This window comes from Elaeis guineensis, chromosome 7 (genome assembly GCF_000442705.2).
Source record: "Elaeis guineensis isolate ETL-2024a chromosome 7, EG11, whole genome shotgun sequence".
NCBI classification, from domain to species: Eukaryota; Viridiplantae; Streptophyta; class Magnoliopsida; order Arecales; family Arecaceae; genus Elaeis; species Elaeis guineensis.
In genome coordinates this window covers 323,180-395,268 of record NC_025999.2, presented here as the reverse complement: position 1 = coordinate 395,268, position 72,089 = coordinate 323,180, and the positions used below count along the sequence as shown (strand labels likewise).

The window sequence follows — 72,089 nt, the reverse complement described above, 5'->3', positions numbered from 1 at the left end:
CAAATTGAGCTAATTAATAATATAATCACTAATTAATCTTTCATTAATGATAAAGTTCAAGTCTAATGGAACTCTTCTCTAGAGTCTCCGTTCAGTGGACTCTTCAGTAGAGTCTCCGTCAAGTGGAACTCTTCACCAGAGTCTCCGTTGACTGGGACTCTTCAAATTAGCCATATGATCAGAAAAAAACTTTTAATGTGTATGACTCCATAGGTTCGAACCTAAGTCGGTAGCATAGAAACTGATTTCTGTACCAATCGGAGTAACCATCTAGCAATAGTATCCGACATCCGGATAGGCCGAATGTATGCTAAGCAATACTCAAGAACCTATTTGAATATAGTTACCATATAATTCATCTCTTTGATCCAAATACTCAAAGTGACCTAGGATTTAGCTGCCAACCCTGATATGGTCATCCACATTGTATTTCAATTTTTAAAATCCATCACATAGATTATCCCAGTCAAGATTTTTCTGAATTGAAACACACTGATACATTAACTCCTACTTATTCGGAGGGGTCAATTCCATCTTGACTCACACATCGACTTCACAAGTACTTGACTATGCCCAGAAATCTTTCATCGCTGAATTAGAAATTCAGATAATCCGGCACCAAAGCATAGTGAGTTGCTTGCAAGTCACCGTGGTGATCTCAGGTCAGAGGGACACTTATACCTATATCCCTTCGGAGTGACTCTTGATAGCAGAGTACTCCAAAATTGGTCATGTTCAGTGAAATGTACTCCTATATTTCACCTGCATACCATACCAATATCTCCACGCTCCTTAGTTAAGAGGACAACCAACCTATATGGTACACAACGACCTATACTTGATATATCTATCGTCCTAGTAATAGCATATCATTTGGTCGCAACTCAATTAAGGACTAAACGATATATCTTCCTATATCGAATTAAATAGTCTTAAGAACTTCATCATATAACAGGAGTTCAAAATGAGATATACACCGTGATGAAAAAATCAAATAAAATTTATTAATTCAATAATTCATATACAATTACAATGATAAGCACAACCGTCAACAGGCTGACGATTGATTTTGAGATATAATTTCCAACAACTCCCACTTAGACTAAAGCCAATCAGTGTAGTATCGTATATCCATCTTTGATTTGTAGTCTTCGAACTCCTTGATATCGAGGGCTTTAGTAAATGGATCGATCAGGTTCTCCTTTTCATCGATCTTCTGAAGCTCGACGTCATCTCGATCCACGATCTCTCGGACCAGGTGGTAGCAGCGCAAAATATGCTTGGTCCGCTGATGTGACTTCGATTCCTTCGCTTGAGCAATGGCATCAGTACTGTCGTAGTACAACAAGAGGGAGCCATCAAGAGAGGATGTCACTCCAAGCTCGTTGATGAACTTTCGTAGCCACACAGCTTCCTTCACAGCATCGGATGCCGCGATATATTCTGCCTCACAAGTAGAGTCGGATACAGTGTGCTGCTTGGAACTTTTCCAGCTGATTGCTCTATCATTCAGGGTATAAATATATCCTGACACACTTTTGCCGTCGTCATGATCCGACTGAAAACTGAAATTTGTAAATTCCATAAGTTTTAGGTCGGATTCTCTATAGATAAGTCACTGATCTTTAGTATTTTTCAAATACTTAAGGATAGTCTTTACAACCTTCCAGTGATTCTCACCTGGATCGGACTAGTATCTGCTCACTACTCCTAATGAGTATGCCACATCCGATCACGTATATGTCATGACGTACATAATAGATCCCACTGTCGAAGTATATAAAATTCTACTCATACACTCTCTCTCTTGAGGAGTTGTCAGATAATCACTCTTCGAGAGAGAAATTTCTTGACCTATCGAAAGATAGTCTTTTTTAAAATTTTTCATGCTGAATCTTTTCAGCACAGTATCAATGTACGTCGACTGGGATGATCTAAGCAATCTTTTAGATTTATCTCTATAGATCTTCGTCTGAAAGATGAAGGATGCTTTTCCTAAGTCTTTCATGGAGAACTGTGATGACAACCAAATTTTTATTCCCTGTAATGCAGGGATGTCATTCCCGATTAAGAAAATGTCATCTACATACAAAATAAGAAATACTACCACAGAGTTATTAACCCATTTGTATATGTAGGATTTCTCTCCATTCTTAATGAAGCCATACGTTCTGATCACTTTATCAAAACGTATGTTCCAACTCTGAAATGCCTGCTCACGTCCATAGATGACCTTTGAAGCTTGCACACTTTAGACTCATCTGTGGATATGAAACATTCAGGTTGTATCATATACACCTCTTCTTCTAGCTCTCCATTTAGAAAGGCTATTTTCACATCCATTTGTCAAATTTCATAGTCCAGATGTACTGCTATCGCAAACATAATCCGAATAGACTTAAGTATCGTCACAGAAAAAAATATCTAATCATAATCAATACCATAATGCTGACAGTAACCTTTGATAACCAGACGGGCTTTATAGGTCTCCACATTTTCATCTGTACCTCTTTTTTTTTTGAAGATCCACTTACACCCTATAGATTTTATCCCTTCAAGTGGGTCAACCAATATCCATACATTGTTAATTTTTATGGACTCTATTTCAGATTTCATGGCTTTCAGCCACTTATTGGAGTCAGACCTCTGCATTGCATTCATATAGATGATCGGATCTTCATTGTTCTCATCGAGTTCAACTGGATCTCCATCTCGGATTAAAAAATTGTAGTATCTATCCAGTTGATGCGGTACTCTATCGAATTTCTTTAAAGATGTTTCTACAATAGGTTCCGAATTTAATCTAATCAAGTCTGACTCTATGAGTTTACTAGATTGTGTCGGTTCTTCTACCGATCGAACTTCATCAAGTTCAATCTTTGAGGCATTAGTTCCTTCACTAAGGAACTCTTTTTCTAAAAAGATAGCCCTATTACTGACGAACATCTTCTGTTCGTCAGCAAGATAGAAGTAATATCCTTTGGTCTCTTTTGGGTACCCTATAAATAGACATTTGTCAGACCTAGGTCTAAGTTTGTCAGTTTTTAAATATTTGACATAAGCAGACATCCCCAAATCCTCAGCTGAGAGAGTGCTGGCTTACATCCTGTCCACATCTCATATGATGTTTCACTTACAAACTTACTCAAAATTTTATTTAAAATATAACAAGCCGACATAAGTGCGTATCTCCAAAAAAAATCGACAGACTTGCAAAGCCCATCATGGACCGAACCATGTCTAACAGGATTCGATTCCTCCTTTTCGATACACCATTATGCTATGGTGTTCCAGGAGGGATCCATTATGAGAGAATTTCATTCTCTTCTTAGTATGTCAGAAACTCACTAGAGAGATATTCTCCTCCTCGATCAGACTGAAGAGTTTTAATACTCTTTTCAGTTTGTTTCTCTACTTCATTACGGAATTGTTTGAACATTTCAAATGATTCTGACTTATGTGTCATTAAGTAGACGTGCCCATACCTCGATAAATCATCTGTAAATATAATGAAATAATAATATCCATCTCTAGCACTAGTGTTCATCGGTCCACATACATCAGTATGTATCAGACTTAGAACTTCACTAGCTCGCTTATTTTTTTCAATAAAAGATGATTTGATCATTTTTTCAAGAAGACAGGACTTACAGGTTGAGAGTGATTCATAATCATTGACTTCGAAGATTTTCTCTTGTGTCAATCTGTTTATTCTATTCTTGTTAACATGACCTAATCTACAATATCAAAGATAGATATCAGAGACATCACTAATTCTAGGATGTTTGTTGAATGTGTATATTACGCTAACAGATTGTGATAATATGTAAATATCATTATTCAGTTGTCCATTCATTACATTAACACCATTCATAATGATATTAAAATTATTTCTTTTTATTAAAATTTTATAACCGTATATGGCCAAAAGGCCTACAGAAATAATATTTAATAAAAAAAAAATTAAAAATGATATTCGCTTAGAATAATTACATTAGACTTGAATATAAGCTTAATAGTCCCTAATGCTAGAAGTGAAACTGGACTTCCATCTCTAACATTAAGAAACCTTTTGCCTTCTTCAAATCTCCTGCTGTCCTATAGACCATGCAATGAATTGCAAATATGAAAAGGGCTTCTGGTATCTAATACCCAATTAGTAGAATCACAAATTGAGTAATTACAAAGTGTTATCATATAATTACCTTGTCCAGCAACAACTTGCTTCTTTCTCGATCTGTTCGGATCCAGGGAGGCAATGTATTGAGGATAATTCTTTTTTAAGTGCCCCTGCTTCTTGCAGTAGAAGTATTCCGCCTGACTCTGATCGGACTTGGATTTTTTGGTCTGACTGGATTTGGGTGCCCCAGCACTTTGCACCATTTTCTTGTTCTTCTTTTCTTTCTTAAAAGATCGACATCCAGAACAAAATCCTCCCACAACATTCACCGACTCCTTTTGGAGCTGGTGATCCTTCTCAAAGTTTTGTAGTAACCTCAACAAACCGTGATAGTTAACTGCAGGCTTTATCATTCGAAAATGAGTAAGAAAAGGGAGGTTGGACTTGGGTAGAGAGTTCAGAATAGCATCTTTCCCCAACTGCTCATACAGAAAAAAGTCGAGTTTGCTTAGGCGCTCAATCATCTCGATCATGTATAATACATGATCAGTGACTGATGCTCCTTCCCTCATTCGAGCATTGAAGATGGCACAACTAGTCTTGTACTCTCAACATCATCTGGTGTGTCAAAAGACTCGTTCAACATTTGCAACATGTCCTATGGCTGAGCATTCTCGAAACGATGACTAAACTCATCATTCATCACCGCCAGCATAATACAACGAACCGTAGTTCGATCGTTGAGCCACTTCTGATAAGTGTCTCTGACCGTGCTATGTGTATTTGGAGCTGGCTTTTCGGGTGTCGGATCTGTCAATACATACAAGATCCGTTCGTGCTCCAGGACTATTTTGAGCTTTCGATACCAGCTATCAAAATTTGATCCCATCAATTTATCACTATCTAATGGTGATCGGAGCGACAAGGTGGTGGCTATAATTGTAAAAAAAAATCAGAACCTAATTAGCATACGAATTGATTAAGCCTAAAGACATGGATTTTAGTCTAAAGATTCTCTCACTATTTTATTTGAATTGATAGCCTCTACCTTCAATTCGAAGAATTACACTAATTCCTTAGTGGGTACTAGAATCCACATGAACTACACATGGACCCGAGTGTGGCTCGACCAATCTTTGTGTACCCATAGGTAGGTTCTTAACCAATTGTTTCATCAAATAATTTTTAGTATTCAATTTTGCCCCAGTCACCTCTTCAGCAGGCGTGTGGTGCCTCCAATGAAGGTTCTGGTTTGATCCAACCATTAACATGTCAGAATTTAGTGTATCTAACAAATGAGTGATTAGGTCCGAGTGTGGCTCGATCAATCTGACCATCATCAGAAAGATACAACTAAAACAACATATTATGAATGATAATTCTGACAGCTAGATGAGCACCAGGCATGCGGCACCTTCAATGATTATCTAAACCATTAGACTCATTATCAGCCAACTTAATGGGAGGCTATGATCTAATTATCATCATAACTATTTTATTTTAGGGACCGAACAATTTTAGAGGATTTAATTAGTTCAATTGAGAGATGAGATGAGATTTGATCAGTTAATCTTAATTCTTCCACTGACTTCACCAAGTCAGATTTAAAAAGATCAGGCATAAGCTGGTCCAGCCAACTAGTCATGAATCCTCCTACTGGCTTTATCAAGTCATAAAGAAGACTCAAGATAAGTTGAACTAGGGACACCTAAATCAGTCATACTGATTTTTTAGTTAGCATAGATCAACTCTAATTATTAAGTGATCTAATCAAAACATAATTCACCATGTTGGTCAGATAAGTGAGATTGATGGAAAGAATATTCCATTAACTCGATATAGACTCAATGTATGTGAGTAGCTCCCAATTAATGACCATCGATTAAAGCTGCCATACTTACCTTAGACACCAACTGGTTAGTCATTTTCAATTTGATCAACTTATAGATTTAGATTTGACCATGGAGCTACGATCAAAATCTATATTGGTCTAATCAAAGATATGGACTTGACTCGAGCTAACCCATTAACCCATGAGTTATGAAATTAATGCCTTAGATCTTTGATTCTCAAATCTAGATCGCTTAATTTTTAATTAAGTTTTGGGCTGATATAGGTTCGGATTCGGTGTTTGAAAATAATTTTTAATTTTATAAAATATTTTTACAATCAATTATATATGATCAAAATTTTAATTTCAGATTTAATATACATTATTTCAGATCTAAAATAAAATTTTAAAATTTTTTTCATTGTTCATCATCATGAAAAATATCATGCAGCACCCCTACACACCATAGGAGATCCCATCGAATGGATAAATAGGATAGTGAAATCTTGATTTCTCCTATAACTGGACGGCTATGAGGATCTATCCAATCAGATTACTATACTACTCAGATTCAAAATTAACTATTTAGATCTAATCTAAATAATTAAAATTAGATTATATGTAAAAAAATTTAAGTCATAAGCAACCTTACTTTGATACCATATGAAGAAAAAATGAGTAGTTCAAAGCATATATTTTTAAAATTTTATAATAAAATAATAAAAAATTAAATATTTTAATCTTCTAAATATGCTACAGATCAGATCTAAACTACCATTAAGGATCTATGACATGAAAAATTTATATATAAAATCTAAAATAAAATAGAAAACTACATCGATCACATCGATGTCCTAAATTTGATCTAACCTTTAGATTATGTCGGTAGAGTTCAGAACTCATCACCTTTTCGTGGGCTGATGATCTTCACTACTGATAAGTATGGTATGAAGCTCTCACTGATATCGAGCAGTTGCACAAGCATCCGACCTCTACGGATGGTACACAAAAAATCTCTTGGATCGATCAGTCCTCCGCAGTAGTGCTAGCTCGCACAGTCGGCTTTTAATGGCAGATCTGATTTGATCTCCTTCTTCAATCATCTCAATTTTTTTTGATGTCGAAGATGGATCAAAGAAGGATGTTGGATGATAGAGAAAATTTAGATGAAGATTTTCTTCTCTTTGATTTTTTCCTCACCCAAAAATCTAGAACAGTTCTAGGTCTCTCATCCAAGAGGAGAACAGTCTCCTCTTGTTGTTCACACCAAGGAGAAAGGAAACCCATCCAATCCTCACATCTCAAAGAAGTATTTTTGACCCTCTTTTTCTCTGGTATCTCATGGTGAAGAGCTCTCTTCTTTTGGCATACAAAATTATGACTTTTTTATGATTGTCGCACAAACCAGATAAAACAGGATAAGGGTTGGAGTTTGTTGCAATTCAAACTCTTTTGAATTTTAATTTGACTCTAACTTTTTCTCATCCTTATTTAACTTAAAGAGAGACTTACTAGAGAAAATAGGGTATGAAAATCAATTGGAAAGACCTCTTTTTCTCATACATAATAGATCCCTTCAAAAGTAGCCAACGTGTGGAAGGATATGGATAAGATTTTAAGTTGAAATTCAAACTAATTTGAATTCAAATCAAAACCAACCAATTCTTATCTTTAATGAATGACAAAAGAAGGATTATTTTTTAATTTTCTCACATACAAACTAATTTTGTATGGTGAGAAAAGGTGAGAGATAATTTAGGTGGCGCAAGGGATAGAGTCCTAGTCATTTGGGACTTTAGGGTTTAATCAATAAGATTTTAACCAATTAGATTTCTTTCAAATCTAATCCATTTAGATCCAAATGAAATATGATGAACCTCATCTAATTAGGCTCTTATAATCTCAATTAAATTTGATCAAATCAATAAATTAATTGAGCCATAGATCCGATCAAATCAGAATCATTTCTTTCTTACCGATTAGGTCATCTCATAACCTAATCAGACTTGACTTGATTGAATCAAATTCAATCAGATTTGATCCAGACTTTAATGCTCAATAAAATTAAGTTAATTAGTAATCTAATCACTAATTAATCCTCCACTAATGATAGAGTCCAAGTCTAGTGGGACTCTTCTCTAGAGTCTCTGTCCAGTGGGACTCTTCAGCAGAGTCTCCATCAAGTGAGACTCTTCACCAGAGTCTCCGTCAAGTGAGACTCTTCACCAGAGTCTCTGTCAAGTGAGACTCTTCAGATTAGCCATGTGATCGAAGAAGAACTTCTAATGTGTGTGACTCCATAGGTTCGAACCTAAACTGGTAGCACAGGAACTGATTCCTATACCAATCGGAGTAACCATCTAGCAATGGTGTCCGATGTCCGGATAGACCGAATGTATGCTAAGTAATACTCAAAAACCTATTTGAATATAGTTACTGTATAATTCATCTCTTTGATCCAATACTCAAGGTGACCTAGGATTTAACTGCCAACCCTGATATGATCATCCACATTGTATTTCAATTTTCAAAATCTATCACATGGATTACTCCGATCAAGATTTTACTGAATTGAAATACACTGATACATTAACTCCTACTTGTTCGGATGGATCAATTTCATCTTGACTCACACATCGACTTCACAAGTAGTTGACTATGCCCAAAAATGTTTCATCGCTGAATTAGAAATTCAGGTAGTCCGGCACCAAAGCATAGTGAGTTACTTGTATGTTGCCTTGGTGATCTCAGATCGGAGGGATACTTATACCTATATCGCTTCGGAGTGACTCTTGACAGCAGAGTGTTTCGAAGTTGGTCACATTCAGAGAAATATACTCCTATATTTTACCTGCATGCCATACCAACATCTCCACGCTCTTTGATTAAGAGGACAACCAACCTATATGGCATACAACGACCTACACTTGATATGTCTATCGTCCTAGTAATAGCATATCATTTGATCGCGAACTCATTTATGGACTAAACGATATATCCTCTTATATCAAATCAAATAGTCCTAAGAACTTCATCACACAACAGGAGTTCAAAATGAGATTACACAGTGATAAAAAAATCAAATAATATTTATTAATTTAATAATTCATATACAATTACAATGATAAGTACAATCGTCAACAGGCTGATGATTGACTTTGAGATATAATTTTCAACAAAGGGCATAGATCATAACTTCTTAGCACCTAGAACACCATGACAAAATAGAGTTGTTGAAAGAAAAAATAGAATCTTAGAAGAAATGGTCCATACCATGCTATGTGAAAGCAAACTCTCAAAATATTTTTGGACTGAGATAATTAACACAGCATAATATGTTTTAAACCATGCTTTAATAAGACCTATTTTAAAGAAAATAGCTTATGCATTATGAAAAGATAGAAAACTTAATATAGGCTATTTTTCATATTTTTGGTTGTCGGTGTTTTGTTTTGAATATTGACAAAGATAGCTTAAGTAAATTTGATGCAAAATTTGATGAAGCTATCTTTCTTGGCTATTTCACTTCTAGCAAAGCTTTTAGAGTATTTAATAAAAGAATACTAGTAGTGAAAGAGTCAGTTCATGTAGTTTTTGATGAAACTAATAATCTTCCATCAAGAAAAAGAGAGGGTGCTGATGATGTAGGTATCATAGAAGATAAAATAAAAGAGCTCATTCTCAATGACTCAAATGAGCAAAACAAAGATCAATTGGATAAAAAGCATGAGGATGAAAGCATCAATGATCAGAACATTTAAGAATAATCTCAAGATACAGATAATCTTCCAAGAAAATAGAGGTATGTCTACAATCACCCTAAAGAATTAATAATTGATGATCTGATACAAAGAGTAAGAACTAGATCTTCACTTAGAGATATTTATAATTATGTAGCTTTTGTTTTACATCAAGAACCTAAAATAATAGATAAAGATGAAAATGATCATAACTGGATAATTGTCATGCAAGAAGAGCTAAACCAATTTGAAAGAAACAATGTATGGATACTAGTTGCTAGACTTAAAAATTATCCCATAATAGAAACTAAATGGATATATAGGAACAAATTAAATGAAGATGAAAATGTAATAAAAAATAAAATAAGATTAGTTGCTAAAGGATACAATCAATAAGAAAGAATTGATTTTAATGAAATATTTATTCCTATTGCTAGACTAGAAGCAATAAGAATGCTATTTACTTTTGCTTGTTTTATGAATTTTAAATTATTTCAAATGGATATTAAAAGTACTTTTCTAAATGATTATATTGCTAAAAACGTATATATAGAATAACCTCCTGATTTTGAAAATCATAAATTTTCAAATCATGTGTTTAAGTTAAACAAAGCTTTATATGGACTAAAACAAGCTTCTAGGGCTTGGTTTGAAAGATTAAGTAAATTTTTATTAGAAAATAATTTTTCAAGAAAAAAATTTGATACAACTCTATTTATAAAAAGAAAAGATAAAAAAATTCTAGTTATACAGATATATGTTGATGACATTATATTTGGATCTACTAATGAAGATTTGTATCAAAAGTTTGCCAAGCTCATGCAGGGGGAGTTTGAGATGAACATGATGGAGAACTCATTTTCTTCCTCGAACTCCAGATTAAACAAATGAAAGAAGAAATCTCCATCATCCAAAGTAAGTACACAAGAAAATTATTAAAAAAATTTAGAATGGAGAGCTCAAAAATTATAAGTACACCTATGACCCCTTCCTATAAATTAAAAAAAGATGAGCATGATAAAAATATTGATTCAAAGCTCTATAGAAGTATGATAGATTTTTTATTATATCTAACCGCTAGTAGACCTGATATAATATTCAGTGTATACATGTATACTAGATATCAATCTAATCCTAAAGAATCTCACTTAAATACTGTTAAGAAAATTTTTAGATATTTAAAAGGAACACAAAATCTAGGTCTTTGATTTTTAAAATAATCTTTTATGGATTTAATAGGTTATTCAGATGTAGATTTTGCTAGATGTAAACTAGATAGAAAAAGTACTAGTGAAACTTGTCAATTTTTAGGAGTAAACTTAATCTCTTGATTCAGCAAGAAGTAAAATTCAGTGACATTGTCTACGGTCGAAGCCGAATACATTGCAGCTAGAAGTTGCTGTGCTCAAATCCTGTAGATTAAGTAATAACTCATAGATTTTGGTATTGAATTTAAAAATATCTCCATAAAATGTGATAATACTAGTGCCATCAATTTGACCAAAAATCTGATTCAACACTCTAGATCAAAACATATTGAAATTAGACATTATTTCATAAGAAAATATATTCAAAATAATGATATAACACTTGAATACATAAACACTAAAAAATAACTAGCTGATATTTTCACCAAAGTATTAAATGAAAATAAATTTTATGAAATTAGAAGGAAATTGAGCATCTTAGATCCTTCTGTTTGAATTTCAATCATAATTTTACTTCTAAAATCTTTCTAAAATTTTTTGACATCATTATCTTAATTTTGGAAGCCATCTATCTTTTTTTGAGATTTTTTCAAGATAATTAAAAATCATCAGTGCTATTCAGCTACCTTTCTGAATTTTTTTCGTTGAAATACTCAATCAAAAATCATATCAAAATTTATCTGAACTTCTTATGATCATCTCAACTCGATTTGACCAATTTCAAATTTTTTTTTCTTTTAAATTTTTTTATTTTTAAATCTTTTTCTCATCATCTAAATCATTTCTGGATGGGATGACCCATGTGAGATGTCCCAATTGATCAGACAAATAGATTTCATGTGAGCCGACCCATTTTCTATTCCATTAAATAGGCTTTTGAGGTGTCTCAAACCCCAAAACCCTTCCTCTCCCTCTCGTCTCAAACCTTGGAATCTCCTTCTAGATCTCTCCAAACCTCAAAATCTCACATAACCGTGGATCACTCATCTCAAATTTTTTGATCTCATGGCTCACTCTCTTGATTTTCCCAAATTTCAAATCTGGACTCACAGAATTCATGCGAAACTCTCCAAAATCATCTTCTCCTCTTAGTTTCACTTCAATCCACATCCTTCTCCACCTTCTTGACCATTATCCATCCTCTTCTTGGGACATGGCCCCCAAAATGAGAATGCCACAAAGAAGGAAGTCGGTTAGATCCTTGAAGGTAAAGGAAAGGAGGAAGAAGGCAGCACATGAGCTGACCCAAGCATCTCCACCAATCACTCCAAGTAAGATTTCTCTATCTGCAAGGAAGGTTGCTTTGGGTAGAAACGTAGACTTCAAATTTTTGAAGCATGATGATTTTTCTATTGGAGAAAAACTAATTAAGCAAGGGTAGAAGTCTTTCTTAAGTTTGTCTGAATCGATATATATTGATTTGGTCAAAGAGTTTTATTCAAATTTGATTTTCTCTGATGGTGTTTTGAGGTCTACTATGAAGGAAGTCTAAATTATCTTCAATGCAACTAGGCTAGGAAGATTCTTTCAGATACCTTGTAAGGGTAGTTGCCTAGATGAGCTATCCAAATAGAAAATTAGACTTAGAACTATTCTTGGGAGAGATAATGTGGAAGGTTTTCTGAAAATTGAAGTCAAGGATCTGAGTGTGGAGATGAGGCTGCTCCACCACATGGTGTCTAGGATTTTCTTTCCCAGAGAAATAAGATATGATTTGATGACTGGTAGAGATATTTGTGTGATGCACTATATAGTTTCTGAGACTCCCCTGAACCTATCTTTCCTGATGATCGATGCCATGAGGGAGGCCTTGAACAGATCCAAGGCTCTCTTGCCATATGGCATGGCTCTCACAGTAATAGGGAGTCTGGTGTGAGTTTTGAGGGGGAGATTGTTTGTAGACTGTCATAAACTGACACCTATAACAATCACTCCCTTCGACGCATGGGGTTTGTCAGAGTTGATGGCCATTGGGCCAAGGGCCGTGCAGCTGTAATTGATGAGGAGGATGAGGAGCATGCTGAGGGGGAGGGTCCGTCTTCACCTGTGTCCAGACAGAGTCCATTTGATCATCCTGTATCGGAGCCTGAGGCAGGACCCTCAGTCAGAGTACCCCCCATTGAGCCGTACCATGCTATCTTTTAGTTTAAGAGAGGATGAGGATATGGGGCTGTTGGCTAAGAGAGTGACAGAGATTCTATCTGTTCAGCAGCAGCAGTTTTAGGATCAATTTTTTTAGCAGTCTCATCAGTTTCAGCAATAGATCTTCCAGCTGATGCAGCAGCAGCAGCAGTAGTATCGCCAAGCTGCATCGAGTTCTTTCTCTGATCCTTCCTCGGACTTTTCTGTCATGCCACACATATCCTCATTGATGGAGCTCTTATCTGATATGAGTATCTGATCTGAGTACTAGACTAGAGAGTGTGAAGAGTTTCCTACTCAGATTCAGTGGTAGGATTTTTGATATTGAGAGAGAGATCAGACGGATTTTAGATTCTTTATCGACAGGATCGAGCACTTCGATCACTACTTCACCTCAGCTAGATGATTTAGCTCGAGAGATAGAGAGACTCCACAGCCAGCTTCGTTCTTCTCTTGAGCTGATTCGGACAGACATCAGAAACTCCAAAGACTTCATATCTGCTGATCTAGATGGGCTCTGACTTACAGTGAGGGAGATCTTATCCCAGCTTGATATCATTAGGACTCAACTTCAATCTAAACCTTCTGCATCTAGTGAGCCAGCCTTTGTTTAGCCCATTGCTTTTCATCCTCTGATATCTTCCTCTCAGACCAGACCCTTCAATCGAGGATGAGGTTGATCATGTTTCACCTATCTTGATCTCATGCTCGATGCCCAGTCTCACTGATTTCATCATTTTATATTAGGTTATTTAGTTATATTTTATAGATTGGATGTATGAGAGCTTTATGCTCATATGACTCTTGTAACCTCTCTTTTTGGTGTTAATGAATGAGGTTATTATCATTTTATTTGGCTCATCTTATTTTTGGATGAATGAATAGATGAATGCCTATTATACTTGAATGAATGCACTATTACATTGATACCTGATATGCAATCATGAAAAATCTTACTCCTTTTAGTCCATTTTTTTGATGATATCAAAAAGAGGAAGAAAATAATAGTATCATAATGGAGAAAGTAGTGTATTGTCTATCTGAATTTTTTTAAATTTACATGCTCTTTTAAATTTTTTATTCTGATACAATATTTTGCACTGATACGCCTCTGATATGTCTATTTTTTTACTTTAATACATCTATTTTTATCCTCATTTTGATATGTTGGTACAAAAATCTGCTTGCGCCGGAGAAGCTGGAGTCGGGGAAGCCGCGGTGCCGCCGGGACCTGCAAGGGAAGTCTAAACCGGAGGTGGGGTTGCTCCGGCAAGACCCTCCGACGCTCAAGTCAGTTCTCTGCCTCAACAAGAATGGAGTGCTCGAACGGAGATTTTAGCAGAGTTTTGAGATAGGAAAATGAGCTTAAAGAATAACGTATCTGGGTCCCCCTTTTATAGGCGGAGGAGGCAACGGATTGATGGCGACGTTTGTAACCGTCTGGTAGTGGGCTGACCATGGTCAGGCGAATTGATTGCGGAAGATAGTGGGGTAGATCCGTGGCTATCGTCATAGCCCGCCACGTAGGACCCGTTGCAGGTAGTGGAGCGGCGTCCGTTGCCGCTAGTTGTCAGCGAGTAGTGGGATCGTGCAGCACCTGCCGCAGGGAGTAGAGCAGAATCATGGCCGTTGACACAGCCTGTCAGAGAGTAATGGGTCCGCCGCAGGGGGTGACGGAGCTGCGCGGAATCCGCTACAGAAAGTGGAACAGGATCATGGTTGTTATTGTGATCCGCCAGGGGGCGCGGATCTGTTGATCGAGGCTCGGCAGTGGTCAGAGTTCGGCCTTTGCAGGAGTCCGGGAGGGGTCCTCCTTCCGGTTGAGGTCGTGGGTGGAGTCTGGCTCCCGCAGCTGATACTGAGGTCGGAGCCCGGCTCCCGTAGGAGTCCGGGCGGAGCCGTTCTGCTGTCGATGGAGGAGCCCGGCTCCCGTAGGAGTCCGGGCGGAGCCGTTCTGCTGTCGATGGAGGAGCCCGGCTCCCGTAGGAGTCCGGGCGGAGCCGTTCTGCTGTCGATGGAGGAGCCCGGCTACTCGAAGTCGATTTCGTCGAGGATTTCGGCTGTGGGTATTTTATACCCAACACCAGTCCCCCTACTTCCGAGTTTGAATTTCAAGCGAAGGAAGTACACACAGAGAGAGATGTGCACAGCCGGAATCGCCCCTTCGAATCCTGCGCACTGTCGCCCCCAGATATTTTGACATTTAATGCGTGCACGTCAGAGTCCGCTTTTCGATGAAGGTGACCTGAAAAGTCATTTCGGAACCCCCGTTGAAACGCGATCCCAAGCGTCGTGCCGCGGGAATTTGTGAGCGGTCAACCCTCAATGGCGATGAAGGGGATAAGCGTGACACGTGGCACGCACCAGCTGGCCCAGGAATACCCACCGCCATAACTGTGCCAGGATCCGTCGGCTATTTAAACCCCTCAGTCCCTTCGTGGCTTCATCCTGGCGCTTTTCTTTCGTCTGAGAGTCTTGCTTCTCTCGCACCAGTCCTTGTCTCCTTCCCTCGCACCATGTCCTCTACTCGGGAGGCTGTTCTTGAGGGAATTTTTAGGGCTTGAAGGAAGGTGAGGAGGAGAATGACGGTCGGTGAGAATCTCCGTCGTTTTAAAGGGGGCCCAAGGGAGAATTCCTTCAACATCAGGAGGAAGAATTCCTTCAACAACAGGGGTTTAATAACGGGGGCTGTCGGTGATACCGGTCAAGAGGGCAGAGCAGTCGTCATAAGCCATGACGGGATCTTTGACGCCGTCGGGGCCGAGAGACCAGAGGCGGTCGGCGTCGACGATGGGGCAGTAGAACTTGTTGCGGGGACGGTGGAAGTAACGCATGCCGACCTTGCCGGAGCATCTTGGGTGGCGGCCGTCGTGGTGCATTCGGAGATGAGGCACGTCTCTGGTGTCGCCACCGCTCCTGAAGTGGCTACGATTCTTCTTGAAACAGGTCTTCGCTACTGCCGCCATTGCCCTTACCGCCTCCGGAGATCTATCCCACCCCTTTCCCGCTAAGGTTGGGACTTCGGAAACAGAATGAGGCGAGATGGGGCGAGAGCTGTTACACGCACTAGAGAATGCGACTGAGAAGGATAGAGATGGAGAGAGGAGTTCGTAGCTCGGAGCGGCCTCCGGTTCGTCCTGCCCGAACCGTGCTTGCGAGACTGGCAATGACGTGTATCTTCTTTTTCTTCTTCTTTTTTCCCTGACCCACCGGGTCCTGTAACGTATACTTTTGTTAAATGAAAGAGAGATTTTGGTGCCTCGTCTGCATCTTGCATTAAGTAGTTGTCTGTCGAATTTCTTCATTTTCCTTTCCTTCTCTTCGTCTGTGTTACGTCGTCCCGAGGTCGTCAGCGACCTCTTCAGTTCATGTGGGGTCGTCATTAGCCGAGCTCCTTTTCGGCTTTTATGCCGTTCGAAGATACTCACTTGTCAAGTTTGCTTAGGCCTTTCGGGCCCAAGATTCCTCCTAGGGTTTGAACCTGGGGATTCGAGCTCCCGTTGCTTTCGGGCACTATTTGCTTTTCTTTTTTGTTTGGATTTTTCTCCGCTGAAGTCGGAGCTAAGTTCGGTTCCCTTGATAGTCCGAACGGAGGAGCCCTCCTGAAGTTGGAGTAGCCCGGCTCTCGTAAGAGTCAGGGCAAAGTTTTCCTGCGATCAAAGTCATAGGCAAAGTCCGGCTTCCGTAGAAGTCCGGGCGGAGTTGTCCTGTAGTTGATGTCGGCGATGGAGCCCGGCTCCCGTAGGAGTCCGGGTGAAGTCTTTTTTGTTGTTGGAACCCGGCTCCCGTAGGAGTCCGGGTAAAGTCTTCTTTGCCGTTAGAACCCGGCTCCCGTAGGAGTCCGGGCCTTTCATTTTGCTCGAGCCGGCGTGAGGTTCTCCTCGTGTTCCTGACATGGCTGTGGGGGTACATTGGGGCGTTGTAAGGCCTCTCCCTCTATCCGGTCTAAAAGAATCGGGTTTTTGACTTTGCTCAAGTTAGGGCAAAATTTTTCTTCTGTCCCTAACAGGGCTGTGGGGGCACATATGGGCGTTGCGAGGCCTCTCCCCCCATCCGGTCTAAAAGAACCGGGCCTTCGACTTTGCTCAAGTTAGGGCGAGGTTCTCCTCCTGTCCCTAACAGGGCTGTGGAGGCACATATGGGCGTTGCGAGGCCTCTCCCCCCATCCGGTCTAAAAGAACCGGACCTTCGACTTTGCTCAAGTTAGGGCGAGGTTCTCCTCCTGTCCCTAACAGGGCTGTGGGGGCACATATGGGCATTGCGAGGCCTCTCCCCCCATCCGGTCTAAAAGAACCGGGCCTTCGACTTTGCTCAAGTTAGGGCGAGGTTCTCCTCCTGTCCCTAACAGGGCTGTGGGGGTATATATAGGCGTTGCGAGGCCTCTCCCCCCATCCGGTCTAAAAGAACTGGGCCTTCGAATTTTATAAGGTTGCCCTCTTGTTTTTGGTACAGTTTGCTTGAATTGTCCCAAGACAAATGGGCACGCATTTTTTGATTAGGACGAAATTACTGGTAGTACATTCATAAGTTTTCTGAGCTCCATGGTCGTGGGAGGTCGGACCCTCCGAGCTCCTTAAGATAATAAGTTCCAGGCCGGACTACTTCTTTGACCTCGTAAGGTCCCTCTCAGTTTGGGGCAAGCTTCCCCTGGCCCTATGGTTGCGAGACAGCAGCTCGTCGGAGCACTAGATCTCCTGCTTTAAATGCCTTGTTCTTGACTCGGGCGTTGTAATATCGGGCAACTTTCTGTCTGTAGGCTGCCATTCGAACCTGAGCAATCTCCCGCCTTTCTTCCAGTAGGTCGAGGTTGGCTCTGAGACTTTGTGCGTTTTGGGGTTCGTCGAATGCCACGATTCATGCCGACGGGAGTTTGAGCTCGATCGGGATGACGGCTTCCATACCAAAGGCTAAAGCAAAGGGAGTCTCCCCTGTAGGCAACCTCTGGGTGGTTCGATACGCCCATAGCACATGATAAAGTTCGTCCGCCCAAGTTCCTTTCGCTTTTTCGAGCCTTGTCTTAATCCCCTGCAAAAGGGTTCTGTTAGTTACCTCAGCTTCGCCGTTCGCCTGAGGATGGGCCACTGATGTGAAGTTGTGGGAGATGTTTAGATCTTCACAGAATTCAGCAAATCTGGCTCCCGCGAATTGTCGTCCATTATCAGTGATTAGGGTTCTAGGCAAACCGAACCTGCACACGATCGATTTCCAGACGAAATCTTGCACTTTCGCTTCTGTGATTTTTGCTAGTGGCTCGGCCTCGACCCATTTGGTGAAGTAGTCGATTGCTATAAGGAGGAATTTCCTTTGACCGGACGCCATGGGAAAGGGGCCAAGAATATCCATCCTCCATTGTGCAAAAGGCCATGGGACACTCAAGGGTGTGAGCTCGGTAGCAGGTTGTCTCTGGACGTTGGTGTATCTCTGGCATCGGTCACACTTTTTGACATATTCGATCGAATCATGATGCATTGTTGGCCAGTAATACCCTTGGCGGAGTAGCTTGTGGGATAGAGACCTGGCACCCAAATGGCTTCCGCAAGCTCCCTCGTGTACTTCCCATAAAGCGTAGTCAGCTTCTGAGGGCCGGAGGCACCTTAAGAGGGGCAAGGAGTACGATCTTTTGTACAATTTGCCTTCATAAAGGACGTACCGGGAGGCTTGATTTCGGAGTTTTCGAGCCTCTTTCGCGTCCTTGGGAAGAGTCCCATCTCTAAGATAGGTTACCAGCGGGTCGACCCAGCTGGGCTCGTGGTCGATCTCCATCATGAGTCGCGGTTCTTCCGTACTCGGATGTTTTAAAACTTCAAAGAGGATGCCTTTGGGCAATTCGGCCGGAGCCGACGTCGCCAGTTTGGAGAGAAGATCGGCTCTGGTATTCTCCGACCTTGGAATTTGTCTGATGTCGAAATTGCCAAAGGCAGGGGTGAACTCCTTCACCTTCTCAAGATATTTGGCCATACTGTCCTTCCGCGCTTCAAAGCTCCCGCTAACTTATCCCACCACAAGTTGGGAATCGCTGTGCACCCGGAGTTGACCTATTCCAAGCTCCCTGGCGATCCTCAATCCCGCGATCAGAGCTTCATATTCCGCTCCATTGTTTGTTGCGGAGAATTCAAAATGCAGAGCGTACTCCGCGACAACTCCCTCCGGGCTAGTCAAGATCAGGCCCGCACCCGCGCCTGCCATGTTGGAAGATCCATCCACATGGAGGGTCCAAAAGCGATCGGAGGAACTGGCTTCTTCGTCGGGGGAGTTCAGTTGAGTCTTCAGGTCGTCAACTCTGCTTTGCTCAGGTTCGGCCTCCTCGAGGATGGTGCACTCTACTATGAAATCTGCCAATATTTGGGCCTTTATTGTCGGTCTAGGTTTGTAGTTGATGTTGAATTCTGTGAGCTCGATTGCCCATTTTGTCATTCTCCCAGAGGTATCAGCTCGGTGCAAAACCGCCTTGATCGGTTGATCGGTGAGTAACGTCACCGTGTGCCCTTGAAAGTACGGCCGGAGTCTCCGAGCTGCAATCAACAAGGCGTAGGTCAGTTTTTCTAATTTAGTATACCTGGTCTCGGCGTCCCTCAACACGCGACTAATGTAGTAGACTGGTCGCTGGACTTTCATTTCCTCTTTGACAAGGACAGCTGCAAGGGCTGTGGGAGAGACTGCCAGGTACAAAAATAGTTCCTCCTTAGGCTCGGGTTTCGCCAGCAGTGGGGGCGAGCTAAGGTAGCTTTTTAATTCTTCGAATGCCTGTTGGCATTCAGGGGTCCAACAGAAGTTCTTCGGCTGCTTGAGGGTTTGAAAGAAGGGCAAACATCGTTCGGCCGACCTCGCGACAAAGCGATTAAGAGCCGCGACTCTTCCCGTGAGGCACTGAACCTCCTTGATCGACCTTGGGGCGGTCATATTTTGGATGGCGCGAATTTTCTCCGGATTGGCCTCGATCCCGCGCCCCGATACCATGAAGCCCAGGAACTTTCCTGAGGTTACCCCAAAGGCGCATTTGGTCGGGTTCAGCTTCATTCTATACTTTCGAAGAGCGCCAAAGGTTTCCTCGAGGTCGGCGACATGACTTCTGGAAGTCCTGCTTTTCACGAGCATATCATCCACATAAACCTCCATGTTTCGGCCGATCTGCTCCTTGAAGATTTTGTTCACCAGTCGCTGATAGGTTGCGCCCGCGTTCTTGAGGCCGAACGGCATAACCCGGTAGCAGTAAAGGCCGCGATTAGTGATAAAAGCTATCTTTTCTTCATCTTCCAATACCATTCTAATCTGGTTATAGCCGGAGAACGCATCCATAAAAGTGAGAAGCTCATGGCCTGAGGTAGCGTCCACCAGTTGGTCGATCCTGGGAAGGGGGTAGCTGTCCTTTGGGTAAGCCTTATTCAGCTTCTTGAAGTCGATACACATCCTCCACTTGCCATTTGCTTTCTTGACCAAGACAACATTGGAGATCCACTCAGGATAATTGACTTCCTTGATAAATCCGACCTTTAGAAGTTTATCCACTTCCTCGGCTATTGCCTTCTGCCTCTCCGGGGCATGACTCCGAATTTTTTCTTTTGTCGGTCGATGTTTAGGATCGACCGCCAGATGATGTTCCATGACTTCTGTGTCGATCTCCGGCATATCCATCGGGACCCATGCGAAAACGTCCGCATTCCTTCGGAGGAAATCCACGAGACGCGCCCGCACCTCCTCCTCCAGGTTGGAGCCAATTAACACCACATGCTCCGCGTTCCCATCATTCAAAGGAATTGGTATTAGGTCCTCGATTGGACCGCCCCTCTCTTCAGTGAGGTCATCGCGCGCATCCAATCCGTCGACCGGGCAGAGGTCCGCTTGATCGTTTCTTTGCAGGGCAATGTTGTAGCAGTGCCTGGCCAGCGCTTGGTCTCCCCGGACTTCTCCGATCCCCTTGTTGGTGGGGAATTTCAATTTCAAATGGTAGGTCGAAACAACGGCTCTGAGGGCATTGAGGTCGGGTCGGCCAAGAATTGCATTGTAGGCAGATGGCGCCTTTACCACCAGAAAATTCATCAGGGCTCTGGACTGCTTTGGATGCTGACCCGCGGTCACAGTTAGAGCTATCATTCCTTCCGTCGGAATGGCGTCACCAGTAAACCCTATTAAGGGGGAGCAAATCGGCCTTAGATGACCGCCAAGAGTGGCCATTCTCGAAAAGACATTGTAGAACAAGATGTCGGCCGAACTTCCATTGTCGACGAGAATGCGACGGACGTCATAATTTGCTATGTTCAAGGAAACTACGACCGCGTCGTTATGAGGGAATTTGACTCCCTGGGCGTCTTCTTCAGTGAAGGCTATGGGTTCTTCAACTTTTTGCCGCTTGAGGGATGCAGCTGATGTGCTGATTGCCCCCTGCCGGGATTCCCCCGAGATGACGTTGACGGAATCCGACGGACACTGGTCACCCGGCCATCCTTTATCGGCGACCATAGCCGGAGGTAGTTGTGCAGAAACCTCGCGAGAGGGCATCGGATGGGGAAAAGAGGATTGGGTGCCGGAAAAGATGGCCGGAAGCGGGTCCATTGAGCGCTCCTTCAAGAACAAGGGTGCTACGAAGGTTCACCCCTCCTTCTAGCGCCAATCCTGTTGGTACAAAAATCTGCTTACGCCGGAGAAGCTGGAGTCGGGGAAGCCGCGGTCGCCGCCGGGACCTGCAAGGGAAGTCTAAACCGGAGGTGGGGTTGCTCCGGCAAGACCCTCCGTTGCTCAAGTCAGTTCTCTGCCTCAACAAGAATGGAGTGCTCGAACGGAGATTTTAGCAGAGTTTTGAGATAGAAAAATGAGCTTAAAGAATAACGTATCTGGGTCCCCCTTTTATAGGCGGAGGAGGCAACGGATTGATGGCGACGTTTGTAACCACCTGGTAGTGGGCCGACCATGGTCAGGGGAATTGATTGCGGAAGATAGTGGGGTAGACCCGTGGCTATCGTCATAGCCCGCCACGTAGGGCTCGTTGCAGGTAGTGGAGCGGCGTCCGTTGCCGCTAGTTGTCAGCGAGTAGTGGGATCGTGCAGCACCTGCCGCAGGGAGCGGAGCAGAATCGTGGCCGTTGACACAGCCTGTCAGAGAGTAATGGGTCCGCCGCAGGGGGTGACGGAGCCGTGCGGAATTCGCTATAGGAAGTGGAACAGGATCATGGTTGTTATTGTGATCCGCCAGGGGGCGCGGATCTGTTGATCGAGGCTCGGCAGTGGTCAGAGTTCGGCCTTTGCAGGAGTCCGGGAGGGGTCCTCCTTCCGGTTGAGGTCGTGGGTGGAGTCCGACTCCTGCAGCTGATACTGAGGTCGGAGCCCGGCTCCCGTAGGAGTCTGGGCGGAGCCGTTCTGCTGTCGATAGAGGAGCCCGGCTTCCGTAGGAGTCCGGGCGGAGCCGTTCTGCTGTCGATGGAGGAGCCCGGCTCCCGTAGGAGTCCGAGCGGAGCCGTTCTGCTGTCGATGGAGGAGCCCGGCTCCCGTAGGAGTCCGGGCGGAGCCGTTCTGCTGTCGATGGAGGAGCCCGGCTACTCGAAGTCGATTCCGTCGAGGATTTCGGCTGTGGGTATTTTATACCCAACAGATACTATTTGAAAAATTACTCTGATACATCTGTTGTTCTTGAGTATTCTGATATTTCAGATAGTTTCATTTTTGTATGAATGCCAAAATATCTCGATACATTTATTTTTGATTTTACAAAATACTTCAAATTCTTCTCTTTTAATTTTTGATTTTATTCTTGCTTTAATATCAAAACAAAAAAAAGAGAAAGAAACATTCCTTTCATATTTATTGCTTTGATATTAAAAATAAGGAAGAGAAGAATAAAATTCTTTTATGAACCATCTTTACTTCAATAAGAAAAATTTTATAAATTAAACACTTTTTATATAAGAAAGGGAGAGATTTTTTTTTAAATGATCAAAATGATTATTTTTATCTATTTCATACAAGAATGGGAAAGATTTTAACTGATTAAGAACAATCTTTAGAAAAATTCTGATATCTTCATAAATGAGTTTTAGCAAAATGAATTGAAATATTAAAATTACTGAAAATATGTATCTCACAATTTTTTTTGATTAATCTTTGGCATATTTCTATATGTGCTTCATAAACCCAAGTTCCTTGAGCTTTAAGGACTTATTTTATGAACACTCAAATATTTTATCATTATCAAAAATAAAAAATTATTGCTTCAAGATTTGATTTTGATGATCGCAAACTATTTGAGGGGACTACTAATGAGTTTCTTATCTTTAAAAAATATTTTTATGATGTTTTAGATAGTCCAAAAGATTGAGTTTGAAAAACTTCATCAAGTATACCAAAATTAAAGTTTCTGCAAGTTAGAGAAGGTTTTGAAGCCTTTTAAGAGTGTCAAACTGATTTGAATCCATTTGAGAGTATTTGAAAGTGTTCTGGTAAGTTTCGAATCTTAAATGCATGAAAAATTGAGTTGCAACAATATAGGATGACCCATCTGGGTCATCCTTTTTATTGAGTAGTCGGCATGCTTCATTTTAGCTCATGGCACACAGTGGGACGATCCATTTGGGATGACCCATGCAGTAGGATGACCCACCTGAGATGACCCCTGAGATTCTGAGACCAAAACAGAAAGCTGAACTTTCTGTTTGATCAAATGAGGTATCCCATAGAACTTTTCAGTCACAGTGGGATGACCCACCTGGGACGATCCATTCTGGATGAGTTTGTAATGACTAATTTTTAGCCCATTTTTGATGTATTTAATACATATTAAACACTCTCCAACGGCTCTAAACCAACTCTAAAATATTTTTAAGGATAAATGGTAACTATAAATGTTCTCTTGAAATAAAAAATCATAAGATTTTACAAATATTCAATTTCAAATCTGAGAAAAGCTCATTTAGCTCTAAAAGAGAGAAAAGAAGTAGTTAATCACTTCACTAACAACTCTCCAACAGCAATCAAGTGTGAAATTCTTTGAGGATGTTCAGCAAAAGCTTCTTCTCCTTGAATATTATATTTTTATTATATTTATTATATCTATTTAAGAAGATTGTGTATTGAATATTCTGTATCCTATTTTTCTGAAATTATATTTGAATTTTTTAATTTTGGGGGGTTCTAAAACTCAATTGGGTTGATATGAATTTTGAATTGAATTATTGAGGATTGATTTGTATCTGAAAAATAAGTATTTTTATTTGGATAGCAAGGATCGGAGGTGTCCGACGTGGTGTAATCCGTTGAATCCATTTAGTAGATTGAATTTTTAAGTACAGACTTGGAGAGTGGATGTAGGTGTAAGGTTGGCACCAAATCACTATAAATTCTTTATGTTTGTTGTGCTTGTCTCTTTTTACTTGTTCTTTGTGTCTTATACTTGCAATCTTATCATTTGTGTTTGAATTTATTTTTATTAAAAATTAATTCTCTCCACTCAAATATATTAGCATATTATTTTAGTGCATTAATCTTTAAAATTTTAAAAAGATCCAATTCACCCCTCCTCTTGGGCTCTATATCTAGGCAACAATTGGATTTGGGACTGAGCAGTGAGGAGTATAGGATCTTAGAGGATTTTGTTTAGTTTACTTTTGAATAAATATTTTGATCTTGATTATGATGAGATATTAATAAATAAAAATTATTGAATTTACTTTCACTACTGTCTGAGTTGAATTGATGAACTGAGAAAAAGACAGACCTTATATATTCTTTAAGGCTTGCTTTAAAGAGTGTATGACCATCGTGTATTCGATCCAAATGCTGGATTTGGAATGTGACAGAGTAGTATTAGAGCTTAGGTTTAAGATTATGAAAATTTAAGTTAGTGAGAGTGGGATAGAATTAGAATTTTGATTGAATATATGAAAATAATTACTGATACCAAAAATTCAATAAATTATTTTGTAATGTCTGATTTTATTTTGCGGCTATAAATTGAGTTTCTTAGAACTTTGCCTTGGATAAGTATAGAAAATTTGTACTGTTAAAATTCTAGTTAAATGCATCAAGCCTAGTTCTAGGAAGAATGATATCTTGACTAAATAATTGATTTATGGAGATATACTTTGAGTAATATAGATAGATTGTATTATGTCATATTAGCATTGGATTTATTTTGAGAATTTAATCTCTATATAATTATAGGATGTGATAACAACCTTAAATTTATTGAAAGTTATTTTGAAGTAGAAGACTATAGTTATTTTAAAGAGAATAGAAAGAAGGTAATCAAATGATTACTTAAAGATATTGCGAGTAACGAAGAATTCTATAATCATGGCAAGATCTAAGTAATAAAAGGGTGTTTTATTAATAGTTATAAGGAATAACTTCTTTTATCTGATGTTTTGAGTGAAACTTCTAAAGTTTATTCGTCTCTCTAATTATGATACTCTAGCAAGTTATAAGATTATGATCGATAAGTTAGAAGATGATTTTTTTCAAAAGAAAGAGATTGATTTTGAATTGTCTAATTGAATTGTTAAGGTAATCTATAGTTGGCTTGACTTAAATCAAGATTTAGAAGTTAATATTTTGATCAAATAATTATACGAATATGACAATTATCATGAGGTATAATTATGATCTAATATACTTGACAATAAAATCTTTGCTTGAATTTTATAGAATTTAAATTTGAAATCATTAAGAAATTTTAGAGAATATTAATTAGAATTATGCAGTGGAAGTGTGGTGATTTAGTCATTTAAAATTGATAAAAAATATTGATTGTGGTAGAAGATATGATTCTCCAATAAAAAAAAATTATTTATAAAGAAAATGTAAGTACTATTGATTCTTAGGCTAGTTATGATGTGACTATATTGATTGTGCTAAGAAAAATTTTCATCATCTTATATCTCATGTTAATTGATTGTTAATTAAATTTAATCTATTTATCAAAATCTGAATAAATCTAATGTGATTCATTCCCTCTTGATAATCTCAACTTAAACATAGGAATCATGATATCGATACTTTATCCTCTCAAATTTATTCAATTCTGAGATCATTTTCATAATTATGATGGATCATTATTGTCTAAAGCCATTATTACATAATCATAATCACTTTCACAGTCATCTAATTATTTGATTTTAATCAAGATGGGCTACTATTTTTTGTAGAATTAAAACTTCATCATAGTATTTGTGCCGAATTCATTTCAAGCTCTATTTCAAATAAAATTGATTTTAATAATCAATCTTACAGTAAGATTTTTGTGCCAAATTAACCCAACTCAATCTTAAATGAACATGCATTCATATCAAGATGATGATCCTAATATGAGTATTGGTCACTTAATTTGTGCTAATCTTGTTAGTCTATATCTTAATTTTAAATATGATTGAAAGCTTTTGATCTAGTAATCACACTGATTTTAATCAAGGAGAGATGAGATCTTTGATTGCATATCATAGGGGCAAAATTCTAGAATTAATATGAAGGTGCCGAATCATGAGGTATTCTTGAAAAGAGTCTATATTTTAATATAGAAATGTGCATGAGCGGTATGGTTGATCTGAGGGATTAGATTTGCTTGCGAGCATTTTTAGTAATATGATCATATGCTCAAAAAAATCAAGTCAGGATAAATTGGTGCATATAAGTTTTGGATTGAGCATCTTTAACTTCGAAAGATATAGATTTCTCAAATTTGGAGGATGAAATTTTTTGTAAGAAGGGGAGAATGTGAGAATCGACCTAATTGGATCTGGTTCGTAGGAAGTTGGCAAGTTTTGCCGACTTCACTGAAAAGTTTCCAAAAAAAAGGACTTCGATCGGAACAGGAGAACCTTGTCCCTTGTCTGATCCCATGCCATGGGAGAAGAGTCCACGAGAGTGGTCAGAGGAGAGTCATGCGTCGGTGGGGAACTGCTGAAGATTGTTTGGATTCATTACGTCGGCGAACGGTTGGTCTTATTGCGGATCGATCAAAATTATCCTTTTCTACCTTTTCTTCTCAAATCCCATCACCCCTCATCTCAATCCACCGCTGAAGCCTTTCCTCTTTCTTCTTCCTTTTTTTCACCTTCAACCGTCATCGAACTCCATAATCAGATCACTGTTGCCCAAAAAAAACCCTCCTTCCTCCCTCATTTTCTTGTCTTCTGCTTGTTTGGATGGGATTCGGTAGCGCCAGCTATGCAACCACCGCTGCCTGCACCTGACAGCGCCACCATCAGTTGGTTGCCTTGGCCGTCGGCCACTGCCAGCCCCACCCATTCTTTTCTTTGTTTTCTTTAAGAAGCCACGGGTTTGGTTAAGGAAAATAGAAAGAAAGAAAAGAGAAAAAAGAGAGAGAGACAGGGAAGAGAAGAAAAAAAAAAAGGGAGATGAGAAAAAAAAAGAAAGAAAAGAATAAAAAAAAGAAAGAAAGAAAGAAAAAAAAGGACAAAGGGAAAGCCAAACTTTTTGAAACCAACCCATTGATTGGATCTCAATCGGATCAGATCTAGATTAATCTGAGATGATTAGATTCATCTCGTGATCCGATCTAGATGGAGCATCTTCTTCTTTTCTAGATTGGTTAAGTCAGATCAAATAGACCGGATGTTGATTGTTCTTTTCTTTAAACCTTTACTGGTAGACCAGATCACACCTAATTAGTCTCATTTTACCTTTGATTAATGATATAGATCTGATCCAGGGTTTTGATCTAGATTAGAAAAAGCACAGATCTAAGGATTAGGCAACATATCGAAGATCGTGAATTTTGATTTCGATCATCTATAAGTTTTCTTTTATTTATAAGTTATCTTTATGCATATTCATGTGTTTAAAATTTAGATTATATATATATAAATTTATTAAAATATTTAAAAATTATTAAAGTTTGAAGGTATGTATTTATGTATGAAAAATAATTTAAAAATATTGGATCAAGTATGATGTTACCTCTGCATGATACAAAATTTGGAAAGAAATGATTTTCTTGTTGTAATATTACATAGTTTTTGAAAAAAAATTATACATGTTCACCTTCGAATGAATTTTTGAATAAAAATTATTTTGTTACTCTTTTGAAAGATGTAAAAATTTGATCTGATACTGTTATAAAAATAAGTATGATTATTTATGAGAAATTAGTTATGGTAAAATTATAAAAAAATTTCTCTAGTTTAACTATGATTCGGAACTAGCCAACAGGACTGATTGTTGGCCACATATCAAAAATATATTTTTTTCGGACTAAGTCAATTGGATCTGATCGTTGATAGAGCTAGTTCTTTCGGACCTAGCCAGTCAAGACTGATCGCTGGCATATGCTGATATGTCATGTGTATGTGTTTAGAACTAGACTTTTTGTCTTGTCACGAAGCTAATCAAAGCCGTGTAAATCAGAGTTAGTTCCTTTTGGGCCTAACCAGTCGGGACTAATCGCTGACATATATTGATACGTTACGTGTTTGTTATTCAGGGACTAGTCTCTTTTGGGCCTTCTCATGAGGCTGATTATGGCCGTAGTTACTAAAGACTGAAAGATAATTTTTTGTTTGTCCTGATGAGTATGGTATATTTTGAAAAAAAATTATGTTGTTATATATTACTGTTAAATTATTATATTTTGAAAAGAAATTATGCTTAATCCTTCAGAGATATTGATAACTTACTGAGTCCGTAAAGCTCGCCTCCTCTTTTTCATTTTTTTAGATCCAAAAAATTCTATTGGGACCGAATAGTGAGAAGCATAGGATCTTAAAAGATTTTGTTTAGTTTGTTTTTGAATAAATATTTTGATCTTGATTATGATGAGATATTAATAAATAAAAATTATTAGATTTGTTTTCACCACAGCTTGAGATGAATTGATGAATTGAGAAAAAAACAGACTTTGCATATTTTTTAGAATTTGATCTCAGAAGTATACGGCCATCACGTATCCGATTCAAATGCTGGGTTCGGGGCGTGATAGGCCTCTTTAATGGTAAACGATCCGATTCTAATATATATATACTTCTTTATTATGGGTCCTATATTTTATATATTATAGCTAAATTGTTTGCGAAACTTATCCTCAACTATATATGATAATTGTATGTATGGTATTATTTTCATGCTTGAGAGGGAAATGATCATCAATGCAAACCATGTTTGGGGTCGGGTATGGGTGGCAATGGGTCAGGCTGCGTTGAAGCTGGTTTGGGTCAAAATCTTCCAACCGGTACAGACCTAATATAAACAAATGACTTCAAGTTTGCCCATTTTCAATTCAAATCTTAAAATGCCCATCCCGAACCTTTTTCGGATGAGTTTGTGTGGGTTTTGGGGTCTAGATCACTGGCCGGTTATCAAGAGTTGGAGCCTGATCCAACTAGGTTGCCGTGAGTTTGAACCTGACTAGCACCCAAAAAGAATGCTAGACGTAATACATAGTCGAGTAAAGTTTTGCCAAGTCGAGTGAGACCAGGTAGGTGTCATGGAGGATTAATTAATTAAAGTTGGATTGGTTGGAGTAAGAAGCTTGGTGACCCTTCCGGTTGGCTCAAGGATTATAGCAGGGTGCACCAATCCCATTATCTAAATTCAAAACTAACCATGTCAAACTTGAGAGTTGGGTGCCAGGGGAAGAAGATAAGCGGGAGTCTCCATCCTCGAACTTTCTCGGGATTAATTTTGATGGTACTGTGATTGATGGTGATAGTAGAGATAGTATAAGATTCGTGATTAGATTCTAGACTCGTTATTGCTTCGAAAGTTGGATCTTTAATATTGCAGTTTTTGGAGTTTAGTCAAGGTATCAGTTATGCAAGGTTGGTTCTAAAGACTGATCTTATTTGTATTGAGGACGATCAGCCTATAGTGATTGGGTAGACAGGGAGATCGTCTGAGATATGTGCATACTTGGAGGATAGCAAGGAATTGTGTAATCCTGTATGCCAGATCTACTGGAAGATAAATAACGTTGTAGACTCCATGATTTTTGCATTTTGGTGAAGTGCTATGGTGAGATAGGCCGATTTTGCAAATTGCAACTGCTCCATCATATTTATTTGAGTAATTCTTTAAAGAAAGTCTTTGTGCATCGCATGTGATGCAATAAAACTAATATAGAGCACATCGTCCAATTACATTGGAGCACGTAGCACACTTAATGATGAGACATACATTTAATGTCGCACAGCTTTTTTTTTCTCTAATTTTTAGTGATGAAAATATCTTTTTTTCTGTAGAATAAAGAAGGAATAGTATTATTACTTTCTGATGCCTTATATGACTTTGATATCTTTAATCATATATATGACTTCCTATGTATTTATGACATCCTGAATAATATATATAGTTTTCTATCTTGTATGACTTTCTAAACAATATACATGACTTCCTGTAAATATACATGACATCCTAAATAATATATATAGCTTTCTAATATTTTATATGACTTTCTATAAATATATATGACTTTCTGTGAATATATATGACATCCGGAATAACATAAATGACTTCATGATGTCTTATTTGATTTCATATTGGTTATTATATTATTTAGAATATCATATATATTGATAGAAAGTCATATAAAGCTTCAGCAAGTTACATATGTTGTTCAGGATACCATATATATTCATAAAAAATCATATAAGGTATTAGAAAATTATATATATTATTTAAAATTTCATATATATTTATAAAAAATTATTTATATTATTTAAGATGTCATATATATATATATATATATATATATATATATATATATATATATATATATCCACAAGAAGTCATATAAGACATCAGGAAGATATATATATTATCCAAAAAATCAGATCTACTGTTCAAGATATTATAAAGATAAAAAAATTTATATATATTATTCAGAACATCGTATATATATCTATAAGAAACCATACAATACATTAGAAAATAATAATATTATTTTTTTAATATTTTTATAATTAAAAATTAAAAAAATAAATAATATTAAATATTTATTTTATATAATTATATTATATATCTTAATATTATTGAGTGATGTATTTTTATTGCATATGTATAAAAATTTATTTTTATTTTCTTTCTAATTTTGTTGGAGAAAAAAAAAAAACGAGGGAAGGGTTTCGAACACCGCCGAAGCTTCGCGAAATCTCCGCATTAGGAGGCATCTCTCCGGTCCAACAAAACAGACAGCGAAAAGAAAGGTGAATACTGAAGAACGTGCCCTTCCGTTTCCTCTGCACCCACATTTGTGGGAGAAGACTCCAACGCGCATCTCGCTTCTCTCTCGTTTCCGAAACAGGAGCAGGAATTGGAAAATGCTTCTTCGCGTCCAATCCTTCTGATCTGATCTCCTCGTTGCTTCGCATACCTACCTACGTTCCCATTCGTTGCCTTTTCGGATCAGATCTTCCATCCAGTGTTTCTCCCCTCCATTTGTCCACCCGTGCAGGTGCAAAGAACGAAATAGAGAGGTCGCCGGAGAGGTCTCTCGTCGTTTTCTCCCCCTCCCTACCTTATTCCCTCTCTAGGTTCCTGCGAATCCGATCATCGTAACCACCCACCAAGGGCTTTCTCTCTTTCGTTTTCTGTCCTGGTGGTGGTGGTGGAGGTGGAGGTGAGGAGGAGGACATCTTCACCATTATTGTTAATAACTGTCGATGGAAGGGGGCGGGGTGGCCGAGAAGCAGCAGCAGACGTCGTACACGTACTGGGTAAGGGAGGCCAGGGAGGACGCCGCGCCGCTTCCCGTCCCCCGCAAGCTTTCCGCCGACGACATCTCCAAGCAACCCAAGCCCTCCATCTTGGGCTCCGTCTGGAATCAGGTTGATGCTCCTCTCTCTCTCTCTTCTCCTAAAAAATAAATCTGCTATATCTTCTCTTTCGTTCTCCGATATCCATGTTCCATGGGATATTTTCTTTTTAAATTTTCCTTTTTAAAAGATAGACGGGCTGACAGAAAGAAATATAACTCAATTTTCTGTCTCATGTTTGCCCGTGGCGTATAGTGTCCCTTCCATTTTACTCGTTTAATAGCTCAGGGATAATGTTGGGATGTACAACTGGGCGCCGATTTACTTATAATTTCGCTAATTGCCGGCCGGTTTCCTGCAACACCACAACATCTTCTCGCCTACTATAACACTGGAGTTGGCAATCTTTGTTGCAGCAAGCTCTGTCAGGAACTTTTCCTATCCATAAAACAATCCTCAACTAACGCAATTAACTGCGAATGGCAATGCAAAGGCCAAGGAATGAAGCGGTACACATTTTTTAATTGGCGTTAATATCATTGTCATAGTCATCAAGCGTTTTTCCAATGTCTTATTTGGTGTTAATTCATGATCGTTTTGTACCCTTCCCAAAGCTTGCATTTCAATCGTTCTGTTCTGTCTAAATTTAGCGATAAGATGAATTGTATGTTTAACCGAATGAGTAATCCTTGAAATATCTGTTCTGGGAGCATCTCGGCAACCTACAATCTCTTTTGTTCCTCTCCCATGCGACTATGTCTGCTTCAAATGCCTGACCAATTGGGGAAAGAGTTATCTCCAGAAAACTCTTTCCCCAGTTACTTGATTTGATCTATATCGATGGACCTTGTATGCCCCAGTTACTTTCTTCTTAATGTCGGTAGGGGGTTCGGTTCAGCTTGGGCTTGCAGACCAACGAATGGTCAGGTTGCTGTAGCCCGCTATGGTCTAGATTTTCTAGCTCAAACTTATCTCTTGCTTAGCTTGAAGCGTGGTACAATAAGACACATCCCACCCGCACATACACAACTCATGTCATCTTTCTTCTCCTCTCGACTTGCCTCTTTTCCACTTTTCTCCTCCATCTCATCCATTTCTGCAATACTTCCTTTAGTTGCCGTATTTTGTAGTACCCATTTTCAACCATGTCATCGTCCGGAATGCCTTAGTGCTTGCTGTGCTGTGGTCTTGACATTGGTTTATGCCACTCTAGCCCCACTAACCACTCTCGCTAATGCAGCACGAGCATGGATAATCAATGAAACAAAGAGTTCACCACCTACTTGAGGGGAAAAGAAAAAGGAACACAGTCCTGTGCTAAATCCAACTCCAACTTCTCTAACTCTAAGCTGACAGACGCACCAATCTCTTGAAGAACAAGAGTTAACAAGGAAAGCAAAGAAAATTTTGTTGATAGAAAAGCTGTCTTACAACTTATGAGCTCTCTTTTTTAGGTAAGCCCTCTTCACAGAAGGACACAATAGAGTTAAACTCCTAATAACTAAAGGACTCTTGAGACTTTATCTAGACTTTAGCCATGCTCTGACGTGGACTGAGCAGAAGAATCTATTTCACCATTTCAAACAACTTCACCCACTAAAGGACAGTAAGGAGCTTTTAGAATCTTATTAAAACCCGATAGACGACAAGTATCGTGCTTTTGGTATGAAACTTCAAACACATTCTTTGATGGCTATGATTCTTATGTGGTGACCTCGTTATGAACTGAACTAGGTTTTTGTCAATCTCTTTGCTACCTGATCCTTTGCTGATTCATTCTACCTCACTTGTCCACCAGTTATAGCCTATATTACCTTGTTCAAATTCTAACTTTGATCACTTTCACACTTCTGCTACTTTCTCTCTCTCTCACTGTTTGACCCTTCCATATCCTTGGAACGGTTGGGCCTGGACTAGTGTTATATTTGGGCTTGGGCACTGATTTAATACTTTTTGTGCTTCAACGGTTTTTCTTTAGATGCTTTTATCTAATTACTCTTTGCTTGTATTTAGTTTTGTATTTCGATCCCAAGGGTCCAAGTTCTATGGTTATTCTGATCTACTAGGGATCATGGAGGGCCATCCATTAGTAAGGAATTTAGGTGCACTTAGAGAATTTTATTTTATGTGGATTTTAGAATTTTATTTGGACTCTTGGATTTTATTTTTAGATGAACTCTAGGATTTACCTTATTAGGGTTTTGGGTTGTCTAGATAAACCCATTGTTATGTTATCGAGACCACAAGTTGCTTTATTGAGAATGTAGAATATTGAGTTGCTCTTCTGTCCCTCTCCTCCTCTTCTTTCCCCTCTTCTTCTTCTTATCTTCTTATCTTCTCTCTATCTCTTTCTTCTTCTGTTCTGCATCAAGGGAACCTTTCACTTTTGTATTATTTGCTATAGGTTATGCATTTTATAGTTTTCTGTGAATTTTTTTTAACTCCATTTTTGGGCTTTCTTGTTGTTCTTTGAGTTCTATTTTATTTGGAATATTTTTTGCAAGTCATGTAGGTCTAAATTGGGTCAGGATATGTTTTAAGACATAAACATGTGTCCTAAATTAATCTTGATGGTATTTTTGTTGGGTTCAGAAGTCTATGAAGTTTGTGATTTAGAGTTGTTGCGGTACTGAGGGTTGGGGACAATGTGAAGTAGGTTTTTCAAAAGATAAGAATCTGAACTTCTCCTTTCATTGTTAGTTTTAAACGTTTGCTGGCTATAGCATCAATTTTGGCCAGAAGAATGCCCTTTTTTGCTAGCTATAACATTAACCTTTTCCTGCATATCTTTTTGTGGTAATATTTTAACTCTTCTCTTCATAGTATCCTTTCTACGTATCTAAGCTTGCAGTTATAACCTATCTTAATGGATTTTCCTCATTCCTCTTTTGCAACCTGAAACTTCTTAAGTGGCTTATTTAGTTGTCCATCCTCCTCTCATTTAACCTGCCATCTTATAACTATTAGTTGATGACGTTGGACATGTTTGTCTATAGTAGACATCCCAACAATTGCACAGGCTAGAGCATATTATTTGTGGCTGAAACCCCAGCTATCCCTCTGCCCATTTCTTAGTTGTGACATTCTGCTTGTGGTTGAAGTTCTGGCATTGTGATAAAGGTTCATTTCTTAGTTTGAGCTCTTCTTTATGAATATAAATAGCAATCTTTTACTTTTATCAGCCTGATTTTGACCAGAATCAATTCTGCCTGTGGTTTTAAATGTTATTCACGAATGATATGAAGATTTAAGTAGGCAGTATATTTGCCTAAATTTAGTTGTTTGAGTTGATTGTGTTTCTCCCAGGTTGAAAATTATAGATCAGGGCAGTTAACTAGGAAATTTTCTTTTTATCGTGCATTCTTTTTTGTCTTGATTCCATCATTCTCTCAAACGTAGTTCTTTGCATATGTTTGCAGGCTGGAACTTGGGAGGAAAGAAATCTTAATTCATGGGCAAGCAATCGAATAAAGGTTTGGTATTCTGCACACTCAAGTCAAGAGTTTTTATATCAATCAGCTTTTCTAAGATGTTCTAATTCCGTTATATTTCTTGTTTTTGCTGCCTTTTGATCTTGAATTACAGGAGCTGCTTGGCTCTTTGGGTTCATTGGAGTTTTCCGGTGGTAATGCATACATTGAAGAAGTGTCTAAATGCTCAGGCGATGTGAGTATATCTTTAGTGGTTGTTGATGTGCTGCCCCTTATTGCAGAAGCTGCATTTAGCAGGAAGAAATTTGGTGGATTTTTCCTTCATCTTTGCCTGGATGTATAGCAGAGTAGACTCTTTGCATGAAATTCTTCCTTCAGTCAAACAGAAATATCCTTGTTAGACTAGCAACAGGCTTATTAGAGTTTTCCAGTGATAAAGCATGCATTGATGAAATCTCAGAATACTGCAGCGCAAGTATTTCTCAGTGTTCATTAATTCATCACCCTTATTACAAAAGTGGCACTTAGAAGTTAGAAGTATAAAATTTGGTGGGTTTTCATCAAAGAAATCCAGGAAATTTTGGGCATTTGAGCTTTCTGTTAGAATTCCAGTGGAATATTTCATGGGGACTAACCTCTGCCTCTGATCCAATATTATGAATGGGAGAATGAATTTTTCTTAAATTGTCTTATCCATTCTGTGAGATACAGAAGGATGGGAAATTGCTTAGGTGTGTTCTGGGAAATTTAGAGCTGGGGGGTGCAGCTGTACATATTATTGACTATCACTTGTTCCTTAGTCTTGAGAACTTTTAGCAACCAATGAAGTGTCGTTGAGAGTTTATGGATGATTGTAGCATTGCTGAGGACTGAGGATATTGAGGTAGCAGTTGGTGTGGCATCATTAGAGAATCAAGCAATGTGCCTGTGAGGATTCTAAAATGTTTGTTGCACAATTTGGGGAGCATTTGCTTTGTCATTGTATGAGTGAGCAATAGCCATATGTACATTTAGCAATGGGAACAATAGCAAATGTACAATAGCAGCCTTCTTTGATCACCAATTTTGTCATCATATGCCTGAGTAAATTGCAATAGTGGCGTGGAGTGGAAGTGCTTTTATCAGTCACCAACTTTATAATTTGCTTATTTGGCACCTCTGAAGCTTTATTATTTCAGTTTTAAGTTTTGATTCTGTAATAAGGGATGGCACCATCCAGTTTCCCTTTCGTTTTTTTTCTTGTACATATTTTCAGTATTGTGTATCTGCACCATTGATTTGTCATGCTCCATTCACATTAGTCGTAATTATCAATTCTTTTCTCATCAGTTTGGGTTGGCTTTATGAATGGCATTCATGACTTAATAAGTGCCATTCACTGCAAAATTTTTGTAAATGTTGTATGTACAGCAAGGAAAGAAACGGTTCAGCTCATTTGTTCTGAACTTCCAAGCAAAGAGAATAATATAAATCTTCCTTTTTATATAAAGGAACTCACAACTTCTATGGGCTGATTCAATCATCTACCAAATCCTTAATCAAAGAGAATCTCCTTTTTCCTTCCGTGATGTATTTTTAAATCTATTGAAAGTTGTTTGCAATTAGAAAAATTTATATATCCAACACCAGTTGCTACAAAGGAAAATTTTCAGCAACCAACTAATTTGAGTGTTTGGATATTGGGCAGGCATTCTTGGTCACCGTGCGTAACAAGAAGAGAGTGGGTTACACCTATGAGTTAACTTTGAAGTTCAAAGGTACAGTATACATTTAATCTAAGGTTTCTTTCATATTTTTGCTTGATAATGCATTCCTTTTACACCTCATCTTTTGCGATCAACTCATGGATAATGGAATCAGGGGAATGGTTATTCCAAGGGGAGAAGAAGAAGATCAAAGGCCACTTGGATATTCATGAGGTTTCATTTGGTGAGCTGGATGACTTGCAGGTATGTGCCATGATGTTTTTGGATATTAAGCATGTTGACAAGCTAGTTTTAGGATGAGGGATAGGGCTGATGGGGATTGTAGAAATTGCTTCAGTACCACAGTTTTGAGCTTCACTTTACTCTTGGCTTGGTCTAGGGGAACTTTGAGTGTAGCTTCTCAATTTCATGAGCTTAAATTGCAACTACCTAAGGGAGATCTGCCTGCCTGGCAACTAGCTATATGGGTTTCAAAGCAGGCCCCGCTCTTAAAAAAATTGCCTAGTTAACATTGGGGTGACAAGAAGTTGTGTATGATCCTTCCATGGAGCCGTTTCAACTTTGAGATTGTGCTCTGTATTTGACCATATATACGATTGAAAAGGCCTTAGATATGATGGTGATTATTCGATTTGTCCTAGTTGTAGTTCTAATTACTTTCTACTCTAACTTGCAGATTGAGATTAGGCTTAGCGAGGAAAAGGGTCTTCCGATGGAGGACAAAATGCTGGTCTGCACGGACCTGAGGTTGTTTTTGACACCTATACGTGAACAATTACTAAAGTTTGAACAAGAGCTGAAAGACAGGTAGAGACCGGAGGCCTTTGCGTGGTGTTTGGTCATTTTCGTGCCTTCACTGCTTAGCTTGGTTCTTATATTTACGTGTGGTCTTCTGGACGGTTGAATCTTGTCATTTTTTTGATCTCGTACATTCATCATACACCCCTTTAAATCCCCGAAGGGTATATCTTTAAAGTTTCATATTATGTGCTTATCTGGAGCTCTGTTATGTAGCGTCTCTAAATGGAGGTTCACTTCGATCAAAAATGTTCTCTTGATGATTGCGAACTTGCAATCTTAAGGATCATGTAGTGCCCGATGTCCTTCTTTTCTGCTTGTTTCTTTCGGTTGAAAGTTCCTTTTATGTTTTTTGAGTGGTGCGCCCGTGTGGTTGGGTGGCGCTGTCATGGTGTGCGCTGACAGGCGTGTGGCCGCAGGAGGGGAAGGAGCGGGGCCGGTCCGTGTGGTGTTGGTTTGTGCTGGTTTGGTTCGTTGGTTGTCATCTAAGAGGTGCGAAATTTAAAGCAACAAAACAAAAAGGCTCTAGGTATCATTATTTGTTCCTCGATGTCTGCTCGAAGGATCCTTGTTCATCAATCTCTCCTATAAAGGATAATCTAGTGTTCCTACCGAAAAAAAAAAGGATAATCTAGTGGAATCGAGTATGTTTTTCCACAAATCATTTCCTAGAAATTCTGACCATCTTAGATCTTTTTTGGTGACGGGGAGTTGTCGCAAGTTTTGTCTTTTCGGTTAGTATCACTTGTGCCCCTCCTTTGACTTGGTTTGTCGCTCGTTCATCTAAGCGATGTTATCTGTGCCACTCTTGTTCATTTGGATATTTTCTCAGCGATCGGTATGTTGAAATGTAGTGGAGAACATGGGAAGTGGGCATATGGCTGTATTATGAAGGAGGGCATTGGTATATAATCAGGGATAACGGTGGATGGTTGTGGTCAGGCAATCACGGTTGTTCATGATTGCGATAAGCAAGAGCTAAATTAAGCTCTATCAGGATGTGGGTGTGCATATGGAGCGGTATATTGGTGGATATACGGCAACGGTCGAAGTCCGGTGGAAGCTATGGGCAAAAGGCCAGGTAGTTTGTATCGTTTCATAGCAGCAGGAGGTGGGGTTCGGCGCAAGGAGTACGGCCACGGGGAAATATATGAGAGACTTTTTTTCTTTTTGACAAATTATTGGTGGAGCGGGAAGTTGGGTCTGGCACAAGGAATATGGCCACGGGAAATGTACGAGAGATTCTTCTTCGATAAAAAAAGGCTATCGGTCTTTTTAGGATTTGGAACTTAAGTGACCGTTGGAGGATTTCAAGGGTCATATATCTCAGGGTGCTAGTTTTCTTTCTTTCTTTCTTTCTTTTGTTTTTTTTTTTTTTGTTTTTTCGTTTGTTTGGGTCATGACGCCCCCATTCCAACTTGCTATATCCCTCCATTCCATTTGGGCCCCTCTCTTCTCCTGCCCCAGCGACAACGAGCCCACGAAAGGTAGCGAAGATGACAGCAGCGGTCATAAGCCGAGCAAAGGTCTGTGTCAGCATCCTTGAAAACATACCTCTAATTACCAATCGATTCTTTAATTGAGACATCATGCTTCATACGAATCTAAATTTTGAAACATAGATATGACATCATTTATATGCACAATGAATTCTTGTCGATGCTTGCCCACACCAATGGCTCAATGATACGATTGATTGGCCAAGGTAGTGGCAGGTGGATCCAGCTCATCTGAGAAGAGCTCGGTTATCCACCACGAATGTGTTAAGCAAATGAACTTGATCCAAGATCATGTTTTTGGTTTCAAGGGAATGATTGCAGAAGCATTAGTTGAGATGAGAGGCGGATGAAAAAGGTCAAAATTGTGGCAGGGTCAACGGTAACCTCCTCCTACGCGTGCGTCATTCGCGCTACTTCGACAGTACATCAGCGTGGTATACCAAATGGAAATTCAGATTCGCACATATGCACGGTGAACCTTAACTAGCCAAACCATTAATTTATCATTTTTAAATGTGTTACGTTATTGTTGGAATTTCCTCATCACCACATATTTTATTTGGCGGATTTGTGTGCGTAGAAAATGAGGTCTATGTCCAAAAAGGGACCTAGATGCCTCTGCCTACCGAAAAAAGGCTAATGATTGTGCCTCCTTGGCCCCTTCCCGGTCTTTGTCACGAGGTTAGTGAAATTACCACTCCATCCCCAAATAGCAATTCTCAAGCCCTCCTTATGAGCGGCATGAGGAGGCGCTCAGACGCTCAGATCCAAACTTGCCTCGATGAATATACTGCGATTATTTTCATCGGTGACATGATAATATTTTATGTTAACATAAGTTTACGCTGGTTCCAAGCTTGCATAGGAAAGATGGAAACTTAACGTTAGATGGATAATTCATATTGAATAGATACATATTTGCGTGATACTTTAATATTCAAGGACCACCACATATGTAGCAGATTTGATGAAAACTAGACAGGATCCCTAAAACTTCAAGCCGAGATGTATGTATTTCTCCAGATGGTTGATAGAAGGAAGAGACCGAGGCGAATGAATAGGTCTCCAAGATATTTTGAAATACCGATAATTGTATCATAGGTCGAACAAGGAGCAACGACCAATGCAAACATATTGGATAGGTTAAGACTGATATATCAGATATAATTATTAATCTGGTAGTTGATGCAGGACAACTATGCTAATAAATGTGCATGATAGAAAGATAACTAGCATAACTTATTAAAACCGTCTGAAATGGAGGCTAAACATCGATAGCCATAATAAGAGTGGATAGTTATTATATTTTAGTATAAATAAGTAAAATTATATTGTATAAAAGATATTTCTATAATCCAACTAATCAATTCATCTCATTTTTATCTCAGCTTATTTTATCCATAATATTTTTTTCTTAGGAGCAGCGTTAACTTAGATTTCTTCTATCATTATCTGAGTTACATACCTATCCGTGTCCAAATCTATGCTCTTCGAATAATGGTGTGATATATGATAATGAAAATTTTTAAAAATTAAAATATTTGGATCCACGCTATCTCCATATTTTTTCTTGGATCATCATCTTTCTAACTACTCTAATGTTCGTAGCATACCTACCTACCTACCTATCTACTAGTTGCTATTTGATTTATCATCCTTTTCATCCACCAAAAAATTTTATGACACATTCCGATGGAACAAAAAGAGCAAACATTATAATTTGATATACGTAAACATTCAAGTATTCTTTCTTTTAAAACATCGAGATAGTTCTGAATACAACACTCGGTATGCAGGCATCCACAAAATTGGAACGATCATGATTATGGCTAGGGTAGTATTAATGTGATTTTGCTGCGAATATTTCTTAATTATCCGTAGCAATTCGAGTAGAGGTTGTAATGGTCGAGAGGTCATCCCGAGTCTGTGGTTCGAGTGGCAGGAGAGATACGGATAAAAGAGACGTCAATTTGTTGGAGTGGGCCAGGCCCCGGGGAATCAATTAAGCCGAGGATGATGTCACGGGACCTCCAGGCGTCTCGCGTCGTCTCAAGCGAGAGAAGGGCAACTACTGGCCGCACTGCTGATTGGTTTTTAGAAGATGAGAATGGAAGACTATAGTATTGTCATATGGCGGCGGCGGCGGCTGCTGAAACAGCTTCTTTTGTGTTTGTGCGGTTGCCGCTGCAAGACTGGAGGAAATGATTTCTTGTTCGAGCTTCCAACCTGGCGGGGGCAGTCCAGTAAGTGAAAATTACGTAGTCGAGTGTCCTAGCAGGTAATAAAAATCAGGTGGCTGCCCCCACGCGCTGGCGCCTATCTTTTCTTTTCACCTCCTCGATCATATGTCCCTACCCGGAAACCATCGGGTGGTGGGCGATGACAGTACGGGTATCACCCATCACCTTTTCTGCTCCCCGCCGTTCCTGTCCTGTCCCCGATGCTTATATATATATATATATATATATATATCTGTTGGCAATTAGCTCTTTTTCCTTCTCCTGATAAATTTTTTTCTTTAAATTTTATCGGATGTCGGCTGCTGATTATGTTGATCCATGGGTTGTTTGGTGGTGGCCTTGTCGTTCAGGGAGAGGGAGGACATGATGCCAGCAGCAAATTGGCCGGGCAAAACGAAGGAAGACGTCGGTTTGGTACTGGTGGCATTTTGGGAATTCTGCGTTTTTGTTCTTTTATCTTTCGGTTTTACAACTCATCATCTAATTTAGAGCGCAGTGGAGCGAAAACAAAAAAAGACTCGTAATGAGATAAAACCGGAGAGACGTGAAGACAAACGGAGGCTTGGTGGGAGCTCCAATCATTTCCTTTAGATCGTCGTCATCATCGATTCCAGCCGCCAGCCTCCCTGATTCGGAATCCATTTGCTTTTCCTCCAAAAGATGGATGACATTTTCGCTATCGGAAGAAGGCGCAGGGATCTCCCATATCCATCTCCAGCTGAGGTGAGTGAGTGCTTCCTCTCGTTCTCTCTCGCTTGCTTTCTTGCAACCACGCCATCATTCTCATACCATACCAGACCAGACCAGACTAAGCTCGCTCGCTCGCTCGCTCGCTGCTGATTTGTTTTGCAACTTGCAACAACGCCTGTCTGTCGTTTGTGTTAGATTTCACATCTCATCTCTGCCGTGCTTATACCCCCTCGCTCCCTCCTTCGCTGTCGATCTTCCATTGATGACGACGGTTCCATCTTTCTTCATCTTGCCGTGCTATGCTATGCTTGCGCTTTTCTTCGCGAATAAATTTCCTCTCTCCTGATTGCTTGCTCTGTCTTTGAAACTCGTCACGGGAGGCACCTCCATGAGCCCTAGATCGATGTTTGGAAACTCTCGAGCCCCCCCTTTTGGATTTGTCTTCGCCGAGGCTGGTGCCCTAGCCTCTTTTGTTCATCCATCTCAACCACAGATCCCGAGCCATGACCGATGATGATTCGGTCCGAGATAAACCAAAGATCGACCTTACTCACCATAGATATGAATGGATAGCAGCCCCAGTTAATTAGGCAGCCGAGCTCACCAATTTCTTCCCAAGATTATTCGCATATCAACCGAGTTTTAACGATAGAAGCCAATTGACTGCCTCGACGGAACAAATGATACTAGGACTACATTCCGGCTTTGTTGCTTATTCTACCGCTATTCTAGCTGGAATCCAAGTGGCTTACATTTGCTTAGAAAGAAATAAAATAAAATAAAATTTTACATAAACACCAATGATGTCCTTGTTTGAGTTTGAATACGAGTCGTCGTCGGAGTGGTCTTGAGCTTTTATAAATAAACGGTCGTTGTAACCGGTCGAGTTAGAGTGATCTGGTTATCGATGATGTGCGCGCACTTGGAGAGATCATCTGACGTGTTTTTGGAGTAGAAACCGAGAACTTTGTTCCCGCTTTTTGATCGTGCTGTTCTATATATAATACCAGTTAGTCTGTATGATATCTGTTAGCGTGTAGACTCTCTACAGACTGCAGGCTAGATCACTGCATTACCGTACCTTTAACAGTAAAAATGCATACTTCATTGACGAGTAATTCCCTGCAGAACAACAAGAGCCTTGCCATTAGAGACCAGAGCATCGTGAATTAGTTTCAAATTGGCAGGGATGATTCCATAAAGGTTCATCCTTTTGGCAGCCAAGAGAGCAAGGTAATACTTCTGCACATCAAGACTGTGATAAGCAAAACCTGAAGGGTGAACCATGTCCAGTGATGAGGAGAGCTCATGGGCATGGCAAGGAGATGTGTGGCAAAAGGTAGTTGATATGGTCTAAACTTGTGTTGCCAGTGAGAAGGGCCCCCTTCTTTCAGATGAAGAAAACTGCATAGGGTTTTTGGTTAGTCTCGTGGCTCGTGCTGCATCAATAGAGTATGACCATGGATTGGTGGAGATGGCCTCTACCCTCGTGCATAGGAATTAAGGACTGAACTGGATAATAGAATGTGTTGGGACAGTTACATATACACTATTTTTCCAGGCCCGTTGATTATGAAAATTCTTCTCAAGCTTCCCGCAGATTATGATACTAATACTTTGGGGCACTACATCTTGGCTTCTAGCCCAATTTGTAATGGGATTTTTCCATTAAAATATAGCCATTAATATGCTGTCAGCTTCATGGGGATCAGATGATGCTTTAAAATGATGTAGCATAAGCTTGTGTTTAAGAACTTTGCAAAGGGAACAATTATTATGAAAATGAAAATACGGACCGAAGAATAATAATATGTTCTTGGGTCCACTTTGATCTGTGGGTCCTTCTAGTAACCTGTATCTCTGTAGGGGATGTCAGTTCTTGAATGATTCTTTGAATTCTTCTATGAAATTAATTTGATTATATAGGGAAATATCCCAAAGTCCTTAACATCATACCTCAAATAACAATAATCTACTTGATTACTGAAAAACTTTCAGGAAACATCAAAATATGTAGGAGCGTGTGAAAGTTGGAATTTAGTTATGCAGCATTGATGACTTTGGCCTAGGGTTCGTATGAATTTATGTTTTAATATATTGATAATATTTATAAGTGTACTTCTTTTAACCATTCCAATTTCTGGTGTAGTCAGTCATAAAGTTTTCATAAATTTGTATATAACTTGTTTGATGTCTCCTAATTATCATTAGTTTGAAGCTCACCAACAGTCAATGTAGTAAAATTATCAATACAATTTAAGATTAATCTACATGCACAATCCCATCTAATTATGCATAGCTGTATTGCTGAATCCTTTGGAATTTGGTGAACAAGACAATAGTTAGCAATGTCTAATGCCCAAATTTGTTTTACCTTTGATACATATTTGTTACATCACAAGGCTTGATGCAAAAGCTTAAATGTTTTCCCATGATTATTTTCATATGATGACAATATGGGGTCCTACTGAGCCCTTTTTGAAGTCGAACACTTTGAAATTCTTGAGAACTGCATGACATCAGCAGTAAAACTTTTAATATTTTTTTTCGAAATCCAACTAAACTATCAATTATTATAATCTTTCTCTTTTTTAGTATTTGATATAACTATAGAGAGGTCAAGCAATGATCACTTTTCTGAGATTCCTTTCCCTTTTTTTGCTTAGAGGATTGGGCCTTTTCCTTTTTCACCTTCTGAGGTTGCTATGTTCTTCACTAGAGTTACTGGTTTCTGTGTTTCCTTTGCAGTGTTTGACTGACATCAATATGCAGTAAGACTCGCTGGACCTAGAATGATGTGAATGCTGGAGCATGATAATTGATGATTCTGGTGCTTAAGTTCTAATACGTTTCTGAATGTAGGTCCGTCTATTGATGGTCATTAGTCTTTGGGTCATCTGCTAGTGCCTCCACATTAAAATATTCACCTATAAAATGCTAGGTCAGATTATCTGATCTCTATGTTAGATATCGTGGAGTCCCAGGATTGCCCATTTCATATATTTGAACACACTTTACAACTTTTTGTGAAGATGCATGCACTTATTTGAAATACCAATTCCAGACATCTTATGTAAACATGCAGGCTTCTATGGTACAATCTGTTTATACACATAATTGTGTATGGTACCTCTCTTATTCTTCCATAATCCCTTTGCACAATTAAATAATCCATGTTACAAAGTTCTTTAGCACTGTAGTCCGGGCTGACAAATTGTTTTACCTTGTAGGCTCAATAGAAATTGTATTCTTCAGTTTCAGTTTACTAAGTGGGAAGGACTCAGATTCATCCATCAAAGAACATGAGTAGCCACAGTATCATTACAGCCGAACAAAGCAACTCTCCTGAAGGAATGAGACATTGCTGTCATGCTTCAGCATCATCTACTACTAACTTGTTCAATGTCCTATCGGATTGCCAAAAATTATTGAATGACAAATTATCATGCACAAGCCCATCATCCTATGTTCAGAGAGAATTAATCAATTCATCCTCCCCACAGAAGGGTCTTCTTTTCCGCCTCAAAAAATCAAGTCCAGAATCTGACCCAGGAAGCCCTCTCTCTAATGTGTCTCACTCTCAACATTTTGAGCATGTGTTTTCTAGTTCTTCTACATTTTGTGCTAGTCTATATTCGTCATCTTCAACAAGCGCTGAGTCCTATCGGCAGCTCTGTAATTTGCCCTTCCTTCCTCATCCTCAGAAATGTGAGCCGCAAAATTCAGCTGTTCAATCTTTGAATTCTCCCCTGCTTCATGGTGGAAATACAACTAATGTACATAATGAGGATGAACACTCTGATGACCTGATGAAGGATTTTCTTAATCTGTCCGGAGATGCTTCAGATAGTAGTTTTCATGGAGAGAATTATGACAACAACAGCATAGCACTTGGCGAGCAGATGGAATTACAGATGTTATCTGAACAACTTGGCATAGCTATCACAGACAATGGGGAAATCCCCCGGCTGGACGTAAGTATATTTCTTATTTATTTGCTGCTGTTTTCTACTTTTATTATGGAGGTTCTAGAAGGAACATGTTGTATAATTTGAGCCGATTTTCTGCTGTAGATAAATGCTCAAGATCTTGGTCTGATACCACAATCAACCTTTCTTTTTTTTTCAATTTGAACTTCACCATTTTTTCAAAAAAATAGTCCTATATTTAGCCAAATATATTTGGCCTAATTCCTCAGCACTTCCTTGAGTCTAAGTGGATATGCTAGTATCATCCAACTGTAGTAAAGGTGATTGTTCCTTGGACAACCAATGAGTCGCTGAAAATACATTGAACAAAGTATAATTATAATTTTATCGAATTTGTTTAGAATATTGTTTTTGCATCTAATTATGATTTAATTCAGGACATTTATGAGACACCGGCCCCATCTGTTCCACTTTCCTCTAATTGCAACCAGACTTCTCAACCATTAAGACCTGCTGCTAAATTTCAATTACATTCCAATTCCTCCACATCTACGACTGCAACTGCAAATAAGCCGAGATTAAGATGGACCCTGGATCTCCATGAGCGGTTTGTAGAAGCTGTGAACAAGCTTGATGGAGCCGAGAGTAAGAACATGATTTTAATTTGTAATGTTATGGGATGTAATTCTTACATCACTTAGCTGACATCTCTTTCTCATGCAGAGGCAACTCCAAAGGGTGTTTTAAAGCTTATGAATGTTGAGGGTTTGACCATATATCATGTAAAGAGTCACTTGCAGGTATCATGGCAGATCTCTTATAGGAAGTATTTTCTTTCTTGTAATGCTTACTTGCTGTGATACCTCATCCTTCTATTGTGTGGTTGTAACTTGCAGAAATACCGACTTGCCAAGTATCTCCCAGAGGCAAAGGAAGGTAAATAATGATAATATAGAAAAGAAATTGCTCATTAGTGATTTATTGATATTGGAAAAAGATGTTTTTAACTGAACAAACCAGTATCACAAACTCAAAAACTAATCCAGACTTGGACTGACCTGATTCTAAGTTAAGGTATGTTTATCCGTGAAATATATTGAAATTTTTCAAGGTGATCATCTACAACTTGGCTTGCATATGTGTAGAGAATCAGTTTTTGGACTTGGCACTGGTGGGATGGTAGGGCATCCCATCATCTGGAGTGTCAGTACAGGACAGAGTCAGGAAATGGACCTGGACAGGATAGGACATTCGCTGTCTTGAGTTTTGATACATGGGGCATCCCGTTCCATGGAGAAACCGGGTTGGCCGCATGTCACGGTATTTAAACCTCATCCACTAATATGAAGACAATACAACTTCTAATTGACTGGGCCAATGCTCCTTCTCTTCCCACTTCTCAGTGAAAAAAAAATGGATAAATAAAAGTTTCAGCATTGGTTGTTAAACAGCAGCACGGTTGGGCAGTTCATCAATAAATAAATAAATAAGCTGACATAGTTTGCAAAGATGAGGCATCTTGCCTAGGGAGCAACTCTCATGAGCCATCAAATAACAAAATACTTATCTATCTGCTGAAAATTTTATAAATCAGCTCGTTAGATACGTTCCACAGGTTGCCAGCTCTATTATCTGGGTGTCCATGAATACTGTCCTGCTGTTATTTCATTTATGATATCTGGGTAACAACCTTAATTTGTCACTGGGATGCCTAATTCTTATGGGTTTGATTACATGCCTATCAAGACAAAAAAGCTTCCTCTTCTGAAGATCAAAAGATGCCAACAGTTAGTCATGAAAGTGATCCAGGCAAGAAAAGGTAAAACTTACCCCCACTCTCCCTCCCTTCCTCCTTCTCTCTCTCTCTCTCTCACACACACACACACATTTGTGTTATCAAACTTTTGTCCAATAGCTCTTTCATTAATCTATTCATTTTTTTTTCTTCTGTTTGGTAGGAACATAGAAGTGATAGAGGCTCTACGGATGCAAATAGAGGTTCAAAAACAGCTACATGAACAACTTGAGGTGAGCATTAATTATTATCACTTTGGGTAAGAAAATTGACATTTCTTTGAGAGACTGTTTTTCAAGCTGACAAATGTCCGTGATTGTTCAATTCCAAATGATGTTATGCATCTCTTCCCAACTGTTTTCAAAACTTTCACCAGTCTTTTTTTTTTCCTTTGGTTGGTACCATCCATATAGCATCATGCCAAGAACTTTGCATATCCAGCCTCCCCATATGATCAGTTTCAAGAAAGCATGTTTTACTTGATCATGGTTTTAGGTGTGACCTACAGAGCTTCCACGCTTGGGCAGTTGTCTCCTGTATCAATGTCCATACAACTTTGATCGATCAATCAGGGGTGCTTTAGTCTAAAGTGATGTAAATATGCCACGACATAAACACTAGTTCATGAAATCTAGCTCGTATTAAAGTTTATACAAAAGTGGCAATTCTCTATTAACTACTCAACGGTGGCATTAACCTGTCATGCTACCACAGGTACATCTTCATAAAATTTGCATCAGTGCATTGTAAGGAACTTATAGTGAAACAAGTTTCATGAAATTGAGTCAAATGGACTTAATATGTATTCTCCTGCAGTTTTGCCAATTGATCTACATGCAGAAGCAACCTTGCTTGCTGCTGCTGCATTCCGTACCTTGCATATATTGTTCTCTGTGGCCCACCTCGCATCTAGCCAAGATTGTTGACTCATTTTCAGCCTGGGCACGTCCAATATTTTAGAAGTCAATGGAAGCTCAAAAATGGGTCAAAACCACTAGCTCAAGTTACAACTACAGTGACACTCCTAGATGAGAATTCGAATAAAAAGGGAACTGTAATTTCCATCACAAATTGTAGATCCAGATGGAAATGATGTGAATATTGCCTCTTTTTTTTTTTTCTTTTCTTTTTTGTTTTTTAATTAATTTATTCATCTGAGTGCAATTCTCTAGGTACAAAGGGCACTTCAGTTACGCATAGAGGAACATGCAAGGTATTTGCAAAGGATTCTGGAGGAGCAGCAAAAAGCCAGCAATACCTTTGTATTCCCCACGCAAATGCCAGGCACAGAAATGCAGCTAGAATCTCCTCATCATTTGTCACCAGAGCAAGCTGAATCAAAAGTTGATTCCATCTGTTCACCGAGCTCTTCAAACTCAAAGCATAAAGCCACTGATTCAGATACTCGCTCCAAGCCCCCAGAAGATCATAAAAGGGCAAGGCTTGAAGTTGAGCGGGAAGGAACTTCCTTGGGTTCATAGCTGGGATTCCATGCCAGGACAGCTTGCGGCCGCACCGCATATGTACCTTGTTTAAGTATTTACATGCCATTGTTATGCTTAATTCTTTCTACACTTTAAGGGGCTTAGCAGGGTTCTTGTTCTCCGGTCTATGTTGTATCTGTCACCAAGGTCCCTCAAATTGCTAATTACTTTGCGTCCATGGAGGTCTGTTCTAGAATAATAGTCTGATGAGTGGGTTTTATGTGGTCATTATCATTGTATCTGTTGATTTTCTTCTCCTTCTGGGTTTGAAGTTTCAAGGAAATATATGCAATGCGAATTCCTGCCATCATTTCATCCATTTGCATCCTCGTCACATTATCAGTCTTTCCATGCCTGCTGAGTCCTGCATGCACATGAGCATGTGCGCGCGCCCACAGAGAGAGAGAGATGCATGCTGGGTCTTCTGTCTTCAATAAAAACATTAGATTCTTATGCCTATCACCATTCTGATAATTGAAGTATAAACAGGCCTGTCAACAATTATGATGAAAGTAGAAAAAATTGTAAATGAAAGGAAAAGAAAGGATGACAGCAGTTAGATATTATCATTTTTTTATTATATTTCAGCATTTTTACATCATCCCGGTTTTCATCTACAAATTACATAAATAAACCTTTCTAAATAAATCTTGTGCCCTATCACAGCTGAAATTTGAAGCAGAGAACAACGAAACCAGATAATTCTGAGGAATCAGTCTGTGGTATGGAACTGTACCAAAGACCAAATATCATGAGGCAGCTGGACATGGTTGAGCATGAGTTACTGTGACTACGAGTATAAATCCCTAACTCCTAGCCTTGGGGAGGTTTGTCTTCTGCAAAACCAATTAAATACTTGGTTACTGGTAATGCAAATGCACACAAAAAAGAAATACAGACAGCATGCTGACTATTAGTGAATATTGTATTAAATGTTTGAACATGCAAAATGAGCTTATGTTCTCAAGACCATACCTAAGGACAGCTCCAACAGTCATATACACCATTAACAAGGACATGTATCGCAGACATATCAATAGAGAAACGCAAGTGCTAAATTTCCTAATTCATGCATGACTTCTGTCATGCACTAAGCAGTTCTTCTAAATCTCAGAAATTCTGGCTGTAAAGGTTTCATCAGTTTCTGTGATCACTACAGCTTTTTGCAGCTCCCATGATGAAAGATAACACGTGGATTCTTCTAATTTCAAATTAATAATCAAGAAAATCACATTGTCTGTACAAAGAAAAAGACTTTGTCATCACAATTTACAAGCATGTAGGGATACATACAGGCATTCCTGACATGTAACATTAAAGTTTATGGCTGTGCTAAATAGTCGTCTGGAATATTAGACACTGATATGACAAATCCATTCTAATGTTGCTTGTTTTCGTGCACTCAATTTGTATCTGGATCAAACTTGAGAATTTAGATACTTTCTCTAGAGCATGAGGCCAAGGAAAGATAATATGACTTCTCATCTGTGTAGATTATATTTTGAAAATTCATGCATTCTCCCTTATTTTTTGACTTTCCATACAGCACCTAGCAGGAGTAACCACAAGAAACTCGTCAAGCGAAGGATGCGAAAGTGCACATGTGCAAAAGCACTTGAGTGTCCTAAAACGACACTACATGATCTGATACTCACGCACAAGGTCCAAGAAATGTAAAAGCCTGGATTCTAAATAATATTTTAAAGACACTGTTTGTGGGAGCATAAAAGGATTGAGTTGAGATACATGCCTCTGACATTCTAATTCAACTCTTTACGCTACCTCCAGTTCATCTTTAAGCACAAACTTTTGATGGTTGATAGCTTGAACGATGATAACATTTCAAGAAATTAGACCGATAACAGTCAAAAACCCTGAACTTGTCATCTACAATTGATTCTTTTAAGTTGAAAAGATGCAGAAGCAATATTTCTTATTCCTGAAGAAATATCCTTTTTGCAATTTCCTTGAGGAAACGTAATAGTTGCACGTAGTCCAACAACATGATATATATCAACAGATGTCAAATTACCAAAATACGTCCAGAAATTGTGGTTGTGAGGAGCTCACCAACAGAGGCAGGATCAACATGCACATAGAAACTGGCAGCTACTATTAGATAGCAAAGAATAAGCATTAAACCTTTGAAGTAGTTCGAAGATCCATCCTGAAATAAAATTATAGGTTATAGATAAACATAATGAAAAGAGGCAAGATCTTTATATGGTTTTTTTTGATTTAGAAAAAGTATATATTATAATCACTAGAGAAGTCTTGTGGTGGGTGTTAGAAAAGAAAGGAATTTCCATTAGATATATCCATGTAATAAAGAACATGTATAATGGATTGGTTACTGGAATGAGAATTTTTGGTGGTGATACTACCAAGTTTCTAATTATCATATTCAGAATATGTATAACGCCGAAGATCTGCTCCAGGTTCTTATCCTTTTGCATTAGTTATGAATAACTTACTAAGCATATCCAGAATCATATTCCTTGGTGCATGCATTTATGGATGGTATAGTCCTAGTGGACGAAACTAGGATTGGAATCAATCGTAAGTTGGAATTATGAATGAGTGCATTAGAATCTAAGAGTTTTAGGCAAGGTTTTAAATCCCAGTTCTCATAAAATTAAAAATAGAAATGAAGTTGGACCAAAAATTAAGGATCATAAAATTCCTAATACTGATATTTTTGGTGTTTGGGATTGATTATTCATAAGGAATAGGAAGATTTAATAGAATGTTATCCATAAGATTAAAATATGTGGGATAAAATGGAGAAGTGCAATTAAGATATTATATGATCGTAGAATACCTGCCAAATTACAGAAAAAATTTTATAGGACAAACATACAACCATGCTTCATGATACAGAACATGGTGCGCTATATTGGTTGATATTGGTGTATACCGAATTGTAATGCCCAGGCCACTGGCCCAGCCCAACTCATATCAGTGTAAGATGGTGCTCTATTCTTATCCAAGATAGAGAACATGGGATGCATCCCCAGCTTCTCTCATTCAATGCCCTCAACTCACCATCCCACACCCAGGCTTGCATGAGCACGTAGGTTCTCTAGCCTCTCACCCACTACAAGCACCCAGTCTCCCATCCAACAAGCACTCAAACTCCACCCACCACCTCTCTCGCTCACCTCCTCCCCACCGCCTTAGCATGGCATCTCTCCCCCTCTTTATTTTCTATTCCCTCCTTTTCACCCCCGCCCTCTCTCTCTCCCCCCCTATATCTCTCTCTCCTCCCTTCATGTGTGAATGTGTGTGTCGGGGTGCTCCCTTCTCCCATATATGTGTGTGTTAGCAAGACCTCTCTTCCACTCACCCTCCCTATTAGCATCTCTTTCCTCTCTCTCTGAGCTGAGCCCTAGAGCGGCCCCAACTGTGCCAACTCCTATTGCTCGATAGAGGAAAACATGGCAAGGTTAGTAGTCCGATTACTAGAACAATGATAATTTCCTCTATTATAATAGTTGTTAGTTAGAAATTGATATTTCAGAATTTTGGAGTATTTTAAAATATTAGTGTGCTATTTGATACATGTATGGTTTTTGGATTAGTTAGTCCTGAAGGATTGCTATGAATTGATCAGATTACCTAGCTTGTGAGGTAATATGTTACACTTTATAGCACCTATCTAGAATTAGTTGCAAAATAACTTACATCTAATATTGTGCAAATTGTTATGATTCCAAATTTGTGCATATAAAATTGCTGTAACTATACTAAATTGATTACGATTGCACCAATATTACTTAATTGCATGGTTATCACCTATTACATATAAACTGTATTGTGTTTAAAGTGGATCAAGCATGCGAAGTTATATTTGTTATATGTTTCGTATAAATTACAAAGTGGTCATGTAAAAGAAAAAAAATGCTTGAATTATATGTGTGTGTGTGTGTATCATCTGACTCTCAACTTGACTATGTTATGGATTTGGACTTAATTACATGACTTATGCAACAGGGGTTGAAAGTTGCAGCATCACATACACTGTATGGGTTAGCTGTGGCAATGTGACCGATGCTATAGGGGCTAAATATAGCAGTGTGACCTAAGCCGCAAGGGTCAAGTGTGCTACGTGATCACTATTCCAGCATTTGATGGACACCTGCCATAAGGGTCAAATGTGGCAATGACCTATGTCACAGGGGATGCATGTGGCCGTATCGTAGTCATGGTCGTAAAGCTAAATGGATTTGAAACCTGATACCCAAGATCAAGTATACAAATATATGTATTGTTAAATACGAGATTGGATATTTTATTTTACTCTAATAAAACATGTCATTTCATTATGTGGATATTATTGAAAAGATAAAATATATCGTTTCAGTATGCGGATACCACTGAAAGTAAACATTATGAACTTGTAAAGATGCATCACATCTTGCCTGATTTAATTGAGCTAAATTATTTAATATAGCTTGAAATAATTCTATAAAATAGATTTGTTACTTACTGAGCTGTAAGGTCATTATCTTCACTTTTTTTAGTTCGATTCAAGAACCAAAGACTAGACCAATAGCAGCTTTTAGGGAGAGCATTTGATGGTGAGGCTATCTTAATAGTCAAAGTAGATCTAGTTTTGGTCAGCTTGTATCGACTAAAGTATGGTTTGAGTATTATAAATAAATAACTTAAATACTAAAAATTTTTTGATTTGTAAATTTGGAAGAATATCCTTATTTATAACTTGAGGTGATGTGTATGAATATATATGAGATTTTGTTTAATAGTATAGTTGTTCTGATAATCACCACTGTTGGTGTGTGAATTCTAAAATATGTTAAATTTGTTGCCAAGTGGAAAGCAGAGGGCCAATCCTTGTGAGTATATGATAGTTGTCATGCCCAAACTATGATTTTTGGAGTTGGGGGCATGACCACCAAAGGAGAATTGGAGAGTGTCTCTGCACAACCCAAAGTAGACAAAAAAGGTTATGCAGACATTAGAAGGCAAGAACTAGAATTCTAGATAGGTGACCATGTATTTTTGAAGGTATCTCCTACCAAAGGAATTGTAAGGTATGGGATTCGTGGTAAGTTGAGTCTTAGATATGTTGGTCCATTTGAAATACTCGAAAGGATTCGTGAAGTAGCTTATAGAATTGCCCTGCCGCCTGTATTTGCTAGCGTACATAGTATTTTTCATGTATGTCTATTGAGAAAATGCATGCTAAATACTAGTCATGTTGTAAAGTATGAACTCTTGCAGCTTAAAGAGGATCTAACACATGAAGAGTATCCCATGCAAATTGTAGATTGAAAAGATCAGATATTGTGAAGTCATGTTAATTCATATATCAAAGTACAATGGAGCAATCATACTGTACAAGAGGTTATCTGGGAGTTACTGGAAGAAATGAGGCAAAAGTATTCTCAAATATTTAAGGAATCAGGTATATGTTAATTTTGAGGATAAAATGTTATTAATGAGGATGTAATACATGTGCTCATGGCCCAGGCCCAACTCATATTAGGGCCCACCCATAAGGTGGTGCCCTGTTCTTATCCGAGACAGAGAAGAAGGGACAAATCCCCTATTTTTCTCATTCAATGCCTTCACCTCTATCCTAAACCTAAGATCCGACAAGCACCTAGGCTCTCTTGCCTCTCGCCCACACAAGCACCCAATCTCCCCTCCTACGACCACTTAGGCTCCACCCCATCATCTCTTTCGCTCCCCGCTCGCCATTGCCTCAGCCTCCCGTCTCTCTCCCTTTCTCTTTCTCATTATCCTTATCATCAACCCTCTCTCCCTATAACTCTCTTCTCCCTTCCCGTGTAGATGGGTCTGGGTTGGCCTGACGCCCATCAGGTTGGGCTACAGGCTAAATCTAAAAGAGTTCATATCAGGTTTGGACTTTAAATATAGAGCCCATGTATCCTTCGAGCCGCGCTCAACTATATCTTTAGTTGAGTCCAACCCAAACCCGAGACCGGACAAGACCTGAAATGGAACGCGAACTCATGCCCGGACCTAGTCTAGTATTATTTCCAAAATGGGCTTGCTATGTCTTCTATCTCCCCACCATGACTCGGGCCTATATCACCTCCACAAAGCTTCTCGGTATCATTTCCAAATGCAGCCCATGCCTCTTTACCACCTCCATGACTCTTCTAGGGTTCTTTCATTCTCGAAAACTCAAATGCACCTCCCATCCCCGATGCTAGAACTCCCCAAACGGAACCCTTAACCTAGCCTTCACCCACCCCATAGCCTCTACCATCAATCCCTCCACCTCTCACTCCCCTCACTCCACCTACTCGCCGGCCCCTCATCCTTATGGTCCCACATCCTCCATGATGATTCTGAGTCCACCACTGTTGCTACTACTGCTGCACCCCCCTCTTCTTCCTGCCTTCGGCCACCTCGATCCCCTCTTAAGAGTCTCCAGCTGCCTCGATCCCGAGTCCACCACCATCGCTGCTACCATGTTCCCCTTCTTGCCCACCTTTGGCTACCCCGATCCCCTTTCTGGAACCTCCAGCCGTCCTGATCCCGAGTCCACCACCACTTCTACCATTGTGCCCCCACTTCTTTCCCCTGCCATTTGGCCGCCTTGATCCTCTCTTTGGAGCCATCCAATCACTCCCCTCTTGGACCAAAAATAAGAAAAACACATCCAGGCCTTGTAATTCAATGGACCACTCTCCACAAATTTTGGCCAGTCCACTTTTTGGTGCAAATGGCTTAAATCAGGCAGCCCAATGGGGTTTGGGTGGGGCCAAGGTCTAGGCTTAAGTTAGGCCCAGGCCTACATTTCCAAAAGTTTTCATGCCTAAGCTTGACTGGAAGCCCCAAAAAATTTGGGCAAGGCTCAAATAGAAGTGTGGGCTAGCCCAGCCCAACACGTTTCCAACCATATGTGTGTGTGAGGGATGCTCCCTTCTCCCATGCATGTGTGTTTTAGCAGGTGAGAGGGTAGCGTGCCCTCTCTTCCATCTCCTCTCTTCCACTCTTGCTCACCCTCCCTATTAGTCTCTCTCTCTCTCTGTGTGAGTAAGCCCTAGAGGGACCCCCACCATGCTGCCTCTTATCGTTTGATAAAGAAAAATAAGGCAACATTGGTGGTCTGATTACTAGAAAAGATGTAATTTCTCCTATTATAATGGTTGTTAGCTAGAAATTGATATTTCAGAATTTTAAAGAATTTTTAGAAATTATTTTAAAATATTAGCATAGCTTTGATTTGATATATGTGTGGTTTTTGAATTATTAGGTCCTGAAGGATCCCTGTGAAGTGATTAAATTACCCAATTGTAAGTGAGTGTGAGGTAAGAAACATTTATGCTTTATATAGCCTATTTAAAACTATTGCAAAATAATCCATGTCTAATATTGTGCAAATGATTATTATGATTCCAAATGTATGTATATAAAATCTCCATAACTACATGAAATTGATTACGATTGCATTACCATTAGTTAATTGCATGGTTATCACCTATTAAGTATAACTTGTATTGTGTTTATAAAATTGAATCAGCCATGTAAAGTTTTATTTGTTGTATGATTAGTGTAAAACTCAAAGTGTTATTGTCAGAGAAAAGAATGCTTGAATTTTGTGTGTGTGTATGCATATCACCTGACTCTCAACTTGACTATGTTACAAATCCAGACTTGATTAGATGTCCTACACCACAACGGTTAAATATGGCAACATGACCTAAGCCATAGGGGTTAAGTACAGCCATTGATCACTTTTCTGAAATTTAATGAGCCCCTGCCATAGGGGTTAAATGTAGCAGGGACCCATGTCACAGGGGATGTATATGGCCGTAGTAATGGTTGTAGAGCTAAAATAGATTAGAAGCTTGATATCTGGGATTTAGCATGCGAATGTACATATAGTTAAATATAACATAGGATATTTCCCTTTACTATGATAAAATGAATTGCTTCATTATGTGGATATTATTCAAAAAGACTGAGTGTATTATTTCAATATGTGGATACTAATGAAAGTAAATGTTATGAACTTGTAAAGATGTATCATAGTTTTTATGATTTAATTGAGCTAAATTATTTAATATGGCTTAATCCAATTCTATAAAATGAATTTATTACTGTGAAGCTCATTATATTCACATTTTTTTTCCAGATGCAAGGACAAAAAACTAGACTCGTATCAGCCTTGAGGGAAAGCAAGACCATCTTTTTAGTTAAAGTAGATTTAGTCTTGGTCAACTTGTATATACTAAAGTGTTGTTTTAGGATTATGTATAAATAAATTTAAATACTAGAAGTTTTGAGTTGTAAATTTGGAAGAAAATACCTATTTATAACTTGTGGTGTGTATGAATATATGTGGTATTTTGTTTAATAGTTTAGTCATTCTAATAATCACTACTGTATATGTATGAATTTTATAATTTTTAGATTATGTTAAATTCATTAACAGGTGGAAAGCCTTGCATGCAAAGTCCGCAAAATCGAAATCGGAATCCATGCTGGCCAGTGGTACAAGTCCGTATGGATTTGTATCGGATCGGACTAGCGCGAACTGACACATAAGTGAAGAAAGGAACTAGGGAGGAACAAAAAAGAGAAAGGGGAGGGGGAGGGAGAAAGGGGAGGGGGAGAAAAAGGATGGCTAGAGGAGACGTTGGTGGTAGCCATAGACAGGCTGCAGGTGCACTTGTAGGGCCACCAAGGCCTCTGTTTCCTCCATCAAATCTCGGTCGAAAGAGAGAGATGGAGAGAGAGGGGAGGAAAAAAAAAGAGGGAGGAGAAGTCGGTGAAGACACCAGCGAAGGGCCTCCGACTGACCGTCATGACCCTCAGACGGCAAAATCGTCGCTTGCAGCTCCAATAACGTAAAATAAGGGTGATCGCCCCTGTTTCATCGGATTTTTAAAAAAATTCCAACCACAGTGAAGCTGGTACACCTATTGCCAACTTCATTATTTTTCTGATTTTTTTAAAAAAATCTAAAATAGTGAAGCTGGCAATGGATTTACCGGTTTTACTATTCATCACCATTTTAAAACATGATGAACAGAGATGGTTGCTCCTATTCCACGGCTACGGCTCCACCCACACCTTTTTCACCATTCGATGGTCAGTGGAATTGGTATGCCCTGGATAAGTACTTCAAGCTAAGGCACTTCCCTCCCACGGGTCTCCCCATCGGTCCAAATGCCGAGAGGAGCTTGGACTAAGCGGCAATCCTTACTGTGGAAGCAGACCTAGCTACCTTGTCATTCTTCTCCTTCAATGCCAGGAGATAAGTACCACTAGGGCAGGAATGCTCTTTTATCATGCTTCTTAGGGCGCAGAAATCGTTCCTATGGGGTCGTGCGTGGCAGCTGGTATAGATGATGAAAGGCGGGCCGCTTGAACCGGGACCTATTCTCTTAATAGGCGGCACATCCTATGAACCTTTCCTCCCCGGTGATCCTGCAATGGTTGAGCGAACGGAAAGTATCCGAAAAAATGACTGTCCCAGCCATGTGGTAGCCTTCTTTCCTCTGAGGAAGCGGATTTCATCGCGCCTCTCACAAATCGGTTCTTTGGTGCGGTTAACGGCTCAATACTGACTGAGACCTGCCGGATTCGTACTTTGGCCTCTTCAACATCTATCTAGCATTTTTCTTTTATGGTCACGACGGCCACCCAACACCCTCCGACGATCTCTCTGTCAGCTGCGCCTCCCTTTAGTATCCTCACTCCCTCTTTCTCTCTATCTCTCTCAATTAAACATCCTATTAGGCAACACGGAGCCGCGGAGGCCTCCACAGCCCTCTGATGGCCTCGATAAGCCACCATCGGCCCTCTAACAGCATCATTCCCTATTTTTCTTCCCCTCCTCTAACTTCCTCTCTTTCCCTCTCTCTCACCCGGTGTTCCGATTTGGCTAGCCAAACCATACCGATTTGTGGCCAGTACAACTCGGAATGCCATAAACCATCCGATTTGGGATGACTCGGTGAACACTGCTTGCATGCTTATAGGGCTAATTTTTATGAATATGCAATGGTTGTCATTCTTTTAAATTATGATTTTAGGATTAGGGATGTGACGCCAAATGTATCATACAATATCGATACTGAATCAGTACACTGTATAGGGGTACTGAGTATCATTGTACTGAACAAATCTTTGTACTAGGCATACCAATACTGTGTCAAGATGTTATCAGTCTAGGATCCAATCCTAAGATGATGAACCTTGGTACAGAATGTTGGCCTATTAAAAAATATTTGCACAAGATAAATGTGACTGAAATGAGAATGTTGAGATGGATATGTTGTAACACAAGAGAAGATAGTACAAGGAATAAATTCATTTGTAGAAAGGTGGAGGTAGCACCAATCAAGAACAAATTGAGAGAATGACTTACATGGTTTAGACGTGTACAACATAGGATGCACTAGTACAAATGAGAGATTTCATATATGTAGAAAGAAAGAGTGGTAGAAGTCCACCGAAAATCATATAAAATGTAGTAAAGGATTTGATGTCGCTAGATCTTTTAGAATGTATGAACCCAAATAGACCAGAATGGAGGAAAAGAATTCATGTAGCGGACCCTATCTAGTTTGGGATTAAGTCTTAGTTAAGTTCAGATAAATTTTAGTTAGAAGTAAAATTAGGAACAAACGATTATAGAGCAAGTGATAAACCAAATATATTGTTACGAACAAGTTCCCAAATATCAATACCAGATCTCCTACCCTTTTTTGCATGAATGGTACAGTACTAAGTACCAACACACTATATACTGGGTGTTGTAAACATGCCAAAATGGTATTGGTAACATTCCCACCATCCCATTTCGGCGATATCTGAAACCTTGGTTACCAAACATGTAGTTAATTGCAATATTTACGATCAAATTAGAGGAATAAATGTCAAAACTTATCAAATGAATATGTCCTAATTGCTATATTTCTTAATTAGGCTATATATTTCATCAATAAAGAAGAATGTAATGATGAGCCGCAACCCATTTAAGGAAAGAAGCTAGAGATCAATCTATATTTATGTTTCTGTACAAAAGAAAAGCCATCATTTCAATTTCCATGAAATAATTTCCAATTTCTAGAAGAAGATAATACTTTTTCCAAATTTTCATGAGTACCTGCAACATGAAGGCTACAACTAATACGGTAATAAAGAGAGTTGCTGTCTCAAAAAGTTGAAAATTTAAGTCCATTGGTTGTCCCATAATCCACCCTATTACCACGCAGAATGGGATCTGCAAAACAATATAGCAAAAAGAGTTAGACAAATAAACTATGCAGATGAGAGAATATCATCAAAGAACATCAACAAAGCTCGAAGCAGAATCTATTTAATTTTGAAGTAACCATTATTCCAAGCATATAACTCTATAAAAAGGTGCATTCTTTACATTTAGCTGTGTCTTGGAACATTTTGAAACAACTATTAGATATTATACAAAATAACTTTAGTGATGACAAAGGTACAAGAAGATGTAGTGGTACGCGTACCCCAAACATGGATATTTGCGTACATGATCCTATTGCAACTCCAAGGAAATGTCCTGCATAAGGAAATCGAAAAAAAATCAATTTTGTATGACTGGGAAGGAAAATTTAGAGTTAAGAAACTTACAAGTTTATCCTTCATGGCAAATATAATGGCACTTGCATGCTCAGCAGCATTCCCCACGATTGGGAGCAAAATAACACTTATAAAAGAAACAGGAATTCTCCATGAAACTGAAGCTCCCTGTGGAATTCAAACACAAACTAAAGAGATTATGGATGAAATAGTGGCAGAAAGACAGAGTATATTGGCAAGAAAGAAATAAATAATGACATGGCAAGGGGAGGAATTTAGGGAAGTCGTACTCTTGTCATATATGAAATTAAAATCATTTAACCATCACTTGTGCATTTCATACATATCTCTAATAAATAGAAATGAAAAAAAAAATCCATTTGAATTTGCACATTTATTTCGTTGAACAGTTCATTAAAAAAAGAGTGGCATGGAATATAGTTCATGGATGTTATCCAAAGATGTCCTTGACTATTAAGTAATCTCTAAGTATCTCTATGTAAATAGTTGTTTCATTTAGTCATTAGACAAGAACTATAAAGCTGAATACTCGATATGACAATAAATGACACAAAAACCAAAAAAAAGGATGAACAAGAAAGAAAACATCAAAATTACCAAATAAATTACCTGTAAGGCATCAACTAAGTATTCAGAGAGGACTGAAATCCAAGCAGTCAAAATTGCAAGCCAGATGATTGCCTCCCATTGAGAAATCTCAGCAACTTCCTCATCATCTAAGCTACCTGCATGCTGGCTTCCTCCCTTACACATTAATTTTAAGAACATCATTTGACAATCGTGAAACCCAAGTATGATAAGAACTGCATGAATACATAATATCTGCTTGAGCAAACTTGTGCATCTGCCAACAATTCACTGATACAATAGAGCATTTCACAAATTAGTTTAAATTATCTTTTGTTTAAATTAATTCTCAGGTATATCAGTATATGTTAATCTGCATTCAGACAAGTATTATGGTAAATCAAGCATGGAACAAGTGTAGGTTTCTGAGTACAGAGATGTTAAAAAACACAATAGAACAAGGCTAGTACCAGTATTCTCCATTTTAAGGTTTTAAGGAAATAATAAAAGACGAGTCTATGAATTTAATAATAATCACAGCAAAGTTACTTATGATCATCATCTGCATGATGACCCACTTTTAACCTAAAGGAGAGATAAAAGGAAAACTATGGGCAAGTGCTTTTCCCCCTCCTCAATGGCTGTAAATGGATAAGAATTTGCTGGTTCTACTATGGGCCCAGATATCAGATTGGTCAACAGGCTGGTACTCTATGTATCATGACATTCAACCATTATAAAGATGGTTATCACTATCCAATTATCAAGAAACTATCTAACTCCATAAAGTAAGAACTAAGAAGGCTATTAGGATAAAAAATTAGCCAACATGTAAAATCAAGTATTTTAAGAAAAAGAATCACCAGAACATCAATAAATGACAATAGTTACCATTTAATCTTCATTTTACCAGGCCAATCAACATTATAAAACTATCCACATAAATGGAATGCTTTATACCAAAGCTATATATTAAATGCAATAAGAATCCAGCATATCTTTTATCCTTAAATGTTTGCAATAATGTATACAAGACCAACCTCGTGAACTGGGTCATACATATTTCTATTTTTTAACTGGAAAAAGAGATAGGCAGCATAAGCCACAAGCATAATGCAGCTGCTAAATCTTGAAAGGGCTAATTCCGACTTGCCATATTGTACTTCAGTATGGGTGTAGTGGAGCACAGCAGGAAACAGTAAGCCCATGACTGCCATTAAAAGCAATCCAGAGTTCACTACAGCAGTTGCCTGTCCATAAAATAGCACTCACTAACCTTTATGATACAAAGTCACAATATGCCCACCAGATAAGAAAGTAAATACCTTATTAAAAACCTGCTCCTTTTTGTTAAAAACAATCCCTCCACTGAAGAATGCACATCCAAGGACCAGCAGCATGTTTGACAATATAGATCCCAAAAGTGATTGTTGAACAACACGTATCATTCCGCCTTTTAGTGCAAAGATTGATATTATCAATTCCGTTGCATTACCAAAGGTAGCATTTAAAAGACCACCTACTGCAGGACAAAATGAAATGATAAAATAATAAGTGAATCATTCAGACATGGTAGTAATAACCATGCCAATGCCATATATGTAGAAAGCACTTATTAAGAATAAATTCAACAAAAATCAACTATTAACTGAAATATTATTCTTGCTAGATAAGAAAAATAAACCATGGTGTGGCAAGCATAGGATGTGCCAATCTCCAAGATTGCTAGATCGATCACAATCAAACTTGGAGCAGGTGTTGAATGAATTGTTCAATAAATTAGGTTTCTCTAGAAAGACAAATTCAAGTGAATTCATTAAAATTTACAACAAATAGACATCATCTTATTTTCTTTTGTAGTTATAAGGAAGATCACTGATTTTTTTTTTTTTTTTTGAGAGAGGAAATAATCAGAAAACATTTGACATGATCAAGTTTGTTCCTGGCATCTCCATCAATACCAGGTAAAAGGATTATCATCCAACAGCTTCACTTGAACTGGGCATTGCCTCAGTGATAAGACCACCTTCCTCGAATTCTGGAAGCTCTGGGTTCAACTCTTGAGTAGCGAATCCCAAGCATCCAAATTTGGGTAGCTCCTGGGCAGTTCTCCTCTCAGGAAAAAGAAAAAGGAAAAAAAAAAAGGCATAGTGTTCACCATCCTTCTCTTTCAAGACACACCTGACAACCTCATCATGCATGCAACTTTTGTTAGAGGATGTAGTAAAAATAGTATTGTGTTCCATGTGTTTCATTATGCTATCTTAATAGTAAAATCATATATCAAAATTTAATAAATTAGTAAAAAAACAGCTAAACGATAGGAAACTATAACAAAAAGAAACTATATATCCTAATCACAAAGTTAATAGACGTCTGATTAATGTTTGGAACTATAACAATTAGACAGGCAGTTGATTCAGCAGGACAACCGTAAAACACAAAACCAGATAACTATAGTCATAAAAGCATCAGTCACCAAATTTGGGGCAATCGCATAAGCAGGCATTCACAGATCACAAGAAGCTAATAATGGGCATCAAATGTAACCTAAGATTCAGCAGATCAGAAAAACCAGCATGTGGATCCCTACAAGAAAGCCATCAAAAGGAAACCACTGAAACTGGTGAGAAAAGCCTTAAAAGAAAGCAGCCTGGTGGGCACAAAGTGTAAAACATGAATCAGTACCACAATCAACAGACGTGAGTTGTCGATACCAGGAACTCTGAAATGGTTTAAAAAAAAAATCTTCACCATAATCAAGAATAGGAAAAAAGAAATCACAAAGCATAGAAGAAAGATAAAATAGTTTTTCATAGGGCCTTAATAGATGATATTAAGTATTTAATTAATGGTCCAATAAGCATGTGTAGAACATTCTATTCGTGAAAATAAAGAATGTAAGGAAGGAAGAGTTGAGAGGCCTCACAAGTCACCAAATCAGGATAGATATGATCGCTTACACTCTGTTTGACAAGGCTGCCAGATTTCAGTTTTTCTTTTTTCTTTTTCCCATAAACACAACTCGGGGCAGAACAGGTGTTTGGTAACACAAATTTCATTTTCAGTTTTTCAAAAATGGAAACCAGTTTCTAGAAATTGTTTAAACCAAAAAATGTAGTTTTGACTTTTTTGAAAAATGGCAACAGCCTACCACCACACCAACTGCCCACCACTGGTCACCACAGCCACATTGGCCGCCACCTTTGCCTGCAACCGGCCATTGCCCTGCCACCAATCACTGCCTGCCGCTGCTTGTTGTGGGTCATTATCACCCCCCACTACTGGCTATCACTGTCACCCACTACCACGGCTGCTCACCATCACCACCTTCACTATATCTGCTGCCAAACAAGTTTCTAAGTTTTTAGTTTTTGAAGAAAGAGAAGCTATTTTCATTTTCCAAAAATCTAAAAACTGAAAACTGGCAACCATGCCAAATGCTATGTTAGCAAATGGGTGCTGGTAGGTCATACAAAGGGATCCTAACTCCTGAAGCAATACTAACTCGTAAGGCCATGACATGAGGACAGAAAGGGTAGTTAACCCACTTGTAATGAGAGACCTTGAGGTGAAGAAAAGGCCAGGTTGTCATGTCGCTAGTTAGTAACCCTAGTTAAGAAGCTCCCCACCTTGCCTGCTCCTCAATGATGAACCAACAGTTCTTAAACATCTTGGTTAGGGTTTAAAATCCACCATGTCTCAAACTCTTATTTGAGTCCAGGTGCCATAAACAAACAACTTGCTGGATTCTGGAGATGTTCCAGTGGATTGAACCAACGAAGACATGGTAAAAACATTTTTGGAAGAGATCGTAACCAAAAGTCATGACAGTGATTCAAGGCCTTAGCATCTCTTGGAGAATACAAACTTCAGAAGCAATCATAAAAATAGCTGTAAAAAGAGGGTTCATCATCCAATAGCAGGACTCTATAGTTTACAGGAAAGCTTGCAAATAACCCAGTTCCTTGATACTATAAAAAATTGATGAGCATTTGTTAACAATGATTATTTGCATTCGGACATCACACTAGGATGATTACATCATCACATGGCTACATGCTTACACACAACTCATCATCAAAATAATTAGTCTCCAAAATAAGGATAAATCATGAAAAATACAACCAGCTAGAACATATGAAAAAGCAATTGCAGCTACACTATTTAACTCAAAAGCTAGGCAAAATGATAGATCCCTTAACTTTACATTAAAAGAAAGAGATTGCCTTGCCTCCAAAGAGAATTGAATAGAAATAAAGGATAATGACAATTACATATATCTACTCTTACTACTCTTGCACTAATATGGGAATTCATCTCTTTGTCAAAGTTGCTATAAGGGAGTTGAAAATTCCACCATCTCAAGTGACATATCTAAATTTGTAAGAAAAGGGACAAGTTTTCAAAAATAAAATTCGCATTTTCACCCTTCTTTCATCATTAGTACATATTGCAACAAATGTGCCAAACTCCTCAATTATGCTTGCCTAATTGATACCCACACCACACAAAAAGAGCTTCATATGAAACTTTGGCCCAATAGAGACTAGTCCTCTTTTCCTGATGAATAAAAAAAAGATGTCCCGCTTTTTCCTGTTTTGATCACTGACTTTTTTATCCTGGTTTTGCACACCTGAGAGAGAGAGAGAGAGAGAGAGAGAGAGAGGCTAGAATACTTGAGAGCATTTGGCCCCAACTGCTTCCCACTGAAAATCAATGAAGGGCCTCTCAAAATGAATATCAATACTGTTGATCATGATCTATGATAATGTAAAATGCCTAGTAACAAAAAATCATAATTTTTTGAGATCTTTTATTCATGCATCAAATAAAATAAAAAATTGACAATCTTAACAATGTGATATCATGTTTTAGCTTGATCTATAGCTCTAAAATATCCAAACAAACTGAAACTTAATTTGCATATATGTTTGGAATTGCAACTGAAATAGTCTATGCGTTTTGCTCACTAGCTATATTGTAACCATTCATTTTTCACTGGCAAAGGCGCTCCAAAATAAATACTATTTATTTTCTAAGTATTTTACATATTGTAGATCATGATCAATGATGCTGCTTTTCATTTTGAGAGACCCGTCATTGATTTCCATGATGAGGTATTTGAAGCCAAATGCTCTCAAGAGCATTCCAGCTAACTATATATATATATATATATTATATAGTGAACTTATATTTGTGCTTCCCAGTCTGTTCTTCATTGTATTCTGTGGCTGTCTTTATATATATATATATATATATATATATATATATATATATATATATATATATATATATATATATATATATATATATATATATAGTGAACTTATATTTGTGCTTCCCAGTCTGTTCTTCATTGTATTCTGTGGCTGTCTCCATAGGAGTATCAAGCACCATCAGCATCTACCAGGCATATTTTTCAAAAGTTATTTAAAATGAGTTTGCGGAAAGCACAAGAATTGCCAATGCATATTGTACACATAATATCATCTAAAAGAGGGCTTATCCCATAATATGCATATACTCAAGGTCATTTGTCCTTAATGAAATCTTGGTTTCTCAACTTTTTCACAATTTTTTCAAGTTAATTGAACAAGATTGAATGAAAAACTTGCAGCAGCCCAAGAGAGAATAACAGTAGAAATGTGAAGAGATAGATTGCTGACTACAAAAATCCACCATCATGTTACGTGGTTATTTATTATAATTAATGCTGGATATGCTTTAATTTCTTCAAAGAATACAATGATCTTCAATGATCCCTGATCTAAGCCATCACCAAAATGGCAGTGTCTGCATACCAGCATTAAACATGACTTGTAAAATGTTCAGTACCTAAACTTAATATAGAAAACCAAAAAAAAAGATCTGAAATTCTAATATTTACAGAAAACAAAAGCTAACCTGTTGGTCCAGTAAAGAATGCTAACTGCCTGCATCGTAGGGAAAGGAAAACTGTATCAGCTTATAGTCATGATGCATAGATAAACTGAGAATATCTATCAAGAAAGGCAAGAAATATAATAAATGATTGGAGAAAAAAATGATAGGACTTCTTACTCAGTAGCAAATCCTAAACGTTCTGCTAAAGGAATAATACCCAACATGCTTAGAAAGAAAACCCATGCCTACATAAGTTTCAAAATAAAATGTCAAAGAAAGAAGAGATGTAAACTGGATTTAGACTGCACGTAAAATAATTTGCCAATGTTTGAAGATAAAACAACAATGGGATGACATACAGGTACAGATCAGTAAACTCACATGGTTAGCAGTTAAATAATTGATCAAGACCGCTACAGGCCCACAAGGCATCAATATATTGATCTTGGCTGTAAATAGAACAACCTTCATGCTCCTGAGCAGTTCACTCTTCAGATATTTTACAGAAAATTCTTGTTCAGCATCCGAAAGGGTTCCATGCTGGCCTCTGTCCAAACCAAGAGACTTCCTAGCAATTGTCACAGGGCTAACAGGGCCTTCATCCTCAAACTCATTGTCTGATCTACCATTAACCAAACCCATCTGTTCCAATCAAGAAATTGATATGGAACCATAAGTAGCAAATCAAAAAATTGATGAACAAACTTTGGAACCAATAGAATCACACAATGAAACAATTACATTCTGATCATTTCCACAACTATGATTATGAATTTGACCACTTTACGATTCAAGAAAGATATAACAGTTAAAATGACATCATAAGTACTGCACGATATAGTTGATAGATGTTTGAAACAAGCCACTATGCAAGGTGCATTACAACATAAACATCGGAAAACTCACTTCAAGATAAGAATGCACTATCAACATCGGGGTATTTTCACTCATCTTCTCCGTCTGTTAAAGAGAAAAAGAAGGCAAAAAAAAAAACCCAATCCTAGTAAGAGCATCCCAACAAGCATAGTGCAGATATGGCTACAATTTGGAAGCCTGAATCTCCTTGGAGGTCATGAAAATGACATGTTAATCATGGTAAGAGATCATGATATAAGTTAGACAATAGTTATGCGAGATTGAGAGGATAAGCTAATAGTGTAACAATAACTGAAAAAAGAGCAGAGCAGCTAGATGAAATCAGAAACTTAGGGTGCATTTGGTTAGCCATTAAAAAAATACTTTTTTTGCTTTTTGATTTTTAAAAAGCAAAAATCAAAAAGCACTGTTTGGTAACACCATGAGAAGCAAAAAACAAAAATCAAAAAAATCAAAATAAATATTTTATATGCAAAGCAAAAATTTTTTACTTTCCAAAACTTGCTTTTCTGCTTTTATTTTTTTGCTTCCCTACATCTAAAACGCCGAACCAAAAAGTAATTTCTCCCTCGTCGAGCTCTTCACCTCCCCACATCCTTCTCCCTCCCTTCTCGAACCTTTCTCCTTCGTCGAGCTCTTCACTTGCCATCCCCAAATGTTGCTTTTTGCTTTATAGCAACGTAGTTATCAAACATACTTTTTACTTTTTTTCTTTTACTCAATAGCAAAAATCAAAAAAAATAAAAAATATTTTTTAAAAATCAAAAATATTTTTTAAAAATCAAAAAGTGCAACCAAACGCACCCTTAGATTATCATGAGCTGACACTGGTTACATCAGGGAAGAAGATTCTGGATCATATTTGTTCTTTTTCAAAACCGACACCCCTGATCAAAAAAGGCTTGAATGACAATGATGGTTTCTCTTCTTTTACTTGGAGGTAAATTTTAATTTCAAGCTGGGGAGCATACAACCATGTCCTAATAAAATAATTTATCAGGACAGAATGTGTCGGGACAAGAATGGCATCGGTTGGAAAAGGAGGAGATGTCGAGCGAATTGAGAAAAGGTCCGTGGCAGGAAGGCGACGGTATGGCAGGGTAGAACTGGAAAGCATCGAGACGGTCTACGAATCTTTAAATTCTATCTGTCCTCTGTTCAAGTCGTAGCACCTGTCTTGACAGTTTGGTGATGGAGCAATTTTGTTTTTTTCCTTTCTAAAAGATATATAAGAGCCAACGACAGAGACAGCGGTTCGTTCTCGTTCGCATTGTCGCTGCACGGCGGAAATCCTTGGGAGACGAGACATAGAGAGAGACTGCCCAGCTCCAAAAGGGGAGATGATACGCATCCATCCAGGAATTATGCTATAGAAAACGGTGAAAAGGGAGGAGGGGGGGCAGATAGAGAGAGAAAGCGAAAGAGAAAGAAAAAATGGAATTTCTTGATCGCAGCGTACCTGTAGCGAAGATCTTCTTGAGTTGACTGGGAGGGAGAGCCGCCGCAACCGCAACCGCCTGGGACAGAGGAAAGAGGGGATGGAGAGATATGTGCTCTAGGGTTTAGGCACCCACGAAGAAGGAGTAGGAGAGGAGAATTCTGTTGACGCCGGGATCGCGAGGAGCAAACAGGGGAACAAGTGAAATTCAACAAAAAAAAAAAAAATTCGGGGAACGTGATCCCTCCATCCATCCATCCATCCACTATCAATGCGAAAGAGAGAAAAAGAGAGAGAAGAATGTACGATTCGGAGAGGGGAAGGACAATGAATGATGATGATGATGATGCCCAGAAGAGGAAATTTCCTGGCAAACGATCGATCACGACGATGATGAGAGAGAAGCAGCGAGTATCGCTTGCTTAGGAAAGAATAATGAGAATAAATAATAGCACTAGGCAATAATAACAACAATAAACGGGGAGAAAGGGACAAGAAAAACAAAAGAGAGGGAAGCCGAGGGGGAGCGAGAGAAAGAACGGGAGTTCCTCGCCTCGTTTCTCATGCGACCATGGGGGTGCCAAATAAAAACCGTCGGTCATGCTTTCTTTCTTTATACTTCACGTTTTGCCTCCTCTCCGCTCTGTCGTTTCTTGATGGGCTCCGTTACGACTAAGAACGGTCGCGCACAACTGCCGCGGTTTTCGCACGTACGAACAACTGGTTCCCACCCGTCTACCCTTTCTTCGGATCCGTCGGATGCAGATAAATAAATAATTTTGATCCATGATACATAAGAATTAATAAAATACATGTACGATGCACATTAATAATAATAATAATTAATTTAATTTAATTTAAATTAAATTAAATTAATATATATATATATATAGTCAGATTAGAATCAAATCGATCGGATTTGAACTGTTAAATATCTATAATAGAAATCCCATATTAATGGTCCAAACTGTTAAATATCATCTACTACCTTAAAACTACTTATACACAAAAAATCATATAATTTGGAGACCTCTACTCTATGCATCAAGTAGTCAAAAATTTGACAACCTAAATAAAACTGAATTAGATGTATTTTTTGATCACTTGAAATATAGGTTAAGGATCTTTAAATCATATGATTTTTGGTGTGTAATCAGTTTTGAAGTAGTAGATCATATCTAATGATTTGGATCATCGATGTAGGATCCTCATTGTTCAATTTTGATTTGATCAGATTTAAATCTAAATTCGATCGACTTTATCCAAGTCTGTTCCTGTATATATATAGAGAGAGAGATTGGGCTCCAATTGACCGAATCCCAGCCTATATCTGGTCAACTCCCAGTCCCTTGGAATGGTATGAATCCCAATGCAACACTAAAAAGTAATAGACGAGGTTTGAGAAATGTTAGGCTGAGTTGGAATTATTTTTTATAAAAAAAAAAAATATTGAATTGGAGATGGGACTCATGCGTCTTTTGCTTGGATGAAGTAGGGAGTTTGAAAAAAAAATAAAATAGTGCCTTAATGGGGATGGGACATAAAAGAAAAGATTCCTGATTTAGCCTACATGAGATGGCATTTGAAAATAATAAAAAAAAAATCTTCTCTCTCTCTTGCCGACAAATAATATTTCATCCTATCTCTCTTTCTCTATTTCTCACAAGCTAAACACCTCTAAAAGTCTCTCTCTCTTTTTCCAATGCAAATATCTGTCGTATCCTCGCTCTGCATCTCTCTCTCTTCGATGCAAATACCTCTCATTCTTACTATTTCCTCTCTCTCACTGGTAAAATACATTTCTTCCTCCATCTCTCCCTCCTACTATTTCCTCTCTCTCGCTGGTAAAATACATTTCTTCCTCTATCTCTCCCTCTATTTTTTTTGGAAGAAACTTCTTCCCCATTTCTTTTCGATGTAAATACCTACCAGCTTTTTATTGTTATCACAAACATGTTGCCGATTCGCTCTTTCTATCACAGACACATCGTCGGCTCTCTATCTCCTATGCAAACACATCGACAGCTCTCTCTCTCCGTCCAAAAGGACTTCATCCAAAGGCCCTTCCAGGATAAACAACAAGAGAGGAGGATAAACAATAAATCCTGCAGAAATAAATAAAAACTATCAGAGGATAAATACAAACTTCAAATAATAAACACAAACATATCCAGAATAAACACAAATTGAAGAAATTGCTCTCTGCCTTCAATGAGATCAGGGCGGAATAAACACAAACTACCATAGGATAAATACAAACTTCATATAATAAATAGAAACTCTAAATAATAAACATCAATTTTACAGCGATAAACACAAAAGGCCCAGAATAAACACAAACTCGGAGCCCAGGATACCTACGTTTGTGTTTATTCTAGGCCATTTGTATTTATTCTTGACCGTTTGTGTTTATCGCCTGGGACTTTATATTTATTATA

The 72,089-nt window shown here is 38.6% G+C and overlaps 3 protein-coding genes across 19 annotated transcripts; 2 read left to right on the top strand and 1 right to left on the bottom strand.

Annotated features, from left to right (window-relative positions):
- The first annotated feature begins 31,364 nt into the window (after positions 1 to 31,364).
- Positions 31,365 to 37,953, top strand: LOC105049249 (uncharacterized). The gene is made up of 6 exons (XM_010928834.4): positions 31,365 to 31,801; positions 35,149 to 35,202; positions 35,315 to 35,395; positions 36,848 to 36,917; positions 37,021 to 37,109; positions 37,543 to 37,953. Exons 1-6 carry the CDS (start codon positions 31,637 to 31,639, stop codon positions 37,675 to 37,677), a joined length of 594 nt encoding a protein of 197 aa, XP_010927136.1. The 5' UTR covers positions 31,365 to 31,636; the 3' UTR covers positions 37,678 to 37,953.
- A 3,308-nt stretch (positions 37,954 to 41,261) lies between these two features.
- Positions 41,262 to 49,608, top strand: LOC105049248 (protein PHOSPHATE STARVATION RESPONSE 3). Of its 14 annotated transcripts, XM_073261174.1 has the most exons (10): positions 41,846 to 42,126; positions 44,842 to 44,955; positions 45,179 to 45,219; positions 45,324 to 46,067; positions 46,460 to 46,667; positions 46,746 to 46,822; positions 46,919 to 46,958; positions 47,769 to 47,841; positions 47,981 to 48,050; positions 48,990 to 49,608. In XM_073261174.1, exons 4-10 carry the CDS (start codon positions 45,396 to 45,398, stop codon positions 49,296 to 49,298), a joined length of 1,449 nt encoding a protein of 482 aa, XP_073117275.1. In that variant the 5' UTR covers positions 41,846 to 42,126; positions 44,842 to 44,955; positions 45,179 to 45,219; positions 45,324 to 45,395; the 3' UTR covers positions 49,299 to 49,608. The 14 variants fall into 14 exon arrangements, with proteins under 14 accessions (XP_073117283.1, XP_073117277.1, XP_073117282.1 ...); XM_073261181.1 differs by lacking the exons at positions 41,846 to 42,126; positions 44,842 to 44,955; positions 45,179 to 45,219 and adding exons at positions 41,433 to 41,554; positions 41,754 to 41,817 and having other exon boundaries at positions 45,798 to 46,067; XM_073261179.1 differs by lacking the exons at positions 44,842 to 44,955; positions 45,179 to 45,219 and adding an exon at positions 41,766 to 41,817 and having other exon boundaries at positions 41,893 to 42,126.
- Positions 49,609 to 49,848: 240 nt separating this feature from the next.
- Positions 49,849 to 70,237, bottom strand: LOC105049247 (vacuolar cation/proton exchanger 3). Of its 4 annotated transcripts, XM_073261187.1 has the most exons (13): positions 69,673 to 70,237; positions 67,719 to 67,979; positions 67,515 to 67,582; positions 67,359 to 67,387; positions 62,777 to 62,973; positions 62,492 to 62,701; positions 61,494 to 61,628; positions 60,911 to 61,031; positions 60,791 to 60,843; positions 60,418 to 60,534; positions 51,372 to 51,468; positions 50,277 to 50,538; positions 49,849 to 50,137 (listed from the first exon to the last, which is right to left on the bottom strand). In XM_073261187.1, the coding sequence occupies exons 2-12, from the start codon at positions 67,977 to 67,979 to the stop codon at positions 50,405 to 50,407; spliced, it is 1,422 nt and encodes a 473-aa protein (XP_073117288.1). In that variant the 5' UTR covers positions 69,673 to 70,237; the 3' UTR covers positions 49,849 to 50,137; positions 50,277 to 50,404. The 4 variants fall into 4 exon arrangements, with proteins under 4 accessions (XP_073117288.1, XP_073117286.1, XP_073117285.1 ...); XM_073261185.1 differs by lacking the exon at positions 50,277 to 50,538 and having other exon boundaries at positions 51,334 to 51,468; positions 60,791 to 61,031; positions 69,673 to 70,225; XM_073261184.1 differs by lacking the exon at positions 50,277 to 50,538 and having other exon boundaries at positions 60,791 to 61,031; positions 69,673 to 70,225.
- Positions 70,238 to 72,089: the final 1,852 nt, after the last annotated feature.

Bases quoted from the DNA above. Each gene is read 5' to 3' on its own strand.
- LOC105049249 (XM_010928834.4), top strand. From the start codon at position 31,637: ATGGAAGGGGGCGGGGTGGCCGAGAAGCAGCAGCAGACGTCGTACACG. The intron at 36,918-37,020 runs GTACAGTATACA...TAATGGAATCAG, and splicing joins GTTAACTTTGAAGTTCAAAG to GGGAATGGTTATTCCAAGGG. The intron at 37,110-37,542 runs GTATGTGCCATG...TCTAACTTGCAG, and splicing joins GTGAGCTGGATGACTTGCAG to ATTGAGATTAGGCTTAGCGA.
- LOC105049248 (XM_073261176.1), top strand. From the start codon at position 45,396: ATGAGTAGCCACAGTATCATTACAGCCGAACAAAGCAACTCTCCTGAA. The intron at 46,668-46,745 runs GTAAGAACATGA...TTTCTCATGCAG, and splicing joins CAAGCTTGATGGAGCCGAGA to AGGCAACTCCAAAGGGTGTT. The intron at 48,051-48,989 runs GTGAGCATTAAT...GCAATTCTCTAG, and splicing joins AGCTACATGAACAACTTGAG to GTACAAAGGGCACTTCAGTT.
- LOC105049247 (XM_073261187.1), bottom strand. From the start codon at position 67,979: ATGGGTTTGGTTAATGGTAGATCAGACAATGAGTTTGAGGATGAAGGC. The intron at 62,974-67,358 runs GTTAGCTTTTGT...TTTGTCCTGCAG, and splicing joins ATTCTTTACTGGACCAACAG to TAGGTGGTCTTTTAAATGCT. The intron at 50,539-51,371 runs GTGAGCTCCTCA...TTCTTTGTACAG, and splicing joins TGTTGATCCTGCCTCTGTTG to ACAATGTGATTTTCTTGATT.